The sequence below is a fragment of the Haemorhous mexicanus genome, chromosome 29 (assembly GCF_027477595.1).
Source record: "Haemorhous mexicanus isolate bHaeMex1 chromosome 29, bHaeMex1.pri, whole genome shotgun sequence".
Classification (NCBI taxonomy): domain Eukaryota; kingdom Metazoa; phylum Chordata; class Aves; order Passeriformes; family Fringillidae; genus Haemorhous; species Haemorhous mexicanus.
Window position 1 is genome coordinate 4,336,386 of NC_082369.1, and position 66,459 is coordinate 4,402,844.

A 66,459-nucleotide genomic window follows, 5' to 3' on the forward strand; every position below is an offset into this window, starting at 1 on the left:
TCCAGCTCCTTTCTGGTGGCTTCTCTTGAGTGCAGAGAGAGCCAAGAGCTCCCAGGGGGAGGTGATGGAGACAGAGGTTAAATAAAGTTGTTTTATCTAAAATTAACCACCAATCTTTATTCAATATATTAGTAAAATTAGAAAATGCAATTCAACAACACACTGAATCATATTTTATAATACGTATCACAATCATATCACAATCATATTTTATACATATCACAATCATATTTTAATACATATCACAATCATATTTTATAATACATATCACAATCACACTTCTCTTCCAAAATTTTTCACCAAAACAAAAAATACTGTAACTAATACTCTTATTACCAACATTACCTTAAGAATTCCTCACCACAAACAACAACCTCATCAATTTTACCATCAAAATATTCAAATTTTGCAACAACAATTTAACCTTAATAACAATAATACTCATTCAATTATTACTACATACCCTAAAAAAAAAAAAAAAGTTCCACAATTAGAGTTCCACTAATTAACTCTGGTGAATGAGTGAGTGCAGAAGTCCCTGGCAGGGGTGAGGATGTCTGTGATGTCAGGAGGAGACTTTGTGAGTGGGTTTGTGGTGGGAAAAACCAGTGGGGAATTTTAAATACACAAAAACTGCCTGCACTCCAGGGGAAGGGGTGCCTGCCCTGCTCTCCTGGCCTTCCCACTGCTCACCCCCATCAGGAGGAGGTTTCCCCAGCCTAGCCTGGATTTGTGCTCACAAATCCTCCAAATTCTTGCCTGGGATGAAGGGAAACTGAGTCAAAAGGGTCCATGTTTGGGCTGCTGCTCAGAGCTGCTATCGGCTCAGAAATCTGCAAGTGAACAGGCTGCAGCTGCTTATCTGTGCTTCGTGGAGCTCTGTCACGTCAGGGTTTTCCTTGAAGCTCCAGCTGCTGCAGGCTTTGCACGAGAATGGCACCTTGTAGCCCCAAGCTGGGGTTTGCCCACTGGGCACAGGAGGCAGAGAGGAAAGCAGATTTACTGGCAGTGAGGGCAGCAAGGAAACATCAGCCCTGTTTCGTCACAGGTGAGCTGTGGATGCTCCAGGTTTGCTCCTGCTGTAAAACCCCAGAATGGTTTGGGCTGGAAGGGCCCTTAGGGATCATCTCATTCCACCCCTGGACACCTCCCACTGTGCCAGGCTGCTCCCAGCCCTGTCCAGCCTGGCCTTGGGCACTGCCAGGGGTCCAGGGGCAGCCCCAGCTGCTCTGGGAATTCTGAATCCCATCCCAGGGAAGGATTTCCCCCCAGAGTCATCAGTGCCATGTTACAAACACAGTTGTGGCAATGTTGCTCCATTAGCCAAGAGTGCAGCTCCTGAGGGAGAGCAGGAGGGTCCTCACCTGCCACTGCACAGCCTCTAGTGATGCCTCAGGTTTGGATTTTGTATTTTTCAGACTCTGTGCTGCTTTAGTGTTTGGGTCTGGGCTTCACATCAGGGGATGGTGAGCTCTGTGCACAGAGCAGGGAGACAAAACAATTCCTGCTCCAGCTGGGCACCAAGGACAAATGATCCAAATCTCAGCCCAAGAGCACAAACCCCGTGGGGTGGAGAGAGAAAAACAAGCAGGGTGGGACTGGATGGGCTGGGGCTGGAATTGGACAATGAACTGCAAGGTGCAAATGGAGCAGAACTGATCAAAGTGAGAGACCCTGTGCCCTGGTGTCCATTTTGGGCCCATTTTGGTTCATCTTGGGGGCAGCCCTGGCTGGGCTCTTGTGCTGCCCAGGGTGGGTCCATTGAGGCCTCCTAATAAATCCCTGCTTCATTAATTAACTGTCTAACCTCTGCTCTAGCTCAGCCTGCACAAGGCATCAGTGGAACTGATGGAACTGATGCATCAGGTGAAAGAAATCTTCTTCATGTGGGGCTCCTGATAAAAATCAAGAGGGTTTGCAAGAAGAGAAGCTGCAAGGGAAGAACTCACTGGAAGTCAAAGAGGTGAGGGTGGGTGCATTGCCCACGGCTTCCAGAACAAACAAGAAGTTCTAAAATTGGCTCTGGCTTTAGGAGGATGTCAGATCCCTCAGAGCAGCCCCGTGATGGAGGTGGGCTGATGCCCAAAGCCAAGAATGACTGAATTCCCCTTTCACACTGCTGAGACATGCAACTTGTGGAGAGATTCTTCAGATGAGTCTGACTTCTGTGGTTTCCTGGAGTCTGGTGTCAGGCTATAAAACCCTGCTGGGAGCAGGATGAGACCCCAGAAGCTGCTCCACCTCGAAGGGATCCACAGAAGGCTGTGATGGAGCACCTGCTGCCCCTCCTGCTGCCCCTCGTGCTGGTGATGTGCCCCCCAGTCAGCAGCTGTAAGTAGAGTGGGCTGGGGGACAGGAGAGGGTTGGGGAAGGATAAATCTCAGCCCTGTGCCCTCCAAAAACCTCATCCCCAGCGCCATCCATTGCAGATTATCCCTGGAAGTGGAGGGAGAGAGGAGAAGTCAGGATGCAGCCTGCTCCCTACGTGGCCTTTCTGCAGGGCAAGGACAACCAGTCCTGTGGAGGCTTCCTGGTGGCTCCTGCCTGGGTGATGACAGCAGCTCAGTGCCTCGAGTAAGTCCTTGCTGTGTCCTGCAGAGAGGTGTCTGCCCCTCCAGGGCCTGGGGAACAGCTCCTCTGGGGAGGGCTCACAGCTGGAGTCACCTCAGCCACCAGCTGGCTCTTTCCTGGCAGGCAGGACAGCCCTGGGGACAGGCTTGGGGACAGCCCTGAGCCCCATCTCCCTCCCCAGCCCTGGGGAGAGCCCTGAGCCCCATCTCCCTCCCAGCCCTGGGGACAGCCTTGGGGACAGCCCCGAGCCCCATCTCCCTCCCAGCCCTGGGGACAGCCTTGGGGACAGCCCTGAGCCCCATCTCCCTCCCAGCCCTGGGGACAGCCCTGAGCCCCATCTCCCTCCCCAGCCCCGAGCCCCATCTCCCTCCCAGCCCTGGGGACAAGCCTTGGGGACAGCCCTGAGCCCCATCTCCCTCCCAGCCCACCCTCAGGTATTTTCCCTGATTTTTCCCCCCTCCATGACCTGTTTTGTTTTTCCCAGGGGTCAGCAATGGGAGCTCAGGGTGGCTCCTTCCCTTGCTGGCAGGCTTTGTCCTTTCTGCCTCCAGCCTGTTTGCTGGCAGAATTATTTCCTATGAAATGTATTCCCATATTCCTGTGAATTTTCCAGCTGTTTGCAGCCCTCCAGCTGGGCTGTGGATGGGCAGGAGAGCTTTTCCAGGTGTGCCCAGCTCTGGGTGTGGCTCAGGGCTGCCAGCCCTGCCCTGTGCCTGTCACTGTGCTGTCCCTCAGGGCCAGTGCCACACCTGGGCAGCAAAAGGGAGGAGCCTGGAGGCTGAGCCTCACCTGGGACCTTGGGAGGGCCTCCTGCACACACCCAAGGTCCTTTCCAGTTCTCCTGAGGCAGCACTTTCTGCAGGGGATGTAGAGGACAGAGAAATATCCTGATTTAGAAACCCCTGGACTTCCATGGGGCTGTGGAGCCCAGAAGGAGCAGTGTTGGGCCAAATGTGCCCAGCTTGAGGTCTGGGCACTGAGATAAAGGAGCCCTTGCAGAGCTCTGGTCTGTCAGGTGGGAGCTTGCTCTGCCTCTTGGCTGGGCAGATTCCCTGGCAGAGCTCCTTGCTCCCACCATTCTTCTTAAGAAGTGCTGCTAATGGATTTTGTGCATGGGGAATTTCTGATTACACCCTGTTGTGTCCTTGGGCTGTCCTGGCCATGCCCTGAGGGACGAGCCTCAGGGTCCCCAGGTGAGACAGGGACCAGCTGGTGACACCCCTGTGCTTGATGTCACCAGGCACAAACCTCTGACTGTCATCCTGGGAGCCCAAACCCTGCAAAGGAGAGAGGAAAGCTGGCAAACCTTCCAGGTGAAGGAGTACCACTGCTACCCAGGCTACACCAGCCCCAAGAAGGGCAAGGACCTCCTTCTGCTGAAGGTAACCTGGTGGTGCAGCCTGAGCTGCAGCCCTGGGGCAGGAGGGGCCAGTGGATCCCAGGGCAAACACTCATCTCTGTGTTTTCTCCTCTCTTTCTCTCCTTTCATCTCTGTGTTTTCTGTGCCCTTGCCCAGCTGAATGGCAATGCCAGCAGCAATGGCCACGTCAGGCCCATTTCCTTGGAGAAATCCAAAATTCGGGGAGGCACCCAGTGCAGCCTGGTTGGCTGGGGTGACAGGACAGCCACTGTCACCATCATCAGCCAGAGGGACTGCCTCAGCCACTACCCAGGCCTTGCTGACAACTTGATTTGTGGCCACAGCAAATCCTCCAAGGTACCTGAAAAGGTCAGTGTGCTCAGGGAGGGGGAGGAGGGGAGGTTTGAGCTGGGGCAAAGCACTGAGAAGAGGATCCTTGTGGATCCTTGTCCTCTCCCACGGCACAGGAGCTGGGAGTCCCAGCAAGGCTTGGCCAGGGGGGGTCACCCTGAGCCTCACTGTTGGTGTGAGTGTGTTCTGGAGCTGCAGTGTTCCCCCAGCTGGGTCCCAAACAAAGCTGCCACCACCAGCCCCTTGTGGAGGCAGAGCTGCCTGGAGAAGAGGGGGCTCAGAGGTGACCTTATTGCTCTCTACAGCTCCCTGCAGGGAGGTTGGGACAGGTGGGGTCGGTCTCTTCCACCAGGCAGCACTGACAGAACCAGAGGACACAGTGGATATTGGGTATTAGGAAGAAATTTTGCACCAAAAGAATAATAAAGTACTGGAATGCTCTTCCCAGGGAGGTGGCAGAATCACCAGCTCTGGATGTGTTTAAAAAAGCCTGGACATGGCACTTGGTGCTATGGTCTAGGTGAGGTGTTAGGGCACAGGTTGGACTGGATGATCTCAGAGGTCTCTTCCAACCTCATCATTCCATGATTCTGGGATTCAGTGATTCTGGGGTTCTGTTCTCCCCACCCACTGCAAGTCCAGGCTCCTGCTGGGGAAATCCTGCCCTGAATTTGCAGCCTCCCTCCCTCCCTGCAGCTCCCATCACCCAGCACTGATCTCTCTCCTCCTCTTCACAGGAGGATGCTGGGGATCCTCTGGTCTGCAACAACAAAGCCTTTGGCATCTTCTCCTACAGGCACAACAACTGGCCTGGCTTCTACACACACATTGCTCCTTACCTCCCCTGGGTGCAGAGTGTCATGAAGTCCCTGTGACCCTGCTCCCCCTGCAGAGCTCACCCTCAGAGCCCCATCCTCACCAGCTTTCCTTTCCTTTCCCCCTGGGAACATCTGCCACTGCTCCTGTGGATGTGGCAAGGACTTCTCCATGGCCAGGCTGAGCTCTGCCCGTGCTGGGCTGGCACAGAGGAGGTGCCTTGGCTGGGTTTGTGCCCTTTGTGGCTCCAGCTCTGGAGAGGAGGCAGCAGGACAGCCCCAGGGAGGTGCCAGCAGCTGAGGGGGTGTCTGGAACCCTCGGGGAAGGCTGCACAAGGAGATCAGAGGGATGCAAAGAGCAGCCTGTCATTTGTGGCATGTCTGGGTGTCCCAAGCCCTGAGCTGCAGGATTGCCCAGGCTCCAAGGACTTCCAGTGCTTCACTACTGCTGTCCCTACCTCTGAAACCTGCTGCCTCCTTTCTCCCCTCCTCTGTAGCTCCAGTGTTGTAAGAACACATAAAACCAATAAATCTCATCAGCATTTGAAAGCCTTTTTCCTGGTGCTGTTTGGATTTCTCTGTGCCACTGGCTCCAGTCCTGACCAGCTCAGGAGAAAGCCACAGCTCCAAGAGCTGAGCCCCAAGCTGGAGGTTTCTACCCCAACCAATGGCCTCCATTTTCTGCCCTCTAAACCTCCAGAACAGATGGCCAGTCTGGATTTCAGGGCAGGGGCTCTCCTCACTCCCTCCAGGGACTTCCAAGCTGGTCCTTGGGGGATTTCCTCTCTCCCATCCTCTCCCTCCTCTCAGCTCTACCCCATCCCACCTCTGGCTGCCATTCCACACCAAAGCAGCATCTTCCTTCCCCCCAGTGCACCTCTGTCACCCCCAGTGCTCATCAAGGCACTCTGAGTCATCTTCTTAGTGAAGCTGGCAGCAAAGAGAGGAACCTCACAGTCCCACCACAGCCTGACAGTCAGGAAATATTTTATTTCTGGTTGTGGTTTTAAGACAGAAATATAAACCCCTGCCTTTTCTACAATAGAGCTTAAAAATATTGCAACCTGAGGAAATTAATCTGGAGAATTTGGCAAGAGACCCAGCAAGAGGAGCTCAAACACTTCCGTCAGATGTTTGGGATTTCATCTCCAAAAACATTTCTGGGGAGTGTTTGCCTTTCCTTGTGCTCACCTCTGCCCAAAGGTGACTTGTCAGAGGCCATCCCAACATCTGTGGCAGCACTGGATACAAAACACAAGGACAAAGATGTGAAGACTCCAAATATTTTCCAAACCTTATAATTCAAAATGTCTAAAAGTCCCCAGGTCACTCACCTGACTGAGAAAAGCTGCAGCTGAGCAGAGTTATCAGTGGTTTTTGCTGTGGGTGATGTTGCTCAAGGAAAGCACCTCTAGCACATTTCTGCTGAGTTTTCCATGCCCAGAGTGCCCTCTTTGGGTTGGCAACAGGGTGTGTTCTTCAAGGTTCTGCCTCTAAACAACTTCCAAAGTGATCCAACAAAATTCACCTCTTGCAGTTTGGAAGAAAATTCATGGCTGAGCTGAGGAAAGGCACCTCTCACCCCCAGGGTTCTTCACATCATTGATCTGCTCTGAATCAAGGGTTGCAAAGCTGACATTGAGAAGAGATTTTCTTTTTATTGAGGCTGCCAAATCCTTCCCAGAAGAATTTCCCAGTGCTCCTCCTGTGTCACCTCTTGGGGAGCTGGAGACCAAAGGCCTGAGTCACTGGGAGGGAGGATGGGAACCAGCAGAGCAGGAGAGACCTGTCTTTGGGGAGCTCCATCATTTATTTCCATGGCCAGGAGCTACAGATCCTCACCTGAGATGAAGGGAGGAGCAGCTCCAGGAGCAGCTTCAGGACAAAGAACAGCCCTGGGCAGAGCTGAGGTCCCTGACAAACCACATCCTCACCCAGCTCAGCAGCTGGGGTTACCCAGAAGCTCCACACAGCCCAAGTGTGGAGTCTTCATCACACAGTCCAGCCACAAAAACTCTTCAAAAGCCCTGAGTTCTCCACCCACAGTGGTGGAGATGGTACAAAAATTGCCTGTGGAGGCTTAACTTCCTGCTCAGGCTGCATGGCAGGAGATAAAGCAGCTCCAGGACAATTATACCAAACTGGTATCACTGGAGAGCACACAGGAAACAGCTTGGGGTGGGACAAGCCCTCACTGAGCCCAGGGCTCAGGAAGATCTTGACAGAAATGTTGTTCCAACAGCAGCTGCCATTCCCCAGGCCAAGCTGCTCCTGAGCTTCCAATCAGCTCCAGAGCCCCGTGTGGGACCAGGATAGCACAGGGGAGAAACCTGGGGTACAGGAGGGAGGCTTTCTACTCCTGCTTTATAAATTCCACATGGCATTCTACTCTTATGGTGGACAGATATTTCCCTCTCTTCCCCAGAGGGAAAAGGGAATGCTCCAAGGAAAGAGGAGGATGATGGTTGTGCAAGGACAAGGCAAATCCCAAACTCTCTCTTTGCCCCTTTGCACGTGGGATTTTTTAAAATAAGAAAAATAGGAAAATTGATTTCCTTCATGTCTGCTTTACCCATGAGCACAACCCCAAGGACCTGCTTTGGTAGGGCAGGGACATCCAGTGGCCAGGTTTGAAGTGATTTGCAGCAGTCCCTGGGCCAGCTCACCTTATCAGGACACTCCCCTGGCCCACAGCCCAGCCCTGGCAGCCCTTTCACTGAGTCCCTCCCTCTGGAGCAGGCTGGAGGCCAAAGGAATTACCCAGGCAGTGCCTCATGACACAGCCTCCCATGTTCCCAGACCTCTCCCGGCAGGTGGGCACAGGAGGAGCTGAGAGCTTCAGGCCCCAGCTGCAGAGCTGGAGGTGAGGAGGAGCTCTCTGTGCTGCTGGGAAAGCTTTTTCCAGCCTGGGCTGATGCCTCAGGTTTTAGTTTTTATATTTTTCAGATTCTATTCTATTCTATTCTATTCTATTCTATTCTGCTTTAGTGTGTGGGTCTGGGTTCATATGAGGGGATGGTGAGCTCTCTGCACAGAGCAGAGACAAAATTCCTTCTCTAGCTGGGGACCAAGGACAAATGATAAAAACCTCAGGTCCAAGAGCATAAACAATGTGGAATGAAGAGAGGAAATAAGAAGGATGGGACTGGATGGGCTGGAGCTGCAATTGGACAATGAACTGCAAGGTGCAAATGGAGCAGAACTGATCCCAGTGAGAGACCCTGTGACCTGGTGTCCATTTTTGTGGCCGTTTTGGGTTGTGCTGCCCAAGGTGGATCCACTGAGGCCTTTTAATAAATCCCTACTTTATTCTTTAGCTCATAGGCTCTGTTCTAGGTCAGCCTTCACAAGGCACCAGGGCTGGAGTGGTCCTTGGGAAAGCAGCAAGTGTGAGCCTGCTGTTCATGGGCTGCTGCCAGCAGCTGCCTCCTTCCCTGGGCTGCTCCAGCCTCCTGCTCCTCCACTGCTGGAACAGCCCCACACACACCTGGAGCCTGCAAAAGGCCTTGAACACCCAGGATTTCTACCCAGCTGGAAATAGTGGGTGTTAAAAGCTTCATTTTTTTCCTTGAAGAGCCTCAACTTGCTGCTTTGCTTTATTTAAACAGAGCAGATTTGGCTCTTTGCAGAGAACAGCAGAACACACGACTGAGGACACGAGCACTGACTCTGCTCCCCAGCTGCTGAGGGGACAGAGCCTCTGAGAAAAGCAACAAAAACTCACCCAAAGCTAGAAAAGTGACAATTTAAGTCCTTGCCAGAGCTCTGGCCACCACACCACTGTTCCCTTCCTGGTGGGAGCCAACAAAATGTCTCAGGCTGCCCAGGAGCTGCAGTTTCACCTGGGCTAAGTGACCTTGGAGGGAGCAGAACATCCTCAGCTGCAGCTTCCTGAAAACACAGGAAACCTTTACAGAGAGGAAATTGGCCATCTCTACCCACTCCCAGCTGATTTAATGCAACATTCCTGGAGAATGAGCCCAGAGAAAAGGAATTAAGCTCTATAAACTCCATCTCAGGAAATCTCTTTGTGGAAGTTTTCGCAGTCATCCAGCCCTGGACTCCTTCAGGGATGATTTTTAGCCATGTTTCATATTTCTGTTTCTAACAGACAAGACTGGAAGCAGTTCTGGTCCCACCAACATTCCTGCTATTGGCAACAGATATCCTGCTTGGAATTGTGCCTGCAAGGGGCTGACACCACAGCAAGAGGCAGCAGCAAACACCAACAACTTCCCTCAGCAATCCTACTCCAAAATCCTGGAAAACTTCAAATCAAGATGCCACCATTGCATCTCTGCACCTTAAACCCCCAGCCAGACACTGCTCACATTTCAGAGTTAATGGTACAGTGCATTATACGTAATTATGGCCTATTATACCTTTTATTTACCAAAACATGCTTTGTTTCTATGCCTCAGAACCCTGATTTTCTGACAGGAGGCAGAGCTGCAGGTCCCACAGGGTACCAGGGAGGAAGAGGAGAGAAGAAACACACACAAAACCACCACGGCTTTTAGGAACAAAATTTATTCCAATTTCAAACAGAGAGTTTATTTCAGGAGAAAGATATGAAAATCAATTTCCATCAGATATTTCTGTAATAAGCGTGTTGCCCAGCAGTCAGAGTGGGATCATTCCAAGAAACAATCACACTCCTGGACTGGAATGAGACAGTTTGGAGTCTGAATAGATCCTGACACTGGGCATCTTATTCAGAAACTCCTTTACCCTACCCTCTTCCCTCCCCGCCCCCCAACACGCACAACAATACATGCATTGCAAATGACAAGGTTTAAAAACAGCATTTTATATAGTATTCTTTTTAAATAGGATAATGTTTAAATTGTCTTAAATCAGGATCCTATAATATACAAGTATAACCAAATAATTTCCACCACATTGGCACTTGTAAAGAGTCTCTGGCACTACTAAAGAAGGGGCATTGGCACAAACCATACTCTTAAAAAACTGGGTGCTGCATAACACACTTTATCTCTGCTGGACTCTAACGACCTGGGCTCTGTACAGGACAATACAATGGTCAGCACACTCCGGAAGTACTTTTTTTTTTTTGTCTTTTTTGTTTGTTTGTTTGTTTTTTTAAGTATTTTTTTGTCTTTTTTTTTAAACCAATAAAACACATGAAGAAAAACCATAGTTGAACGCAAGGCCAACATTGCTAGGAAGCAACAACAAGAGACCAAAGAATCCAACTCGAGGAGAAGGGGGAGGCAGGAAGGGCAGGAGCTGACACGCTGCAGCTGGAAGGGGCTTTTGCTCACCAGGTAGCCAATCCACATGGAATGGTGCAAGGAAAAGGGATGGTCCTCTGCTCACTGACTTCAAGTTTCAAACTAGTTCCAAGTGTGTTGGTTTCTTCAACAGAACAAAGGTTAAAAGTGCACAAGGAGCAGAGGTTAGCAAGGAGACCCAACTCCTCAGACTCTGGATTCCCTACAACAACCCAATTTTACCTTTCTTCTGAAAGTCACTCTCGACCTGCAGAGAATTCTGACAGGCCTCACTTTCAGAAAGGTTGACACAGGCAAATTTGGTTTTAAGGTTTGGCACTTTTGCTGGGGCAGGCATTTGCCAGCCAACAGAGACAGGAGCCAGTTCTGCAGGAACACTTCACTGGCCAAGCTGGAGGCACACAAGCAGCTGCTTACTAAGGAAAGCACGTGCTAACACTGCTATCTTCTCACACATGATACAGTCACAGACAACTCCAGGTGACAAGTACAGGTCTGACCCATTCCTACCCCAGTCCAGGAGGAGGTTTCAGAACTCAACAAGAGCCACTGAGCAAAGCTCAGCCCTTCCCTCCCCTCCCTGCCCTGAGCCTCTTCTCAGGCCAACAGCCACCCCAAGCAGGTGCCCCACAAGGTACAGCACATTCCCCAAATCCTTGTGCCCACAGCTTCCCACAGTTGCCTGCCACGATGCAGAGTCACTCTGCAAGAGACAGATGCCAAGATCCCTCCTCCTGTGCCAGGGCAGCAGCTCTTAAAGAAAGGGAAGGTACAAAACAAGACCGAAAAAGTTTCTGATTCAAGTGGAAGTACCACCATCATTCACCTTGGAAAAGAGAAACTTCTGGGAAGTTATTTTCCAAGAACCTGTGTATCTCAGTGCCAGGCTCATTGCTGGCAACAGCTGTAGTGTGAACCATTTACAAAAGGATCACAGAAGCAGAAGAGGTTGGTGCTGCTGTCTGCTTCAGAGGAACAGCACTTAGAATACATGAAGATGATTATAAATTCCTCTTTATAAGACAATTTCTACAAACTGGATCATTTTGGCATAAAGATGAAAACAAAACAAAAAAAAAAAAAGCAATAAAATTGATGCAAAGCTGTCTGACACATGGGAATCCCTCCTCATTCCTCCCAAGGGTTAAATGCAGTCCAGAGCATGGCTAGTCTAAAGAGATGCTATGCTTCCCTCAGCATCACCACTCAGACTGGCTCTTCAGCTGTTGGTCCCATGGCTACTGTTCCAACTCGAGCTCTGGAATCACCTGGAGCAGAGCTTGCTTCGCTCTGTAGCACTCTGAGCACACAGAGGCTTCTGGAAAATGGGGGAACTATCAACAGAATTACTCAAAATTATGTCCCTCCATAGTTTAGTGTTCTAGATCAAAGCATCTTAAGCATCTCAGACAGTGTTAGATTTACTCTTACAACGTTGTGCAAAACACTGATGTAGTGCTCTGTCTACAAAAGAGACAAAATATCAACAGCCCCCTCCAACAGTGCAGCTCGTTTAGTCTTTTTTCTACTGGCAGCCTTCAAGGGGGCAATCTGGTTGATCCAGAGAATTTGGACCCAATGCTACTTGTTGGAATTGAAACAGAAGCATCAGTGATGACTGACACACGTCCAGACGTGGGTCTCACCTCCTGCTTCCCACTCTCTCTCTCCCTGCCTTGCCAACACACTTCTTCCTCCCAGGCTGGCAGCAGCCCTTCAGCACCTTGACTCGCCTCAGCTCCTGCAAAATAAAGCCATAAAGCTCTCCTGTGTGCAAAGGCTTCATCTCCTGCTCAGTGGACATTCAGGTGGCATTGAGAATCCACAACTTCATCCATTCTGCCTTCCAGCTAGTGCTGCTGCCTCTCCCCTCCTCTCCTGCTGCACCAAGTGCAGCCAGGGCAGGGCTCTCTGGATTCTGCAGCAGCCACTGCCAACAATTAACCACTGCCAACAATTAACCACTGCCAACAATTAACCACTGCTACCACCATGATCACGGGCACCCTGCAGCAAGGATGTGTGCAAGAGGATCCCATACTCCTCCAAAGAGGGACACAGAGGGGAATGCATCAACAGGAGGGACAGAACTGCTGCTCCCTCCAAGAGCCATCCTCAAGCTCCCCAAGGAAGAATCCCAGCAGAGCCTGTCACCCTCCAGCTCTGGTCCTCTCCAACTCTGCCAGCTGGACAAGGCTGAGGAATTCTTACAAAGTCATTCACACACTGGCACAATATGCAATAAAACAAGGCTTGATTGCTATTAGGCAGCAAGAAAAGACCTAGAGGATGGCACAAGATTAAGGTTATCAATCCAGGCAAAGTCTGATGTTGGAATGCCACAATCACTCAGTGTGCTTCTGGTAACTGCTGCATAGAGAAGTTGCTCATTGATGTCAAAAACTCTACCCAACAAAACAGTTCCTCTCTGCAGACTGAGCTTTGTGCACACATGGCCACGTGCTTGTGGTGTGGGTGGGATGTGTTTGTGTGTGTAGGGGGAAAAAGAATTTTAAAAGAAATAAAAATGAAATAAAAATGAAATAAAAAAAGAACAATTACAGTCAGGCACTTCCCCAGGCTCAGCAGCTATTGCTCCAAGAGCTTCCATCATTTGTAGTCCATGAACAAAATACAGCAACACATAGCAAACTATGTATAGAACATCAATAATTTAAAAAAAAATCACAGTCTCCATACCTTTTATAATTGATAACAAAAAATTACTCAGAACATATAAAGAATGGAAAAGTGATGGCTTTTTTTTGTTGTTGTTTGTTTGTTTTGCCTTTTTCTTTTTTTTTTTTTGCACAACAGTTGGAGAGCAATTGCTCCTCCCCAACATTTCATCACAGTGAACCATGGAGCGTGTCCTGGGGAAGGGAAGGGAAAGAAGAAGGAGGGGAAGGAAGCAGGATTAGCAAATTACACCAGAGGCACCCTATAGCACAAGGCAAGGGGACCAGTAGCATTCTGCATTCCCACAGTCCAGTGAATTCACAATCTCAGCTGGAAAGTGTTGGGGATTTTTGTTTTTCTCTACATATACCATGGGAATGAAACGGGGTGGGGGGAAAAGTGGCTTAGCAACAAAGGAAAGATCAAGATGAGGCTGCCTTAGCTGCTTGGCAAAAATTAAGAAGTAAGCAAGGTGCTGAAGAAATGAGGCATATCCCCGTTAACTGTGACATAAAAGCAATTTGTTAAAAATATGAAATCAACTACTCTGTGGACAGAGACATGAGACTCCAGGATAACACCGAGCACTTGCCACTCCACAGATCAGACAATTTGCAATCATTACATCATCAAAAATTAAAACTTTTTTTTTTTTTCCTGTCATATTTAAAATTTCATTTTTTTGTCTTTTCTTCACAAAGAAGCCTCTCAAGGGGCAAGAGCAGAGCAGGTCAAACCAGGTTGTACTCCTTCAGGTTGAGCTGTAGGATGGTGTCCTTGACAGCTGCAAAGACGAAACGGATGTTTTCTGTGTCTGTGGCACATGTGAAATGGGAATAGATGATTTTATCACTGTCGGGATTTAAATCCACAAACATCTTGAGGATGAACTCACGGGCTGCCTGTGCATCCCTCTGTGGGCCTGCAGCAAACAGAGACACCAGTGAATGGTTTCACTCCCATGCATCCCCCAGATCAAGCAGCATTTTTTTCCTATGGGTTACAGATCTTTAAAGAAGAAATTAAGATTATTTATGGGATCAAAGCTCCAAGAGATGAAGTGTCTTATGCTTTTCAGCTGTCTAACCAACTCCCTGGGCACTTTGCAGTTTTGAGCCTGCTGTGGAATTCAGACCCAGGGTGGGAGCATCCACTGGGAAACAGTGGCAGATGCTGGACAGACACCACTAAATGCTCTCCCAGGGAAATGGGGGGTACATTTCTTCCTAATATATCGGTGGATCTTACAGGATGAAAGACACAAGAGTGAATTTTGGAAACAAGGGTTATTGCCAGTCAAAAGTACAGTCAGTCTGATCCAGCTGGTCACCTCACAGGAGCTAAAAATGGGGGTTTGGGCCAGTTTTTAATTCACATTGCTGACAGGTCCCCAGAAAATAGTCACCTACTGCAATTTCTTTCACAGGACTGCTGTTGTTGCATGGCAAATACCATCCCTTGAGAGGAAATCTGAGGGGCAACCTCCCACTTCCAGGCCATGCAGCATCCTTGAAGGAGCTACTTGCAGGAAAAAATGGAAGTACAGGACACCCCTGGAAGCTGGGATCTGTCTCCAGCTGTTAAAGCTCCATTTGAAGTTTGGGACCCAACAAACTCCATTCCCTGTTTGGGAAGCAGCTCTTCAGCCACTCCCAGCCTGCTGGAAAAACTTGGTGTTCCCACCAGAGCTCCAAGCAGGAACTCCAGATGTGGGAGGACACACCAAGAGCGATTTCATTGGTCCTCTAAAAGATGAAAGCTGTTTGCAAGATGGTAATTCTTCCTTTACCTCATATTTTTTAAGCAAATAATTACAGAATTAATACACGAGAGCATGGCAAGAAGATTACTGCCTGATTTATCCTCCACCACTTTGATTTTATTTTCAGCCCTGTACAGATGTGTTACCAGCCAGCTTCAAATGCACTCAGCTGAAGAGCCTGAAATGATATTTTGGCCAAGGAGTTTTGTTTCAGATGGGAAATTCTCTGTTTCACATAGATATTATTTCCCCACAACAGCAGATGGCACACTAATAAGAATTTCAAGCTGCAGGAAGATTTTTTTCAGCACCATCATTTAAAGAACTTGGGTATTTGACCAGTTGGTTTCTCAAAACAAAGACTCAAGTCACCTCTTGACTAGAGGGTTAAAAGGTCTAGAAAACCAGTAAATTGCCATGGGTATGAAACTGGTTTTATGCCCAAGTTAGATTTCCATTGTGCACATTTAATTCTTCATCTAGGAGAGGCTCATTATTTGATCATCCTATCAGATTCCACTCGTCTATGAATAATTAAGATATTTTTGTGATGTTTTCTTATTGTTGTAAGCATTCTTTCTCCAATTAAGGCTTTCTCCACTTCTAGATCTGACTGTTCTTTAAAAACCAAGTAAGCTTTAACCAAATCACCTCCACCCCACCAAGTGTTCCCTCTTAAAATCCACTCACCATCAAACTCTGGGAAATAGTCAACAAGGTGGGAATACAGGATCTTGTCTTCCAACAAATCTTTCTTGTTGAGAAAGAGGATAACAGAAGAGTTTTGGAACCATGGATAAGTTATAATGGTTCGAAAGAGAGCTTTACTCTCTTCCATCCGGTTCTGAAAGCAGAAAAAGAAAGCCCTGTTTTCACAGAGGAGCACTAAAATGCCTTTCTGCTGCCTGCCCATGCACTCAGATCTGTAGGAATTCAGCATCTCAAACATTATACACAAAATACTTTGGCCTCAGGTAGATTCTGGTTCAAGCTGGATCAGTAAATGGAAAGAAAATGCAAAATCTGAGGGACCCAAGCTTCATTTATTTGCCAAGCCTTTCACATCAAAAGATTTAAAAGTCATTTTATGCTTTAACAGTCATGTGAGAGGACTGTCCAATGATACTTTGTGAGAATATTTTGTCTACTAGAAAAAGAGCAACTATTTTTATCTAACAGCATGTTTCTGATCTATTAGCAAGTGCCAAAATTCAGATTTGCACCTTCAAAGAGTGCAGTCACCACCTCACAAGACAGCAAAGCCTGAAGTAACTCAGAGCAGGAAGGGAAGGGGTGATTTGGGAGCACAGTGCATGGCACGAGGGACTCTGCAACTCCAGGTAATTTCATTTTTCACTTGACAAGCCCAGATGATTTGAATGCCCTCTGCCTTTTCCATCCTCAGGGACATCATGACCCGTGGAGGCTCATGTTCCCTTTGCAACAAGAACTGAAGGCCAAAACCAATAAGAGCAGCTAATCCAACTTGGCACCAAGCACCTGGGTACCAGCCTTCAAGGAAATACAAAGACATTCCTCCCTCTTTCCCTTTCTTCCTCCTGCAGAGTTCCCCCTCTTGGGCTCACCTCATTATCAGATTCCACCAGAACTTGGTCATATTCACTAAGTGCTACTAAAAACATGATGGAAGTCACATTTTCAAAGCAATGGATCCACTTCCTTCGTTCTGATCTCTGACCTCCAACATCCACCATTCTAAGGAAGAGAAGTACATAAGAGTGTCACAGAGGTAGCTGCAGTTCTCTGAATGCAAAGGACCAGCAAGCAATGAGAATTAATTTGGTTCTTTACCATTCCAGGTAACCTAGCACAGGGATCTGACAGCACCTGCCTGTTAACAAAACCAGCAAGTTCACAAAATACCCCAAGTCCCAAAATACAGCAAACTGAAAGAATGGCCACAGGTGAGTGATGCCAAATTCCCCCTTTACCATTTTTGTTGCATTCTGCTCTGGTCTGCTCAGCAGCAGCCCTGAGTCTGAAAAGCCAAGTCCTTCAAAACTGTGCTCTGTCACACGAGCAAACTATTTTTATTTTTAATTAAAGCACCTGCTTGCCTCAAAGCTTCTTCCCCACCCAAATCTTTCTTTAGTTGTTACACTTTTGTTGGAATGTGCTGTTTAACAGTCACACACTTCAGCCTCTCAGGTTCAAGTCCCACCTGTACAGTACACTAAAGTTATTCTGGCACTCACCTGAAGTGCCACATGTGGTTCACCTTTGATAAAATCCTACCCCTACTCCCTAGATCAGAAAACAGAACAGGGAGAGGAGAATTCTGCATTTCTGCAACCAAATGGTTTAAGAGAGGTGATGCAGGTTCCTTTATTTCTCTCTGGCAATGCCACACTGTGGTGGGGAAGGGCAGAGAGCAGACAAGCACCAGAGAGAAACACAGGAATGTTGCTGGGTTCAGCCTGGTCATGCCAGGCTCAGTTTCTGGCTTAAGCCTGCTGCAGCAGCACAGGCAGCAAGTTGTGGTGCCACTCTGAAAGCACAAGGTGGGCACAGAAAACCAGCTCCCAAGGCAGGTGCTGGATACAGGGAAGAATTTCTGCACAAAAAGTGTCAGCCCTTGGTGGCTTCAGCTCTCAACACAACCCTCAGCTGCCTCACAAGCCACAATTAAAGCAGTGAAATCCTTCCCAGGAAGGACACCTGGGTTTGAAGTGTCACTGATTCAAAAGCAGGTTGAGTTCTGAATTTTGAGTTTTCTGACAGCCAAAACATCAGACCACCCCAATTAGAGCAGCACCCATCACACATCCACTGAAACCACGTGGACACACTGAAGCAAGCCCCAACTTATCCTTCCTGAAACCATCTCCCTGCTGGCCCAGCTGAGCTGTAACATGAAGACACCTCCAGTACCTGAAGATAATATTCTCTAGGTCAAAGGGGTACTCTATGATCCCGGTTGTAGGGACTCTAACCCGTAGCACATCTTGCTGAGTTGGTAGATATCCTGGGGTAGCAATACGATCCACATCACTGAGATAGCTGCAAGCAGGACAGGGGAAAAAAAATAACAAAGGAAAAAGCAAAAACGACCTTAGTTTGCAGCACATAAAGATACAGATGTACAAAGTGCTACATGAAGTCTTTCTGTAGCGTAAGGAGAAAGGCAGAAGTTGTCTGAATGACTTTAAGCATGGTGTGGAAACTAACAGAAAATATTTTTTTTGGGGAACAGTAATTCACCAGCCAGACCCCTTGGAGGATAAACAGATACACTAAAAACAACTTTATCCACTCTGTATAGCAGTGGGGAAGACAATCTTTACTACAGAGGAAGTTTAACCACAGCAGATGCTATATGTTTCAGGATCAAGTCTCATCTGAGGTTTTCTACTCATAAATGCAGAAACATCCTCTGTACATTGCCAAACTTAATGGATTTGTAATTAATAAAATCTGAGTTACACATGGCAAACTAGATGAGAAGGAGCAGCACTCCTGCTGCCCAAGAGCCAGGATCAATACAGATGGAATAATGTGGAGATTCTGGCCCCAGGTACATCCTGAAGCAGATGTATGAATACCCTTACACCCACCAGAACACCTCAGACTCTCAGGAAAAGCAGCAAATGATAAGGAAACAAACTCTGGACTTGAATAAATAAAGTGTGGACAGGTAAAATTTGTTAAAGCATCACTCCCACCACAAGCATGCCAGTGATTGTATACTTACTATTTTGCTGAGTCAGAAAGTTGATATTCTCTTCTCCTGTCATAACACTCTTGTATTCCAGGGTCATTCCACAATGTTTTAATTGCACTTACATATGGCTGCTCAAATGTCATGACCTTTTCTACATCCACTTCTCTGATCAGCACTGCATTGGCCTGGAGATTGAAAAGAAGAAGAAGAGAGAAAAATTTTTTAAAACCCCAGAACTGGGGGGTATAAAAACACCCACCCTGCAGTGGCTAAGTAAAGGAAGGACTACAGTAACTACCAGAGCCTGAGGTATCTGTGAGGTGATTATCCACATCTAGGGGCTTTTGCCAATACCCCCAACAAATAAAAACCAAAATGAAGTTCTGCACAAGTTACAGTAAGCAAAAGCTGGCAGATTTTATTTATCAGAACCTCTCCACCATGCCTCACACAAAGCACAGGGAAAGCTTTCTCACACTCTGCCTATTCTCACCACACACAGGAAAGGAGCACCATCGAATCCCTACAAACAATTATTCAAAATCAGCTCCAAGACACTGTGTGATAGGTCAGATAAAACACAGCTTCAAAATATTAAGGATACTAAGCATTAAAAAAAGCAAAATATGCTAAAAAAAAAAGTCTATTTTCCTGGCATGCCCTCACTCTCTCTGTCCTCCCCCTCAAAAAGATAAAATAATTTAGATCAGATCTGTCTAAAATTAATTCCTGGTCCCGAAATCAGTATGTTTCTGTGGCTGAGACCAAAATTCTTCAAGAAAGCTACTGACCAAGGGTCCAAACCTATCAGAAAACCAGAAGGATTGCAGAAACAGGAGTAACTACCAGCTTAGGTCTGTGTCTTTTGGGTCCAGCATGTATTTTGCCAGCTTCAAGTTGCAATAAGAACAGCAACACATGCAAAGAAAATGCCCTGAATCCTTGAAATGAGTAAAAATAACACCTCTCCTATCCCTTGCTCTCACCACTCACGAGGCACACCAGTGCACCAACCATGCAAAGTTCTTCTGTCCCATAACACAATCAAGTAAATGGAGTTGGGTATCAAGAAAATGTCATAAAAAGTTTATAGAAAAGAGTTCAAGGAGGTTGAAGTTGCAATGCAGAAAGACACAAAGAAACAAGAACTCAGAATCCTCGCTGACTATAGGTATGTCCAAAAACTGACAAACTTACCTTGTTCTGTTCGTATTTGTACAGAATCTTCAGGGTTTCCATGGCTCTTATCATAGACTGCATGGCAGTGAAGATGTTTTGGTACACCAGCTTGGTGAAGCCTTTTTTGTCCTCTTCAGAGTAGCCTGAGCCATGAATTATACGCATTTGCTTAATGAACGTGCTTTTCCCACTCTCTCCAGTGCCTACAGGATGCAAGAGAGTGAATTAGGATCCACCCCAGATGAAAGCTCCTATCACTACACCCAAGCACACACCACTCCCAACCCTCTTTTTGTCACTTCCCAGATTGGTAAAAAGGCAGCCTGGATTGTTAGGAACCCGGCAGCATGGAAGGAAGACACCTTGTCCTTTACAGCAGCTTTCAAAAGTAGCTCTGGTACTTATTCCAAATCTCACGTTACAGCCACTCCCACACGTCCTGCGTCAAGAGGCCCTTGCCCGTCACACCTGACCTATTCCCAGATACTCCAGCAAGATGCTACAACCAGCCAGGAAGGGCCTGGACACACTCTCAAGGCAGGAAAGTGCTACAGACCCAGCAGTGAATGGCCAGGAGAAGCCCAGCAAGCAGCAAATTTTGTTTTGTTCTAATTTGGCACAAAACGTTCTTTGCCTTATACGCGCCGTGTCTTTTGACAGGGAAGAACCAAACACGACAGGAAAATAATAAATCAACTCTAAAGGAGAAACTGAGCTCAAGAAACTCTATCTGCCATGAACAAACCAGGCAGCACATGTGCCTTGTATCCTAAATTTTTGCTCCTCAGGGCTGACTCCACAGCCCGCCTGTGGCAGGATTGCTGCGATCCTGCTCTGGGTGCGAGGGAGTTAAAAATGGCGTCTGGCAGGGAGAGCAGAGTAGGCCACTGCTCCAGCTGTCGGTGCCGTGCCTGGGTCCCCACGGGCTGCAGCCTGCTCAGCAAGGCCACTGCTTCCTTCTCTTCCTTCTTTTTCAGGTTTTACTGCCGGGCTGGGAGCAGATGGGAGGGCAGGACACGGCACAGGGCAGCGCTTCCTGCACCGTCACTCGGGCAGGTCCTTCCACTCCTACATTTATGGCCCCACAGGAGTGTCACTCAGCATGTGAAGGCCACCAGATGATACCAAAGGACAGTGGGAACTTTCTAACAGAGTGAGCAGGAGAGAAAAACGCCATCAGATGGCATCCAGGCAGTTACAGAGAACTGCTAAATTCACAATTCAACTGGGACATCCCTGGTGACATCGTCCCGTGCTCAGAGTCCTTGTGGAGGGGACACCCAGGCCAGGTCTCACTTGGGATGAGCTCACCCCCACATTTCAGCAGCCTAAATGGACCACTACGTTTCTGTGGACTGCTTTTGTTCAATCTTCTAAAATTTGCTATCATTATGTAGGATATTGATAAAAAACCCACACCTCTCTAACAGAGTGGCTCAGCTCACCTGACTGCAGAGACCAAAAACTCAAAAAGTCAAAATATATCATGTCAGTGACACAAATCCTTTTGACCTGGAGTTTAAATGCTGGCAGAGCCCTGGCTCTCCCCACAGGAACCACCAGATCCTCCTCACACCAGGGGAGAGATGGATTCAGACAGGATCTCATTCATCCCAATACACAATTAATACTCAAATGTAGATATTCACTTACTCATGTTATCTTGGTAGGCTAAAAGGCAAACAAATAAAAATGCTCAGATAAAAAGCAATGAGCACCTAACTAGAAGCAGAATGTTTGAAATGAACAGCAAGAACTGACAGAAATCACGTCAGCACAGCCAGAAATTAACACTGTAGACACTATCAATATGCAGCAAACTATCTCCATCTTGAATACAAAGGTGCGCCCTAAGTGGGGGAAAAACTGGAAACTGAGATCTTTTGTGGTTTCTGTCAGTGAGAAATACTTCCTTGTCTTTTACCACAGTGACCAAAACTGAGAGGGAAAAAAAAAAAAAAAGGTGGTGCTTCAAAGCATTTCAACAATGAAAATATAAAAGAAACCTCAACACCAGACCTTTGCTTGCTTCAGGACTTAAGAGTTCAAACACAGATTCTTCCTGTCACTCTATCACCGCCCTTTTTTGGTTTGGGGGTTGGTTTTGCTTATTGGTGGTGGGTTTTTGATTTGGTTTTGGGTTTTTTTAAAGCTGCCTTTTGCTTTCCCTGAGGCACAGCACTACACCAGCAGGTTACAAGCTCTGGTGGGCAAGATCTTACAACTCTCAGGGCACAAAATCCCTTTTTAATATGACAGGAGAAAATCTGAATTCACCACTTCTGCCAATATGTGAAAGCAGCAGAGTTTACAGTAACTTCCTAATGATCCCCCAGCAAATACATTGCTCAGTCGACAGTATCCCATGCTTAATCACAAATAATTTTTTGTACAAAATATCCTCCCCACCCAGTAAAAACAGAAAATACTGAAATACTGCTTTGTACCAGATGGCAACATCCAACACCTTGAATTTCTTATTAACAGGTTCATTGTTGATGAGCACTGTTATTCTTCACCTTAATTTTCTGTTTTAGGCTTCAACAAAGTAACTGTCACCAGATGTAGTGACAAGAAAAATGGAACAGTTTCTACAAGGTGGAAACTCCCTCCACACACTCAAAATTTTGGAGATGTTTGGGAAAGCCCTCTCACTAAGCCAATCATTAATACTTGTGAATATAAGAGCTGCATAGGACAGGAGCAACCCAGAAGAAATCCCTGCAAGCAGGGAGAGAGAGCACAGGTCATCTGTGCCAGCTGAAGGTGGGCAACGTGCTGTGTCCAGTGAAAAGCATCCTGCAAAAATTGCCTACACCCAGAAGTGTTGCTTATCCATTAATAACCACCTTCTATATGTTTTTTTTTTTAATTTGATGTTGAATCTGTATCTTTTAGAAAAGCAGAAAGGATCCTTGAGCAATTTGAATTCTTTCTAAAGTGAAATATTTAGATCCAGTGGGATCTTCTTAACCCAGATCTATCCTATAGCGACAACCTATTTTGACACAGCTGCTTCTGTGGGACTGCTTTTAGGGAAGGAAGCATGAGAGTGAGAGACAAGAAGCCTTACAGAAACTGCCACAGCATCTGCAAAGAGCAGAAAGGCAAAGCCCTCGATTTTACCTTTCACACAAAGAATAGCAATACATTAATTGTCAAGGGTTCAGGGTGAAAAGGAAAGCCCTGGGGTTTATTTGACAGTTATCACCAGGCACCAGTGTTGGTATTGGAGCCCTTCAAGGGGCTGGGCACACACAGCCTCCCCCACTTCTGCAAAGTGGTTTTATTTTCACAAGGGTCAGCCTCCTTCTTCATCTGGACCTTAATGGCTTGTCAACAGATCCATCAGATCTGCTTCAAATTTCATTTCAAGATAATACAGTACTCAAGACACAAAGCAGGACAGATCTGACACATAAGCAATGCTAAATCACGGCATGCGTGAAAACTGAAACTTCAGTTTAAATTTGGGGGCTACCTAGGCACGAACATCAAACTCACCACTGAGGAAGGAGGTACAGCCTGCAAGTCTCAGTTTGCAGCTGATTACCCATCCCTGTAAACTCATCTGAACACGGCACAGTTACCCATCAGCACGGCAACACTCCTGTTTCCACCCGCAGACCTAGATTCTCACGGCTGCACAGGTGATCTCCACCTCTGAACACCACGGGCATCTCCTCACCCAGCACACAACCCGTGCGCTCCCACTCCATCCCCTCCACAACCACCACACCGCGCTCCCAGCCCTACCCAGCCCTTGCCCCAGGGGAAACTCTGCGCTTTAGGAGCCGCAGGCCCGTTTTTCCACACATCTTCACCGACAATCCTGAACGGCACCAACTCCACCAGCGGATTCCCACACGCCACCCGAGCCCAGCACACTGCCGAGAATCCTCTCCTCGAGACAAATTTCACGCGCCCGTGTGCGTGCCCGCCTTCACAAGCAGGAATTCCAGCCACTTAGTTCCTGCTTGTGTCAAAACCCATTTTGACAGCGAACGCATCACAAAATCAAACAAAGGGCAGCCAATGAGGCGGCCGCCCCGCACGGCTCGGGAGCGGCCCCGAGCGCCGGGCTGAGGCGGGGATGGCTCCCGCCGCTTCCCCGCCACACCCGCTCCCCGCCCGGCCCGGCCAACCGGACCTGCCGAGCCCCGGGCCGGGCCCCGCGGCGGCCGCTGAGGCCGGACCGGCGCCGCGCTCCTCACTCACCCAGCAGCAGCAGCTTCAGCTCGCGGCGCGCGTCGCGCTTGTCCCTCCGCAGCTGCTTCTCGATCTCGGCGTTGATGCGCTTCGACTCCTTCACCTCGTCGCTCAGGCAACAGGCCATCATGGACTCCAGAGTCATGGTCGCGTCGCGGCCGGGACGCCCCCGCCCACCCCCCCACCCCCCCGGCACCGACCACCGTTCTCCGCACGGCCGGGAGCGCCCGGCCCGGCCCGGTCCCGCGTCCCGCGCCCCCTTCCCTCCCCACCCTCCCGCCCTGCGCGGCGCCGGCCCGGCCCGGCCTCGCCCCGGCCCCGAGTGCTGCGGCCGGGCCCAGCGCCAGCGCCGCCGCCGCCGCCCCCGCGCCGCTCTCGCCCGGCTGCGCCGCCGCTCCCTCCGCACGGCTCCGCCGAGACACCGACGAGCCGGCGCAACCCAACCCGCTGCCGCCGAAAACAAGCGCTGACTGACAGCGGCCGAGGCCAATGGGAAAGCGCGGCGCGCAGAGGGGCGGGCCCGGACGGGCGGGACGCGGCGCCGCGACCAATGGAAGCGCAGGGTTTGGTTGGCCGGTGGCGGGGGGGGGCGCACGGACGCGCGTTCCTGGAGCGGGGCGGGGCCGCCGGGCATTGTGGGAAGGTGGCGGACCGGGCGCCCATGGCGGGGCGGGCCGGGATGAGAGCGGATCCTCCCGTGACCGGGCGCGGCCGGGCCCAGCGCGGAGCCGCCGCCTCCCCTCGCCCGCTACGGGCCCGCGGTTGGGCCACGCCGGGCGGGTGGGGCCTTGGCGGCCGCTGGGATGGCGGCACAGGGCGGGCCCGGGCCCCGGACGTTGCGGCACCGCTCGGAGCCGCCAGCGGTGCCCGGAGCGGGCCGGGCCCGAGCTGTGTGGGACGGGCGCGGCTCAGCCCGCAGACCCCGCCAGCCCAGCCCTCAGGCCGAGCAGGGAGAGGCTGAGGCCTCGGCGGGCCGGCCCTGTGCTCCAGGCTCCGGCCGTGTCCCGGCAGAGCCGCCCCGAGCCTGCCCGCCGAGCTCTGGGTGCCACTGCCAGCCCTCCCGAGCTCTCCATCTCCCCACACAGCGTCTCAGGGCTGCCTTCATCCCAGATCTCCTCGTTGCTTCCCACAAGGTGCCTGCTGACCTGTGCTCCTTCAGCCTGATGCATCCCCTCATCCACAGCCTTGTGTTCGTTCTTGTGCTGCCAGAGAACGAACACAAGGGTCCCTGTGCCCTGTGGGACCCTGCCCCAAGCAGAGCAGCTGCCACCTGGACTCTCCACACACACACACACACAAACACACACACCCCTCTTGCACACCTCTTACCCTGCCTTGCCTGGGGTCTGTATCTAAACAGTCTTTTTGAAAGTCCCAAAAAGCACCATAGAGCTGTTCCATACCTGCCTTCCTTGTTACCAGCCTGGCTCATGCAGTGGTCTGCCAGTCCTTACCTCTTGGTAGTTTGGCTGAGACAGAAACACAAGATACTCACAAACACCAGGTTCTATTTTCCACTTAAATTCCCCCTTATACCTGTGTTATTCCCATGAGTTCTTTGCCTCATTTAAAAGAAGTTTCTAACTTTTTTCCCCCCATAGTTCGGCCTTTAACAGCATCAATACTGACCTCCCTTTGTTACATTCTCTTATTTCCCTCGCAGGAAACAGCCAGGAGAACTGTTCCTCCCTCATCACACACCTCTGGCAAAGGCCTCATGCTCATTTTGCTTTGGCAGCTGGAAATTATTCAGCAGACAGAAGTGCTCAGCACACCCAGGATCCAAGCCACAGTGGCTGTTCCCTGTGACCTGTTGCCCTTTGGAACTCCTGGACAGTCCTAAAGGAGACTGAAGTTCCTGCAACCCCTGCAGCACTGCCCTGACTGGACAGGGCACTTGAGCTCTTTGCATGTCCTCAGGCTGTGAGGGTGACACAGGTGACAGTCTGGACCTGCTAAAGAGCCCCAGGTTAGGATTGCTGGGCTGCTCTGAACCACGAGGTGCTGTGTGTTGGAAGCTTGTTTTGGTCGCCTTTTCTTAGGCAGGATGAAAATCTAAAGGCCAGCAGATCCCGAGGAAATTTCCACAGTTTGCTAAAAGAAAAGGAGAAATAAAATTTGCATCCAGGCTCTGGACCACTTGCCTGGCTCCTGCTGATGGGAAGTTTGGGTCCACAGATGTTGAGTTTTGATGAGTCCTGATCAAAGTGTTGATTTAAGAATGGCAGGACTGCCAGTCTGCAAGCAACAACAGCCCATCCACTCCCTCCCTTTCTGCCCTAATGGAAAAGTTTTGGTGCTCAGAGGGTTCCCAGGAGATTTGAGATTTCCCTCAGCTCTGTCACCAGTGTGCTGTGCAATTCCCTGGGCTCCGTGTCCCTGTTCCTGCAGAAAGCTGATCCTGAACGTGCCAGGCCAGAGCAGCTGTTCCCATGGCCCACATTTGCAGCAGTTAAAGCTGAGCCCAGAGATCTCCCCCGTTTGTTTACAGAGAGGAAGATCCCGTGGAGATGGGATCCCCAGGCCATGGAGATGCAGACACATCCCAGTTCCACCCCTTTTCTCCATTCTGGCCTCATTTCTCAGCTCTTTGTGGGTTCCAGAGGGGAGCAGGCATTGCCACCAGGTCAGGGAGGTGACCCTGCCATACAATAGCAATGTCCTCTGGCCAGGTGATAATTGGCATAGATTCACAGAAGGCTGATCAATAATAATCCTTATAAAAAAACCTATTGTTCTTTGAAAGACAGTCATGATACAGGTGTACTTGATTGGTCCTTTCATTAAAACACCATCACCATTAGTTAATTAGGAAACCACCCGTTAGTAAACAAATCTCCAAAACACATTCCACATGTTCACAATACCAGGTACAACAAGTTAAGAATTGTTTCTCATTTTTTTCTCTGATCTTCTCACAGCCTTTCCCAGAATAATATCTGGCAAACTCTCTCTCTGTGGCCAAAGAACTGCTGCCACACCTGCCAGGCTGAGGGAGCTGAGTGTGCTCAGCCTGGAAAAGACCAGGAGGGGATTTTACCAATTTTACCAATACCCATAAATATCTGAAGGGAGCTGCCAGGGGATGGAGCAGTTTCTGCTCAGCTGCTGAGCAATAGGACAATGAGCAGAAGCTGATTCACAGCAAGTTCCACCTTGAACATGAGGAAGAGCTTTCCTGTGCTGCTGACACAGCACAGGTTGCCCAGAGTGCTTGCAGAGCCTCCTTCTCCTGTGATATTCAAAGGAGGAATGTGTCTGGACTCTCTCTGGGTGCTGATGGGGACCAGGGACCAGCTGCAGAGCACGTGTCAAATGTTTCATCCTCCCCCAAAATTAATTTTACAAGTTCTTCAATTGCCTGTCACAGGAAGATGCCACAAGATTGGAGCTCTCTGAACAGAGGAGGAAAGGCACTGAGATCAAACAACACTGACAAATGCAGCCCGTGACAGCAATTGCTGCATTAGTTTTTTTAAACCTTATGTTTCACATCTGGTTTGTCATGGTGTTGTAGGTGGGCTCGGTGCACAGTAAACTAGGATAACAAACCTACATTTTCTGTGATCCTTTCATCCCCTACCATCCCAAAACACATCATTTAATTGCACTCAACCTGCACACAGATTTCATAAATAAAGGAATGATGAATTAGCATAGCTGCTGCAGCATTCACACAAGTTACTAAGACACAATCTCCTTGTGCAATCAATCCAGCCTCATGCTTCAGTGTTTGTCATAAATTGAGGTCAGGAAGAAATGTTCTCCCTACCTGGAGGAATACTGCTGAACTAGCCGAGTACAGAAAGACTCTTGAGGGTGTAGCAATCTGTCTTCCCTGTGCAAACCTCAGAAAATGCAAATATGCATTTGGTGCAGCTCCAGTGCAGTAGATAAACACTGATCCTGCACAGGGGCAGGAGGAAAGCGTGACTGATCCTTTTGACCCTAAAATTGGTATCTGGCTCCTCCCTTCGACCAGCAAGGGAGCCAGAGGAGAGAGGGGAGAGTCCTGAAGCTGGCCATGCCCACAGCACAGGTGGGCCGGCTCAGAAGCTGCTCCTGTGCCCATTCCAGCCCGGGGGTCACTCCCTTCAGGCTCAGTCTGGGTTTCATATGCACAGGGATTCACACTGCTGCTTCTGCAAACTGGGAAGCTTCTCACCACCAAAGGGTCAGTGGATTCCCCTGCACCTCCTGACTGTCTCACAGTTCCAAATTTCCTGCTTATCTCCCACCAAATGCCTCAGGGACACCACCCAGGGAGCAAGCAGGTTCAGGCATCCTTGCCATGTGCTTCCTAATCACGGCTCAGCTGCAAAATCCCTTTCCTGCTTCCTGCAAGGAGTGTGAACTGTTCCTTGCACTTTGGCTGGTAAAAAGGATGATAATTACCCCTAATCAGTCTGCAGCAAAAACACAGGCCACAGCAGAAGGGAGGGGTGGGGGGCAGCCACCATGAGGAATGGAGCCCAATTATTCCAAGTCACTGATAAAACGGGATCAAAGAGGGTAGGAATGTTTTACCAGCTGTAAAAAGCCTCCCTGGACCAAGGCTGCTCTTGGAGAAAGGCCCTTCTGCCTACAAGCCATTCCTGGCTAGGACCTTATGCACATCCAGGGACAGCTTCTCATTTTTCTTCTTGGTGTAGGCGAGGAATTTGGGCTGCTGTTCATTTCTGCCTCTCAGAGCAAGCAGCAAGACAGTTTCAGCAGGAAATGAGCATGGAACCGTGGGCATACCGTGCAGAACAAATGCCCTGCCTGCTGCCCATGTGGGCACTGAGACTCTGCTCTGTGCCATCAGGGGCACCTGGGCGTCCCAAGGGATGGAGCAGCTGGGGCTGGGTGGTGATGGGGGTGAGGGACAGCGCTGCTGGTGGCATTTGTGCCCTGCCAGTACCATGTTTGTGCCTCTTCTGGCTCCCTGGGAGCTTGTGCAGCCCCACTGCTCATTCTCTGCAGCTCCACTGCTCATTCCAGCCTTTTGCTGCAGCAGGAAGACCTGCACAGCTCCTAACAGCAGCAGGAGAACTGGGAAGTGGTGAGGGAGAGAAGAAAAACAGCCCTTTAAGTGAAAGAGGGGTTTGAGAGGCAGGTTGTGTGTAAATCACTGCCAGGCCTGCCCAGCCCTTGCCTCGTGTCTGGCTGGTTGTGCTATGCTATCTAGAGAAAGTTTAATATCAAAAGCCAATAATCCCTGTGATTGGAGGGATGATAAGGGACAGTCTGGCCTGGATGTGGCAGGGGGCCAAGGTCCAGTGCCCGACCTCCCCCACCAGTCCTGGCCAGCCCATCCCATCCCAGGTGGCACAGACCTGGCAGGGCTGGGCAAAACAAAATAAAAAAAAAAAATTAAAAATTCAGGAACCCGCCCTGCTGCTGGCAAAGAGGGGCTGGGGAGGCAGGGAGGGCAGAACTCTGTGAGCCCCAGCAGGGTGGCATTGGCTGGCTGTGGCTAATAGCCTCCAAACTGCCAGCACTGGCCCTTATAAAATGCCTCACAGATGTCTCCATACAGGATTGCAGTGGGGGATTGCAGCACAAGGAGGGATTGGGGTTTCTGGGCAGGTGGGGTATCCAGGGCAGCTGAAGTTTAATGAGTTTGGTGGGTCTCAGCCCTGTTTCTACTGGAAGGAGGCCACAGCATTCAAAGCACAAGTGAGAAGCAAAGGAGTTGCTGGCTGTGCCACCCCACACCCAGCAGGGTTCTCTCAGTGCCACTCTGGGCTGAGCAGTGCCCCACATTGCTCAGACTCCTGCAGAGCCCCTGTGTGTGGTCAGCTGGAGGTGATGGCACTCAACAGAGACCCTGAGGATGTGGAGAAAGGGAAAAAAACCTTCCTTGTCTCAGTGCCTGAATTGCTGCTGTGCCTTTTTTATTTCTTCCTCTTTAATTCCAGGTGAAAGAGAGAGTATTCTCAGGGTAAAAGCAGGATCTCAGAGCCTACATTTTCATAATAATGACAGCATGGCTTTCACCTTGTGTCCAGAGCTTCAGAGCAGAAAATGTCTGTACAACCTCTCTCCTTGAACCAGTGCTGGAGTGGGATATAATATCTGAATAATTTACAAAGGCTCTTCATTACACAGATTTATTTTTGGCAGCTTTGTTAGACTGCTCCTTTTAGGAACTAATAGGAAGTTTCTCTGGTTTCATTAGGACATCCCTGTATGAATTGTTCCAGTGGGGCCAAGGACTGGGACAGCTTCTTGCTCCATTAGAAATGCAAAATGTTTCTGCCCTTTCTGTCCCCTGTGGCTTTCTGGAAACCCACCTGCACGCCCAACCCCGAGCCAGCCCTGGTTGTAGCAAGAGTCCAGCTTGTCTTTATCCCTGGCCAAGATGTTGAGGGAGTGGGGGGTTTCCCCACATTGCCTTCAAACAGCTTTGCAGCAGACAAATGTTGGTTCACTTGGAGAGCTCCTACACAGCACTCCCTTTCCTGTGCTGGGAAAACCTTCATTTCTCAAGCCAGGTCTGAGGTGGGCTGTGGGAAACCCCCACTGTTCACCAGGCTGTGTTTGGGGCCACCTCCTCTGTGCCCAGACCATCTCCAGCCCCTGACTCAGCCTGGGCCAGGCTAAAATCCCCTCTTCTTCAGATGCAGGTGCTTTGCCCAGCTGGAAACAAGCCCATTAAAAAGTCATTTACCAGGCACAAGCGAGTTTGTGTTCCCCTGGATTGGGATTTGCCAAGATTATACCATAAATTAAAGGGTTTCCTGGAAGAATGTAAGGAGAGAGGAGGGAAAAAAAAAAAAAAAAGATAAAATGGAACATTTTGTAGCCAACAGCAATGCCAATAAAGGAGCATTTCATTTCCCACTTGGAAAGGAGTGACTGCAAGCTGTTGCAAGGGTAGGGCAGGGTTCCTGTGCTGCTCCAGGACCAGGGGAAGGGGACAACAGGGACCTGGTCTGGCTGCATGCACACCCTGACTATAAACTGCACTTCTCTGCCCTTGAGCAGAGCCTAAGCTGGGGTGACTCAGTTTCTCTCCATGTAAAAAGGGGGACCAGGATGCCAACCCCACTGGGGGAAGACTGTCTGCCCTGTTTTCCAACCCTTATTCTGCAGGGACACAAAGCCTGCCTGCACTATTAATAATCCTTGGCATGAAGCTGTCACAGTTTCCACTAATATGGAGATGTTGAAGTGAAAAAGCTACTGCACAATATGCAGGAGGTGTCACAATAACTCAGCTGCTATATTGTTCTTTTTAAAAATAAATACCACAACAGGCCAGCCCACATTGCTGGAGTCATGACGTGTAGGGTTTTATTTTTAATCGGAAAATGTACTGATTTTTAAAGATAGACATGGAACAACATCCAAAATTTATGAGAGCTCCCTGTGTGCTCACACGTACCAACCGTGTTCCTGCCCGAATGGCTTCCAAGGACCTGATCCTGCCCCAGCACGGGCACATTTGTGCGTGTGGCTTTGCGAGAGGCCCCATGGCAACAAAATCCTCCCAGAAATCAAGTCTGTGGCTGAATTCCCCACCCCACTGCTCTCTGGGGGGATGCAATCGATCCCATAGCACATGAACTGCAGGTCTCCTCCTCAGGCAGCAGGTTTAGGACCAAATTTTGCATCCAGAGCAGAATATTGCATTGTTTGGAGATCAGAGGTTTCTCTGGAGGCCACTTGTAGGTGAATTACCTTTTTCCTTTGCTTTCCCTCACGCTCAGCCAAGGGCAACGCTGAAATAAAGCAAAACGAAACTCTGGGTTAAAAAAATGCCTGCTCTGCTTGGGGAAGGGTGAGAAAATGAGCTACGAAGGGCGAGGAGCCTCAGTGCCCGGCAAGGGCCGGTCCGGAGCTGCGGACCCGCCTCAGGCCGGCCGGACCCGGGGCTCGGAGGGGCCGGGGGCACGGGCAGCGACAGCCGGCGGGCCGCGGCACCGGGAGGAGAGCCCGGCGGGGCAAGGCCCATGCCGACCGCGGGGCCGCATCCCCCGTGCCCCGCCGCAGGGAGGGCCCGGAGCGGGGCCCGGAGCGGGGCACGGAGCGGGGCACGGAGCGGGGCCCGGCCCGGTGCCCGCGGCCGGCGGCGCCGCGCGGCGGGGGCGGGGACCGGCGGGGGCGGGCGCGGCCGTGGGCCCGCCCGGGCCGGGGAGGCGGCGGCGGCGGCAGGTGGTGCCGAGCAGCCGCAGGACGGAGCCGGAGCCGCAGCCGCCATTAGACAATAGGCGCCGGCGGCGGGAGCGGCGCGGGGCGAGCGGCGCGGCCGGGGCGGGGCGGCCGCGGGGCCGGGGCGGCCGGACCCGGCGCGGACAAAGGCGGCGGCGGCGCGGGGAGCCGCGGCGGGGGCGGCAGGCGGCACCGGGCCGCTCCGTGCGGGGACCGAGCCGCAACCTGACATGATGTTTCCACAAAGCCGGCACTCGGTACGGCGCGGCCCGGGGCCGGAGCGGCCGCGGGGCGGGGCCGGTTGCCGGCGGGGCCGCGGGACGGCGCGGGGGCTGCCCGGGGGCTGCCCGGCCTCCCTCGGCCCCGCGGGCTCCGGCGGATCGAGCGCCTCCCGCCGCCGGTGCCGAGGGGCGGCGGCAGCCGGGGAAGGGGCCCCGCGGGTGACCTTGGGCGCGTCCCGGGCACGGGCGCTGCCCCCCGGCGGGGGCTCGGCCCCCGGTGCGGCGAGAGCGGGGCGGGCTCGGGGCGGGGGGGCCCGGCGGCCGCCGGCTCCGGCCCCAGCGCTGTCTCCTGTTGTTCAAGGGCTCCTCTCACCTGCCTCAGCAGCTGAAGTTCACGACCTCCGACTCGTGCGACCGCATCAAGGACGAGTTCCAGCTGCTGCAGGCCCAGTACCACAGGTACGTGCTGCCCCCGGGCCCGTCCCGGCGCACGGGAATCGCTCCGGTTCTTCCGCTCGTTGCTTCGCTCCAGGGACCGGATGAGAATTTGGGGAAGGGGATCCGGTGGCGTAGCTTGGGACACCTTTGGCTGGAGGAGCAGCTCGGGCACGGCGTTGGTGGTGTCCACATGGGAGCCCAGCGAGGAGAACGCCCATTCCCTTCTCCAGCCAAGGTCTTTCCTCCAAGTGCTGCTCAGCCAGGACTGCACAGACACTTGCCAGGCCTCCTGCCTCTTGCTGGGAGTTTTCCTCAGTTTTTCTCGCTGGCTGCCATTCCTGGACTGCAAATGCTGCAGGGAGCACTTAAATCCAAAAGCATCCACTTTTCTGTGAATGGGTGTGGAAATAGTGCTGCTGACCCAAAAGCTGGCTTGAGACAATCTGTTGCTTTGCCTGTGTGTGTGTCTGACATAAACATGAAGCCCTTTGGTTTAAATTGTCTGGGTGATGCCCCCTGCCATGGCTGGTTTTGGTGTGTGCATTGGTGCCGTGGGGCTGCAATGTCCCCCAGCCCGGGCTCTGCCTCCAAGTTTGTGGTGGTGGTGTCATTTTGGCAGGAGCAGGCAGAAGAACTGCTGGGAAGTGGCCATTTCCTGGTGTCTCTGTGCCTTGGCAGTGCCAGCAGGGGAGTAGGGGTTCCTGCTGAAAGGAAAGCTTTCCCCCCATGCTGCTCCACCCCCTTGGACTTAATCTGCTCAAGAAGGAGCAGGTTTTGTGTAGGTGAAGCTGTTTCTTGTTTGAAACATAAAACCACAGCACATGCTGGCTGCAGTTGCTCGGCTGGTGAGTTGGAGTCTCATAAAACACTGGGAGCAGCGGCACTTTCTCTGAAGGGTGTGAAGAATCTAGGAGAGAGGAAAAAATCCTTGCTTCTGGAGGGATGTGCTGCACTTGGGCCTCCCCCCCCCCCGCCCCCATCCAGAAGTGGGTCTGGCTTTGGTTTTGATGTTGTATTGGAACATGTCTTGAGTGCTGCAGACAGGTTCTGTGCCAGAATCTGTCCCCAGCTGCCAGCGATCTGTTGAGGAAAGGCAAACCCCTCCCTGGGCAGCCAACTCTGCTTCTCCCCAGCATTCTGCTTCCTGTGGAGTGGATTTGCCTGGAGGGAGGTCAGTGCTCTGCTGGTGGATAGCCTCGTGTCCTTTTCCTGAATGTGTGCTGGGGAGGGCTCTGTGTGGTCACCACTGTGCCAGCACAGCCTGTCTGGGCTCTGCTCTGGCCACCCCTTGAAATCCAGATAGTGATGTCCAAGAATCCAGCCTGGCCGGGATGAGGCCGTGCAGGAAGCAGCTGCTCTGTGGCGATCAACTCTCTCACCTCCTGTTTGTGGTTTTTTCTTACTGTTTTCTGGCTTTTCAGCTTGAAGTTGGAATGTGACAAACTAGCCAGCGAGAAATCGGAGATGCAGCGTCACTACGTCATGGTAAGGAGCAGCCCAGCAGCCCAGAGCAGAGTGTGTGGGTGGCAACACCAGCAGGTGCCTGTGCCTGGGCTCTGCCAGAGCTCCAGGGCTCTCAGCAGGGCTGGAATTGGCTCTTCTCTGAAAATGGGGCTGTTTTGTGTTGGCTGCATGCAGGGGATTGTTGAAATGCATGGTGGGAGGGATTTTTTTTGATGGAGAAAACGGGGCCTGGTTGGGGATTGCTTGAGGGGTGCTTGGCCCGAAGGAAGTGGCAGCTCTTACACACCTGAGGAGGTGGTGCAAGGTGCTGGTTTGTGCAGGTGTCTGGGGACTCTGAGAAGGTCATGGCCAGTGAGAGACAAAGCAGTGCTCTGGGGAGTCATGAAACTGGGAAACCCCACAAGCCAGGTGTGAGGTAGAAGCAGAAATCAGCTTCTGTGCCAGGGCTAAATCCTGTGCACCTCGTGGTGACCCCACAGCCTTGCTGAGCTGTGCTGCTGAGTGCTGGCACGTGTGTCCCACACAGGGTGTGCAAGCCCCAGGGCAGTGCTTGGTAAAGGCATGAGAAATGGTGCCACGTGTGGGCAGCAGGCTTGGCTGTGGCTTTCCAAGAAGACAGCCATGTTCTGGTGAGCAGGGTGAGGGTTTGCCTGCCAGGCAATGCCTCTGGAGCCCTTGTAGCACAGCCAGGCAGGGCTGTGGTCTCTTCCTTTCCTATCATGGAGTTAATGGGAGGCTGCAATACTGCCCACGAAGATGAGCTGGTTCCTGCTTGCCAGCTGCTGCACCTGCCCTGGAAAGAAGAGATAAGATGTAGAAATTAATAGAGCAGCTCTTCAGAGCAGAGTTAAGACTTAAAAAATCAGAAATAAGGGAGCTAGCTGGCCCCTTCATCTTTCCCTACTGCCCTTGTGGCCAGACTCTGAGGCTGTGGGGAGCAAGGTGTGCTTGGGGCTGGGGACAAGGAGAAGAGGTCACAGCTTTGCTGGTGTGTTCATGGGGAAGCCTGCCCCGTTCTCAGCGGTAAACAATTGCTTCCTGTGCAGTCTGCACGGAAACCCTCATCTCCAGCAGTGGCCAAGATGCATTTTTTTTATTTTTTTTTTTCCCTAATGCTGGCAGTCACCAGAATTGATTCAGGTTGCTGTCAGCAGCAGAGGGAAGGGCTGCTCCTCGTGGCGCAGCGCTGGAGGCTCTGCAGGCACAGCAGCTCCTGCCTCGCTGCCGCCGCTCCCCAGCGCGGGGAGCCAACAGGAGGGCTCCTGTCAATGTGCAAAGCTGCTACAGCTGCTCTGATTTTTGAATAACTCACAATTGGCAGCTTGGGGGACGGGCTCTTGCTTCCTGCTCAGTCTTCAGAATGCAAAGAAGCCTCGAGAGCCCGCAGCAGGCTGAGATCATCCTGATACCGAGCCGGGCGCTTCGTCGCCTTGTGGCGTCCGTACCAGGGTGCCAGTGATCTTCAGTTAAATGAGCACAGATGTGGATTGTTCTTTTCCCTTTGGAAGAATCAGGATTGCAGCCTGCAGGAGGAGGTTTCTAAACTCTCAAAACATCAGCTTTATAACAGCTTCTTCCAGGGGTCAGGAATTAGCTGCTTCTGCCAATAGATTGTCTGTGGCTGCCTGTTGCTGCTGTGCAGGGGTTTTCTGGGTGGATTGTTTTTGTGTGTGGAGGGGGGAGGTTTCCACATAACTCCTTCCTAAACAGCTGGAGCTGTGTGCAGCTGGATGTGTTACTTGCTAGATGAAGTCCAGTTGTGATCTCTCCCATTTGCTGCTGAAGGAGTCTTGTGGGCTTTAGGATACTGGCCAGGCAGAGCTCACAGAGCCAGGCTGCCTCTCTCCTGGCTGTGCTGAGGGAAGTCTGGAGCCCTGAGCCTTTTTCCAGGTTTGACACAGCATCACTCACTCTCACCTCGGTGCAGACTGTGGAAAAGTGTCTGTGAGGAGAGTCCTGTGGGGCAAGACTCCAGTCTGGAGCAGGGTGGGCAGGGAGCACCTGGAGGGGGTCTCTGTGTTTGCCTCCTGCTGCCTTTGTTTCCTGGGGCTTGCTTCTGCTCCCCTGCCTTGCCCAGCCTTTGTAGAAAACCCTGCCAGGAATGCAGTGGTGGTTCTCAGCACTCACCTGGCAGAGACTTGACTTAAAATTTGTTTTGTTCTCTTCTCTCCTGCTCCACAGTACTATGAGATGTCCTACGGGCTGAATATTGAAATGCACAAACAGGTAGGGGGAAAAGCATCTCCAAGTGCTGTAATTCCTGGGGAAGGTGGGCTGTCTGCTCTGAGTTTCCCTCTGTCACTTCAGTAGCCAGAAATGCCAGCAGCCTGTAAAATGTCAGAGCTGCCTTTGGAATGCAGCCCCCCCCCCCCACTCAGGATCACAGTGCTGGCCCGTGGGCTCCCATCCTGGGCTCTGAGCACCCTGTGGTTCTCCCCAGGGCCTGAACAGGTATCTGAGCACCAGGAAGGGTCTGGAGCTACAGCTTGGAGACTCTGTGGCAGCCTGGATAAGTTTGCTCATTACCCTCACTGGTGGTTAAGTTGTTAATTATCCCCAGTGGCTAATTACCTGTGGTGTTAACAACATGAGCCTCCTCTGAGCCTGTCTCTATCTGGCTTCAGCTCCAGTCACAAAGTCGTGGCTCAGTTTAAGCCTCTTAGCACAGTTCTGTTCCTCACAAAAGCACTTGGTGCTTCTGATCCCATTGCCCTTGTTGCTAAGCCCATGAGGCTGGCTTCCCTGGGAAAACCTGGATCTTGTCAAAGAATCTGAGCCACAAATCCTCTGGTGGATGCCTCCCAGCCTGGCCTGCTTCTCTGTGGTGCTATTGGGGTTCCTCAGCAGGTTTTGGTGTGTACCTGTACCCTTTGGTTCTGTGTTTTGCGTCCTTCAGAAAGTGATTTGCAAAGAACTGGAAGCTTCACTATTTGCCAGGAGAAAAGCATTTAACACCCCAGAAGGTGCCACTGCTGCTGTGAGGGTAGTGAGGAGGCTGCCCAGCCCCTCTGGTCTCCCCCAGTAGCCCCAGTTCAGCAGCACAGCTGGGGAGGGGGAGCCTGAGAGGGCTGAACAGCCATGAGTCTGTCTGTGTCCACATGGCAGATGTAATTCAGCACATCCCCACCTGGGTCTGCAGGAACTTTGCTCTCTGGTTGTTCCCAGTTTATTAAATAAATGTTGGGGACCTGGAGAGGAAGAGGAATAATGAAACTTTGCTCTTTGCAGTCAGCAGCATCCCTTCATTTAACCCTGCAGGGAGGAGCCTCGGGGGGGGCAAGGGGATCCCCATGGCACCAGGAGGCTGCCAGGAGGGTGGGTTTTGTCACAGCCATTTGGGCACTCAGGCCTGCCCAGGAGGAGGAGGGAAGGTGGGGCAGCTGATGCTGTGGCTGCTCAGTCCTGAGCTGCCTGACTTATCCTCTCTATTTCTCCCACCTTTTAGGCTGAAATTGTCAAGAGGCTAAATGGGATTTGTGCACAGGTTCTGCCCTACCTTTCACAAGAGGTGAGTCCCCCAGCTTGGGGGGGTGTGTTGGCATGGAGGCTGCTGTCCCTCTGCAGCCAGCGAGGTGTCACAGCCCTGCTGCCCAGCCCTGGGCTGGCAAACCCTTGCTTGCCCTCAGCCCAGTCCTTAGGGCAGTGTGGGCTCCTGGAGCACTGTGTGGTGGGTGGAGTAATGTGCCCCTCTTGGTCCACCCTAAAACTTCTGTCTTGCTCTATATATATTACTATATTCTAAAATTCTAAACTCTTAAGTTTTCTACCCTTTGATATTGCACACTTCTAATCAAACTACACTCTCGTAATCCCAGTGTTATCAGTCAGTTTTGGGAGGTTTCTCAACAGCCTCAGGTTAAATGCAGTGCTCCCTTGGGAGTCAGAGTCTGTCAGCACAGAAAGTCTAAAATTCTCAGTATCCAGAGCTCCAGTACCCTTCCAACCCTTTTGTGGCAGCTGGGGACAAAGCTGCTCCTGCTCTCTCCTGAGCCATCAGCCACATCAGCAGTGGCAGCTTTGGGTGGTAATTGGGGGAGAAGGACACTTAAAAAAATACCTCCATATGGAGGATACCTCCTCTCATCCTCTTTGAGATCTGGTTCCTCTGCCTCATTAATTAATGCAGCTGATGGGCTCCTCCCACTCCCCTGAGAAATTAATTGGGGGAGGGGGTGCTTGGGAGCTGCTGTCTGAGGCGAGGGGAGGATTAAGCACTTCTAGAGCTGTATTTTCTGTCTCCCCATGGAGGCTGAGCCCTGAGCAGCTCTCCTGGCCCTTTGGGGGTTGGAGGCTTCTTGCTTGGGGTCAGTGCTGGGCTTGGGGCATAGGTTCTGTTTTTCCCACCCACCTGTTCTTAGGACAGACAAAGTCGCTTGCTGATCAGATCAGGGTTGCCTAATAACTAAGCTTCAGCTAAATCTTTAGCATCTTAATGCAATCCTTAGCCCTGTCCTGCTGCCAAAATGAAAAGAAAAATCCCCTTGCTGAAGTGCAGTGGACAGTCCTGGTGTTTCAAAGACTTCATGCTGTGCAAGGAGCAAGTACAGTTCTCCTTCATTTTTTAATAAGTATATGATCCATCCATTTTTTCTTCCTGTGTTTGGAACGCTCAGCTGCTGCTGCAATTGGCATCCAGGATGTGTCCCAAGGAGCTTCCCAAGATTTTTAGGGCTTGTTTGTTAGAGGGTCTGTGTAGGTGAAGGGTGGCAGGATGAGACACTGCCCACCTTGGAGCCTTCTGGCCAAGGGTCTCTGGGTGTGTGGAGAGCAGGACAAGGGTGGGGGTAAGAAGGGACCTGTTTGACCCTGTGATGAGGAAGGGGATGAGACAAAAGTGCTTCCTTCCCTGCTCCTTGCTGCCCTAGGCCTGGGTGGGAGCATTGTCTGGGATGAAGTGTGTGCAGGTGTAACCAGCCTGATTGGGCTGGGTCCCTTTTCTGCTTCCCTGTGGCACTCCAAGTGACCCCAGATCCCTTTGTTTTCTCCATGGCAGCATCAGCAGCAAGTCTTGGGAGCCATCGAACGAGCTAAGCAGGTCACGGCGCCAGAACTGAACTCCATCATCCGTGTACGTGATGTTTGGGTTGGGCTGGGAGGGGAGGGAATCCTGGCCTCTGGGACGTGGGTGCTTGACCTGGGGACATCAGGGGACCCCTGCTCTGGTGCTGTGGCTGCAAGGCTGGGCTGGTTGCACCCAGGCTTGCTGTGGTGTTTGCAGGGATCCCTGCTCTGCCCCAGCAGGGTACCAGGAGAGGAGCTTTGGTTTTGAGCAGGAACCAGAGCAGGCACTCAGCATGAAAACACCATCTGCTCTTGGTCAAAGTTGTGAGTGAGGGCTTTAACTGCAGCCTTGGGACATGCCAGAGCCTGAGGCCAGATGTCCTGTGGGGTAGGGCTGTGTGTCCTGCTGGGGACACAATGTTGAGTCTTCTCTTGAGGTTGTCACAGCAGCAAGACTCGAGAACCTCGGGGTTGGGTGGGAAAAGAGGTTCAAGCTTGTTTAAACCCCTGCTTTAACCTCGGTTGATGGCACACTCTGACCAAGTGCACTCAAAATGACAATACCCCCGTTGTGTCTGTGTGTCTGTCCATCATTCCCTACAGCAGCAGCTTCAAGCTCACCAGCTGTCCCAGCTCCAAGCCCTCGCTCTGCCCCTGACTCCGCTCCCCGTGGGGCTGCAGCCCCCCTCTCTCCCCGCCGTCAGCGCCGGCACCGGGCTCCTGTCGCTCTCGGCCCTGGGCTCGCAGGCTCACCTCTCCAAGGAGGACAAGAACGGCCACGATGGGGATGCCCACCAAGATGATGACGGCGAGAAATCGGATTAGAGCGACTGGGGGGGCCGGGGGAAGGGGGCTGGCTGGGGGGGGAAGGGAGGAGGGAGGGAGGGAGGGGGCGGGTTAGTGCAAAATGCAGTATCTCTCTCTAATTGCTGTGCAGCAGGGCCGTGGTGACCTGTGCTGGGTGGCAGTTTGCCAGGCCTGTCCCCACGGGCGGGTGGCAGGGCCTGGGGGTGTCCCCAGCGCCGTCCCCGGCTGCTGCACCGCAATGCAAGCGCCATAGCATTACCCGTGTGGCCAATCGTGCTCTCCCTGTGCCCAGCCTGCCTTCCCTGTCCCTCCTCCCACTCACAGAGCAGACTCTGCCTGCTCTGGGGCCACTTTGCCCCCTGGCTGTCCCAGCTCCTCGGTGCCATGTGGCCCCTCCCTCCACCTGCTGCTCCCCCCTCGGTATTTAAAGATTGCCCCTTGATCCTAACGGTTCTGCACAACTCCCTGCTAGGATCCCTGGCCCAGAACAATCTCCTCCCTTCCCCAGGTGCTCTTGGTCTCGTCGCATCGCCCTGGCCCCGTGTCCCCCACGCCCCTCCTGCACTAATACCAGGCCTAATAACAGCCTTGCTGTTTTGCATGTACCTGTTCTCAACCAGCTCTGGCTGCCAGGGGCTTCACCCTGGGCTGGAGGGGGCCCAGGTGGCTGGGCAGAGGGGGCAGGCAGACCAAGAGCCTTCCCCAGCCTCCCCCTCCCTGTGCCCCTGCCCTGTGTAGAGGATACAGCAGCTTTCTCTGTTCTTATCTCCGTGCGCTAGCGTGTCTTCTTAAAAAACAAAAATGGAAAAAAAATAATAAATAATAATCTGGTGTTTGTATATAGTTCTTTAGAAAGATCTTGTTTTGCTTTTTGTGTTTAATCACTTGACCTATAATAAGAGGAACTGAAAATGCTGTATCAAGGACGTACAAGCTGTGCCTTTCAAATAAAGAAATAAGAAGGTTGGTTAAAACCGTGACTTGCTGCTGCTTTCTTGTTGCCTTTGGTATGACTAAAAAACTTCCCTGTGTCTCCTGTCCTTCAAATGGGGGACTGAGCTGGGGAGAACTGAGTTTTCTTGGTGTGGGAAGTGTCTGGAGGTGCAGCTCTCCTTCCTCCAGGTGCTAGCCTATCCTAGATTATTCCTTTCCTGTTGGATTCCTTTCCTGCTCTCCCTCCCTGGAGGTTTCTCTGGGAGCCAGGACGAGGTTAACACTCACACCTCTGCCTCTGGCTTCTCTTGTAGGGGCTGGTGGCATGGAGCTGTCCCTGTGGCCTTTGTGGCTCTGGGACACCCCTGCAGAGGTCAGGGCTGTGCCACAGCTGCAATCTGCTGGAACCAGGGCCAGGAGGATGCCCTGGCAAAGCCAGAACAAACGAGCTCAAGGTGAAAAGTGGTGGGTGGTGAAAAGGGAGAGGGGATTCTCCAGAAGAAAAGCAAGGAGCGAAGTGCCCCCGAGGTCTATCAGCTCTGTGCTGCTTTGGTAACACATGTGGAGGTCCCTGGGGGCTGCCACAGGTCTGCTCTGGTGTGCATAATTCATTTTTCCTCTGGGCACAGAGGATAAGCTTCTTCTGTGACTCTCAGGCCCCTCTGGAAAATCTGGCCCGAGGTGCCCTGGGGCTGAGATTGCTGTAATGGAATTGGCTCTCGATAATTAGAGCTGTCCTCTGGCTTCAGAGCCTGCTCCACCCTGATAACATCTTCCCCTCGCTATCTTTTAGGCCAGTTGGAGTGGGAAAATTTCCTTCCTCTGGGGAGGAAGCCGTGCTGGGGGAGTCCTGGTGCTCCCAGCACTGAGGTGTGGAGGGGCTGGTGGGTTACAGAGCCTGTGGGCAGCACCAGGGCTTGGCAGTGCTGCTGTTCCCTGCCTGCTCAGCCCCATCTGGGCAGGGTGCCCAGAGCAGGCTGGCAGGAGCCAGGGACTGAACAAGAGCATGGCTGTGGTGGTGGCCACTGAGCTCTGGCTGGTTGCTCAGGCCCTCCAGGGGGGTCTCTGCCCTGTCCCCCTCCCAAAATGAGCACCTGCTGCTCCCTGGGGCAGATCCTGAGTGGGGAGAGCACAGGGGGCTGCCCTGAGCACAGTGCCCTGGGGGCTGCAGCACTGGGCAGACCCATCCAAGCCCTGGCACTGCCTGGGGGCTCCCAGTCCAGAGCTGCTGGAACCCTGCCCATCCCACCCCGGGGTCCTACAGCTGCTCTGGGGTCTCTGCTGACACCCAGCAGTATGGGAAATAGATCTGTAGAATATTTGTAAAACCTGACAGAAGTCAACAAACAGAAAGCCAAAACATGCTTACAGTGTATTGTAATTAGGAAATAGCTTCTGCTTGTGATGGTGTGAATTGTAACACCTGTATTGTCTCACCCTTCAAACGAGACTGAAAATAAAACAAAAGTTTTTAAGGCACCTCTCAGTCACCCCATCTGAGTCAGAAAAGAACACAATCCAGCACAGCAGGTCCCTGGTGTGAAAGGGCAGCACTGCTCCAGCCTGGGCTGCTGCAAGGGGCAGCCCTAAATCCATCCCTGCCCTGGCCGTGCCCCAGAACCCACAGGGAGCTTCCCCAGGGCTTCCAATCCAGATCACCAGCTCAGACTGAGCCCAGGCTGAGGGGATGTTACTCCTGGTGGATATGCAAGGGAGGAGGATTTAGGAGAAATTGCTCAGGGCTGCTTTCAGGAGCAGAGGTTGCTCTTGTTGGAGCTGATCAGCAGCCTGGGCTCACTGGGCAAGGGGGTTGGACAAACCACGGGGCACTGGGGCTGGGAGCTGCTCTGCACTGGGGATCCCCAGGCTGTGGGGATCTCCCTGCTCCCTCTGGGGGACTGACCCTCTGCTCAGGTACAAAGAGAAAACTTCTGGGCTCTCCAAATCCCCTGCACCTCCCAGCAGGTGCTGAGCTGAGCCTTGTGCTCCACTCCTGCTTCCCATGATGTTCCATTCCCAAAGCATTCCCTGCAGTTTGGGGGGCACCCTGATATCCCATCCTACTGAGGGGCAGGGGTGTTCCCCGTGCTTCCAGCCTGCCACTCTCCAAAAGGAGCCATTCCATAGGGAGCGTTCCCAGATTTGGGCTCAAATCTTAACTGCACAACAAACTGCAAAACTAACCCACACCAACAGCAAAGGGTTAAAAATACCTCACTCATGACTCTCCCAGTAGCTGCAGACTTGAGGAAACAGCTTCTCTCCTTCCAAACAGGCCTTGTAACCTCTCAGAAGGCAGGAGCCCCTCTCAGGGCCTGCAGAACAGCTCAGCACTTGCAAGGACACAGCTGGCAAGGGGCCCCCAAAGCTGCTCAGGGGTGATTTGAGACTGGCTCCTGGCAGAGGAGCCCTTTCTCCTCGTGTTCCAGAGCTCCTGGTGCCAGAGTGGGACAGGGATGGGGCAGGATTGATGGTCTGAGAACCAGCTGTGCTGCCCCAGGATCCTTGGGAAAACTCAGCAGAGCCCTGACTCCTAAAGGGTGGGCAGAGAGAGATGCAGGAGAGCCCCTGCTGCTCACAGAGGCTGTGTGAGCACAGAGGGCAGGGGCAGGACCCCACCTGGCAGTGCCCCTGTCCTGAGCACCAAGCAGGGGCAGGACCCCACCTGGCAGTGCCCCTGTCCTGAGCACCAAGCAGGGGCAGGACCCCACCTGGCAGTGCCCCCTGTCCTGAGCACCAAGCAGGGGCAGGACCCCACCTGGCAGTGCCCCCTGTCCTGAGCACCAAGCAGGGGCAGGACCCCACCTGGCAGTGCCCCTGTCCTGAGCACCAAGCAGCTCAGCACTAACCCAGGCTTGGCATGGATTCCTGCTCACAGCTGCCAGGGGTTTGACAAAACTCTGCAGGCACCCATCTCCTCCTGTGGGGGTGTTTGCAGGGGTCCCAGCATGAGGGAAGAGATGAGAATCTTGACTCCATGTTTCAGAAGGCTGACTTATTATTTTCTGATATATATTATATTAAAAGAAAATTATATACTAAAACTATACTAAAGAATAGAAGAAAGGATTTCATTAGAAGACTTAAAAAGAAAAGAATGATAATAAAATCTTGTGACTGCTCACAGCCTTGACACAGGTGGCTGTCATTGGTCATCAAGTAAAAACAATTCACATGCTGGGTAAACAATTCTCTAAATCACATTCCAAAGCTGAAACTTCCCAGCTTCTCAAGAGAAAAGATCCTAGCAAAAGGATTTTTCATAAAATATGTCAGGGACATCCTCCCTTCCACCTGCCTGGCACTGGAGGGTCAAACCCAGCCTCCTTCCTCCTGCATGCAGAGCAGCTGGCAGTTTTTCACTGCCTGTCACCTCTTAGGGTCCTTCCTGCAGGACAAAACCCCCAGTGGGAGGTTCTGGCACATTCCCCTGTGGCTCCCACCCTCCTCATTTTCAGCTCTGCCTGAAACAATGGCAGGGGAATGCTGGAGGAGCAGGGCTTCCTTCCCAGCTCCTGCTAATGCAGGAATGCCGAGCTCTTCCTGGCTGCAGCAGCACCAGATAAAAGCTAAAGGAGGCATCAATAATTAAAAACCACTCAGAGCTGGTAAGTGCAAACAGGAGCCAGCACAGGGATCGAAGGCAGAGAGCAGAGCTGGGCTGCTCTGAGGGCTCTCACTCCTCCTCTGCAGCCCCTGGAACCAGGGACACCTGGAGGGGACACCTGTCCCCAAGGGGTCAGGGACATGTGGCTTTGGAGAGTGGACTCTGGGGGTTTGGGGACGAGGAGCTGCAGTTTGGTCCTGGAAGAGGAGCTCAGGGAACTGGGGAACCTTGGTTTCCAGTGCAGCTTTGGCTTAGATCTCGCTGGTTTGCTGCCAGACCCTTTCCTCAGTTCCCCTTCCCATCTCATGCTCATTCCAGGACTGGCTCCAGCCAGGATGAGGTCCCTGCCTGTGCCAGCTGCCCTGGGAGATTCACATTGTCTGAGGGTGCCAGGAGCCACTCTCTGCTGAGTTCATGCCTCCTCATTCAAGCAGGCAAGCTGAAAATAGGATGGTTTGGTGAGCCACAGCCACCCTTGGTGTCTCTGCAAAACGAGCTGGGCTCTGCCCTTGAGCATCCACAGCTGCCCTGTGCCCCCCTGTGCCAGGCTGGCATTCAGGGGGGAGCTGAAAGGCAAAATCCCTGGGGACATTCCAGCAGCAGCAGCCTGGGATCCAGCTTCAGATGGAGTTCCTGGGTGTCCCCAAGCCTGTGCCAGTTTGATTTCTCTGCTGCTGTTCAGAGCATTTCCTTCTTGATCCCAGCATGGATTTCAAACATCTTCATCCCTTGGGGGTCTTGCAGGCCCTGCCACCACCAGGCACGAGCTGTGGCTGCTGCAGGGGGTGGCTGAGCATCCTGCAGTGGTGACAGCCAGCTCTGGGCTGTGGCCACTGCCCAGCACGGTCCCCATGCCTGGGAGAGCAGCAGGACCATCTCCTCTTGCTGCTGGGCATGCCAAGGGTTAACTGCCGCTGTTTTCTCCCATCCAAACACAAATTAATCTCTGGGTTACAGGCTGTGCTGCTTCAGGGCTCATGTCAATCACTGCTGGAGGCTGATCAAGACACGTGTGACACCCATCACTCCACCAGGTTTACCTGTGTCACTCTCCTGAGGCAGGAGCACAGAGATTGCCGAAGGAAAACTGGCAATTTTCAGAAAGGAGTTTTGAAAAATGCTGCAAAACATCTCTCTCCAGTCTATCCTTCCCTTGAAACACGATCTGAAATGTTTCCAGCCTTTGAAAATACACTTTCTTTAAAAAAACCTCAACACTCCCAATAAGGCAACAGAGAGAGAGAGAGAGAGAGAAAAACCCTTTAAAACTTTACATTTGGATTAAAATATGCAGATATATGATGTAAACACAGAAAACTTCTATGTGCCTGCACAGAAGGGACACCAGGGGATGGATGGATGGATGGATGGATGGATGGATGGATGGATGGATGGATGGATGGATGGATGGATGGATGGAGGGATGGAGGGATGGAGGGATGGAGGGATGGAGGGATGGATGGAGGGATGGATGGATGGAGGGATGGATGGATGGATGCCATGGGGGCAAGAAGAGGGAGAGCCTCCAGTGCCCAGCACCTCGTCCCTGCCCCGGCCGCTGCCAGCATGCAGCACGTAAATAACACAATGAATAAAATATCAGGATGAAATGTGAGGCATTAAATATTTAACCTTGTGCCTGCCTGCGCAGCGCCCAGGTACAGCTGGGTCCTGCAATATTTAAAGGTTGCTCCTCACTCGCTTTTACCGACCCCGAGCGCGGTGACTTCACGGCAGCCGCGGCTGGAGGGGTCTCGGGGGACGGAGAAGGGCCCCTCGGTGTGTTCCAGCCCCACGGAGCCCGAGCCCGGCGGCTCCGTGTCCGCCCGCCTCAGCCGCCTCAGCCGCCCCACGTTACTTTGAGTGGCAGCTGGCGGCAGCCGCAAGGCCTCGTGGGCCGCGCAGTCTGCCTGCCCGTGCCGCCCGCGGCGGGAGCCCCGCCTGCTCTCGGTGCTGGGCCGGGCCCCTCGGCAGAGCCAGGCCGGGCCGCTCCCCGGGCCCGCGGCGGCGGCAGGGACTGCACGGACCGGCCCGGGGCGCCGCCGCCGTGAGGGCGTAGCCAAGGGCTGACTACAACTCCCAGCATGCCCCGCGGCGCCTCCTTGGGGGCTCTGGCCGCCCGCTCACTTCTCATTAGTCGTCCCCGTCTCTGGCGTCACGAGCCCATGTGGGAACAGCGCAGGGCGATTGGCTGGCGCTCCCGCCGCAACAGCCAATGGCCGGTGCGAGCGCCGCCGCTGCGGGCTGCGGGGCCGGTTAAGGTGGAGCGGGCGGAGGGGACGGGATGGGGCAGTCCTGCCGTGCCCGCCCCTCCCGGTGGGGCTGCCCCGGGCGCACTGAGGGCTGGTCCCGAGGGACCCCAGCCCCACTGTGCACCGGAGCCCGCTGTCCCTGGGGTCCCCGGCCCGGCGGGCACTGACCGGCTGCCCTCGTTTGTGATGTCCGCCCCCGGGCGCTGCCTCGTCGGCCGCCGGTGCCGTGTCCGCCCGCAGCGTTGGGGGTGGTGGCAGCGCCCGGCGTCGCTCCCTGGGGACCGGGCTGCCCCGGGGACGGGGGAAGCTCCGGACCGCGCTCAGGGCCGCGCGCGTGGCGGGGCCGGGGGAAGCGCCCGGTGAGCCCCGGTCCGGGGCGGCCGTACAGGCGGGCGCCTCCCGAGCGGCTCTGTTCAGGACAGCAGCGGCAGCTCTGGGGCCGGCGCCTTCCCCGGGTTCCCCTCGGTCTCCGGCACCGCCGCGCTCCCCGGGACCGCGGCGGGCGCGGGAGCTCCGGTGTCCCGAGCCCCGGGGGAACGCGCCTCCTTAAGCGGGCGCGGGCGGCCGGGGCGCGCGGGGCCGGGCGGCCGCTCCCCCCCCCCGGGGCCGCCCCAGCCCCGCCCCAGCCCCGCCGGGGCCGAGCCGAGACCCCGGGAGCGCCGCCCGCGCCCCGGCCGAGCCGCTCGGCGAGATCCCGGCTCCCCGCCGAGCCCAGGGCCCTGGCGGGGGCGGCCCCCGCGGGAGGAGCGGGCAGCAGCGCCCGGGGAGCGGTGAGGCCGGGCCGGGAGCTCGGGCGCTCAGGATGTTCCCTCAGGGACGACACCCGGTAAGTGCCGCGGGGGCGGCGGGGCCGGGCCGGGCCGGGCTGGGCCGGGCCGCGGGGCCGAGCCGCAGCCTCCAGCCGGGCTGTCTCTCCGCTGCAGCCCGGGCAGCCCTTCAAGTTCTCGGTGCTGGAAATCTGCGACCGCATCAAGGAGGAGTTTCAGTTCCTGCAGGCGCAGTACCACAGGTGGGACCGGGGCCGGTGGGACCGGGGCCGGGCTGGGCTGAGTGCGCTGGGATAACGGGGGCTGGAGCGTTCGAGCAGTGGGGAAAGTGGGGAAGGAGGAGGTAGAGAGCTCCTTCAGGAGCACAATCGTCTGGTCTTCAAGGAGGGAGTGAAGCCATCAGAGTTGGCCAGGAACAGCTTTGGGGCCAGGCACTCAGCCGAGCTGCTGCTCTGCTGGTGGGACCCAACCTTGAATCCTGGGAGGATCAGATTTGGGAGCACGCTCTGGAGGGGTGGATGGTGATGGCAGAGCCCTCGTCCGTGCGGAAGGAGCCGGGGGAAGGAGGAAGAGGAGGGGGGCTTGGGCTGGGGGACAGCATGAAAGTGACAGCTGGGGAGCCAGGTCTTGAGTGGGGGTCCCAAGGGGAGGATCAGCCGCGATTCCTCTGGCTGAGCCGGGTGTAGGGGCGGGGAGGGCACAGAGACCTGGGTGGGTGCCACAGGTGTGTGCACAGCACAGCCGTGGGGTGCAGGTGCCCCGGGCAGGGTGGGTGACAACCCCCGCAGACTCCCCGAGGAGGGTGGGTGACAACCCCCGCAGGTGCCCCGGGGAGGGTGGGTGACACCCCTGCAGGTGCCCCAAGGAGGGTGGGTGACACCCCCGCAGGCGCCCCGGGGAGGGTGGGTGACACCCCCGCAGGTGCCCCGGGGAGGGTGGGTGACAACCCCGCAGGTGCCCCGGGGAGGGTGGGTGACAACCCCCGCAGGTGCCCCGAGGAGGGTGGGTGACACCCCCGCAGGTGCCCCGAGGAGGGTGGGTGACACCCCCGCAGGTGCCCCGAGGAGGGTGGGTGACACCCCCGCAGGTGCCCCGAGGAGGGTGGGTGACACCCCCGCGGCTGCCCCGAGGAGGGTGGGTGACAACCCCCGCAGGTGCCCCAAAGAGGGTGGGTGACACCCCCGCAGGTGCCCCGAGGAGGGTGGGTGGCACCCCTGCAGCCCCGGGAGCCCGCAGGAGACGTGCTGAGCTTGCCCCAGGGCTGGGGCAGGAGCTGCGGGTCCGTGAATGGAAGCCCTGGCTCCCCTTTGCAGCCTGAAGCTGGAATGTGAGAAGCTGGTGAGCGAGAAGACAGAGATGCAGAGGCATTATGTCATGGTGAGCTGTCCCCCTGTGCCCCCCGAAGGGCTGTCCCCCTGGGCTGCTGCCCTCACACATCTGGGGGCTGGGGCTCCTCTCAGCCACTGCCCTGCCCAGTGCTGACCTTGGGGTGGGGAGATGTGAGGGAGGAAGGAGTTAATCACCATTTCCAGCAACGCTGGCTCTTGGTGCTCAGTGCTGCTTGAGCCTGGGAATCCTGCCATAGGTTTTGTCTCCTTTTTTTTTTTTTAACCCTTTTCTATCTGGTCTTGTAAGAGACCTCCCAACTCCTCCCATCTCTCTCTCTCCCAAGGGGTGGATATTTAAGAACTGATGCTCCAAGGCTCGTGGTTTGGGTGGAAGGGGAAGGAGCAGGGCAGGAGCCCTCCACAGTTGCCAGTGAAGGGTTAACAAGCCCCAGGACAGACTGACCTGGGCACCAGGCAGAGCCTGCCAGGAGCAGGGGAGCTGCTGGGAGGAAGAGGATGGGGTCAGCAGAGCAGCTCCTTCTCCTGCAGCACCTGACCTTACTGGCCCCTCTGGGGAAAGGGGGAACCCAAGTGACACCATCCAAGAGGCAAAAAGATGTGAATTTGGGCAAAGCCCATCCCGGGGGTGAAAGCAGCCCTGTCTGTGAGGCTGGGTGTTGATATTGCAGGGCATGTTCCTCTCACCCGTCAGCTGGGGTCCCTCCCCACATCCTGGAGGCTCACAGGGATTTCCAGAAGTGCTTTCCTGCCTTTGGAACAGGCTTTGCTGGAGGACAGCAGATCCTCTGGAGCCCTTTTCTGCCCAGGTGTGGGGAATTGGGGTCAGCACCCCTGGCAGAGTCACTGGTGGCTGCTGAAGGGTGAAACCTGGAATGGGTTCCAAGAGCCAGGACAGGATCTGAGGGGAAGCAGGACTGATTTTCCTCTGGCTTAAACAAATTGCAGGTGTAAACAGCCTGTGCCTGCTCCCTGCCTTGTCTCAGGCTCCTGGCACAGTGTCCCAGCCATTCCTCGTGGGCTGGAGCCAGCCAAACCCCAGGCTGGTCCTGAGCCAGTTGCTCTGGACAGCTCCTAACCAGACTCTGCTGTGCTTTTCCTCTCAGTACTACGAGATGTCCTACGGCCTGAACATTGAAATGCACAAGCAGGTAAGTGCAGGGGGGGCTGGGACAGCAGCAGGAGAGGGTGGGGAAGAGGAAGAGGTTGGAGACTTTGTTGGAAAATGATCTCCCTTGAGCGCTGTAGCTCTAATGGCTCTAAGTGACACAGCTCTCTGCTAGGGACTGGCTTGCAAAGGGATGCAGCAGTTGTCAGGATGTGTTATTGAGTTCCCCATCCCAAAGAGAAGCACTCAGAGCCCTGCTGTGAGCCCTGGTGCCTCCCTGCAGTGCTTCCCTGGGGCCCCACTTGAAGGAGGGATGTGGAGGAAACAGCAGGAGCTAGAGCCCAGAGGCAAATGGATTGTCTTTCTTTTCTTTTTTTCTTAATCCCCTTTTCCTTTCCCAAAGCCAGAGGAGTGTTTTCACCCTTCCCTGGTTCCCCTTTTGTTCCAGCCTTAATTTGCTTTCCCTCTTCAGATTTATCAATCTAGTCATCATGGGCTCTCTGCCAGGGAAATTAGTTTGGACCAATGCCTGACAAAGTGGCAAGTCAACTGCCATATCCCTCCAGCTGGCTCAGCCCCTCCGAGTTTGCTCCTTTTGTTAGCAGGGAGCGTGGTGGGGACCACGAGCACATTCCTGCCACCCTTACATGCCCCAAAATCCAGTGGGAATTGCAAGCCAGGGGTGGCCCAAGCCAGGTGAGGCTGGAGACTGCCCACGGGGTTTAGGAGTGGGAGCCTGGGCAGGAGGGGGTCTCTGGTTCTGTGGCACGCTGGCAGTGGCTGGGAGAGCAGCTGGGAGCTGCAGGTGAGCACAGGGTGCTGCTGGCTGTGGGGCAGGGCAGGTAAATGTTCCCTTTGTTCTCCCTTGGCTCCCAGCCTGCTTTGACCTCTGCAGCACCGGCGGGGATTGTCAGAAACCTGAGCTGATAAAACCCTTCAGAGCAGCCAGCCCCGGGCTGGATTTACAGCAGGGGGATGTGCAGTTTTCCCCAGGAGGTGTGGGTTTTCTCTTGAAGAGGCTGGGCTGGAAGTCGCAGCCCCTTTCCTGGGAAGTGCTGCTCCCCTGCTGGGAACGCTGTGGGTTTGTCTGCAACCGCAGAGCCTCTCCTCAGAGGATGCACCGGGTTTTCTGCATTCCCCCGTGGGCAGAGGCAGCTCTGGGGGTGTCTTGTGCCTCTGAAGGAGCAGGGGGAGCTGTCCCAGGGCTTGACGGGGCTGGGAGTGCAGTTGTGCTCCGGGTCAGGGCAGGTACAACCAGCAGAGCCTTGAGGGATTTACTGGTGCCATGCCAACAGGGCTGAATCTGTGCAGCTCTGCATCCTGCCTGCTCTGCCTGGCGTTGAGCTGGGTGTTTGGGAAGGGAAGGCACAGGGAGGGCCCTCTGCCAGGCCTGTGGCTCGGCTCCCCTCTGTCCCTGCCCACAAAGCCGGGATGGGTTTGGGCTGAGCAAAGCCAGCTGGACTGAAAGGACTGACAGCCTGGAGCTTGCCTTGGCCTGGGGCCGCGCAGGGATTTAGGGGTGGGGTCCCTCCCATGTGCCTGGCAGCCCTGGGCAGAGCCCTCCCTTGGCAGCAGCTCGGGAAATCCCAGCAGGGATGCAGAGGCAGCAGGAGAATTTCCGTGGTGGGGAGAGTTTCACTCCTCCACCGAGGCTGAGAGTTTGCAGGAGAGGGGACAGGATGGGGCTCAGAGCCCTCCATCCATGGTGACACCTGCTGATTCCTGCTTCCTCCTTCAGGCAGAGATTGTCAAGAGGCTGAGTGCCATTTGTGCCCAGATTATTCCCTTCCTGACTCAGGAGGTAAGGAGGAGGCAGGGGGGTTGCAGCAGATTGCTCTGGCTTCTTAGGAAGAGGCAAATCAAAGTCCAGCCTGGACCACGGGAGGTTTTGGGGAAGAAAACCTCCGTGCCTGGGCTGGAGGGGAGGGAGAAGGGGCTGTGTAGGGAAGGGTGGGGCAATGTGGAGCCAAGTGCTCCCTCGGGGCAGGAGCAGGGTGTGACCACCCCCGTGCTCTTCCTCCCCAGCACCAGCAGCAGGTCCTGCAGGCAGTGGAACGGGCCAAGCAGGTGACCATGGGTGAGCTCAACAGCATCGTCGGGGTGAGTTGCACTGCCTGGCTGTGGGCAAAGACTTCCCTGCCTCGGGGTTTGGGACCTGCAGTGATGGGGGAGATCTTTCTCTTTTAGTACACCCATTTTTTTACTGTTTTGACACACCCATTTTTTTACCATTTGAGGGGTTTTACTATTTTGACACACCCATTTTTTACTATTTAAGGGATTTTACTATTTTAATACAGACATGTGGGTGGAGGGTTTTGCTACGGTGTCCTGAAGGTGTTGGGTGCCCTGTGGGACACCCCGTGAGCAGAGCAGGGCACAGCCATGGTTTGGGGTCGTGTCTGCAGCAGGGAGGGACTCGGGTAATAGGGGCAGAGGAGGAAAACAAAGTCCTGAGAGAGAATAAAAGAGGCTGTGCTGAGCCTGCCGAGCCCAGACAGCCCCGGGGGAAGGGGCAGGGCTGTGACCCAGCCTGTGCAGCCCCCAGAGCTCCGCTGCCCCCTCCCCGTCCCCGTCCCTGTCTCATCCCATGAGCTTCGCATCGCAGCCCGCGGGGAGGGGAGGGGAGGGGAGGGGAAGGGAGGGGAGGGGAGAGCCGGGCCATGGCTGCCTCCTCCACATCCAGGACCATTTGCTCTTTCTCTTTCAGCAGCAGCAGCTTCAGCAGCTCTCCCAGCACGCATCCCCCCTCCCGCTGGCACCCCACCCCTCCAGCATGCAGCCCCCCAGCCTGAGCGGGGCCAGCTCGGGGCTCCTGGCCCTCTCGGGGGCACTGATGGCTCAGGTTCAGCTGGCCACCAAGGAGCACAGAGTGGCCCAGGATGGGGAGAACAGAGGTAAGGGGAAGAAGCACAGCTGGGTTAACCCTTTAGAGGCTGGGCAGCGTGTGCAGAGATGCTGCTCTGCCTCTTTGCTGAGGCTCCTGAGATGCTGCATCCCCCGGGATGGCAAATCCAGCTCGTGGGATGGAATGCCTGCAGCCCCAGGAGGCTGGCTGTGTTTGTGACTGCTCTGCAGTGATGCTGTGTGTGTGGCCCTGGCCCTGGGCAAGTGTTTGTGCACACACACAGCTCTCCCTGCTCCCCTGGGTGTTTCCAGTGCATGAGGCAGTTGGGAGATCCCCGCCACAAAGAAATGCTCTCTTTTTACACCAAGATCTGATACTTAAAGATGAGACTTTTAAGGAAAATACTGTTGCAAGCCCCTGGTAGAAACTGTGACAGCCACAAGCCTGGGGCAAGGAATTCAGAAAGCAGAGCCTCATTGCGTGTGTTGTGCCGTGTAAATTACACTAATTCCTAGTCCAGATGGGTGCCTCCTCCTGTCAGGATCAGCGAGTGCCTTCCAAACATCATCAATATTTAATCATTGTTAAATCAGTGCTCTGAATGCTACTGGCAGGCCTGGACCAAATGAGTAGCTGTGCCCAGCTCTGCTCGTGGCCTGTTGCACAAAGGAGGAGCTGCTCTGAGCTCAAGTCACCTTTTCAGAGCACAGGCGTGGAGTGGTTGTGCTGAGAGGAGGCTGGGACCAGGAGAGAGGCTCTGGGCAGCTCTGTGGGCTAGAAACAGGCAGCCAGATTTAGCAGGAGTGATGTTGCCTTGCAGACTCCCCTGGGGAAGGTGCTGACTGAAATGCACTTGGGTCAGGAGCAAAGCCAGGCTCTGGGTGGGGTTTGCTGCAGGTTCTCAGGGTCTGGCTTGGCCTGTAGGATTTCAAGGTGGTGAAAAGAGCAGCAGGAAGCTGTCGGTGGCAGCTCTGCCCCCCTGCACACAGCTGTCTGCAGCTCAAATCCTGCCCGTGTTTCTTTAAGGATGGCTTCCACAAAGGAGGAAAACAAAGTCCAGAGAGAGAGAGAGAATAAAAGCAGGCTGTGCTGTGCTGAGCCTGCTTAACCCTCAGAGCCCAGGCAGCCAGAACTTCTCTCAGCCTGGGTGTCTGGCCGTGGTGAGGGCCATTCCTTATTAAAAAAAAAAAAAAAAAAAAAAAAAGGGGTTGAAGTGCTCCATCTGTCTGGGGTTAATCCTCAGTGCTCTGCCATAGTTAGCCAGAGCTGGTGTGAGTCAAGCTGAGCCAAGGGTGCACAGGGCTGATGGCAGGCATCTGGTCCCACTCCAGACCAAGGCCTTGGAGCAGTGCCTACAAGAATCCCTCAGCTTCCCATCCCTGCCTGCCTCTTTTTGCCAGCAGGGACCTGGACTCGTTCTCTCTAAATGCTGGTGGATCTTTAGGAGCAAAAATCAGCCAGGGAAGGTTGCTGAAGCCCAGCCCACAACCCTGTGCTTGGATTTGCAGTAAATGCCTGGCACTCCTTCCCTGGGCTCAGGGCAGTGGACCTGCTTTGCTGTGCATGTCCAAAAGCCTCAGAGAGATTCCAAGCAGGGCTTTTAGGCATGGCTTCCTAAGGAAATGGGGTGGGTGTGATTCAGGGGACCTCAGCAGGCCAGCTCTCCCCTCCTGGGGCCTTTGGACCTGTTGGCATGTCTAGGGAAGGGATTCCAGAGCTGGGATTAGCTCTTGGAAGGAGGTGGGTGGGTAGAGGTCCCCCTGCTTCCCTGAGGAGCACCAAAGTGCTGACCTCCCTTTAGACAGCACAGAATCCACACTTCAGGTGGGCAAAGTGGGAAATCAGCTGTGACTTTTTGTTTGTTTGTTTGTTTTCTAAACCCGTGTTCTGCTGTTTCCTGGTTTGCCCTGCTGTGCCCCTCTCTCCTTCCTGTCTGGGTATGGGGGGCACAGGCTTGGCATTAACAACCTCTCCCTGTCCTCCCCTCTGCTCTGACATGGACCTGGAATGTTCTCCCTGCTGCTGCCTGCATCCAGAGCACACCCCAAGCCGGGTAAGTGGTGACAGGCCAGTGGCCTCAGCTGGCCCTGATGGCATCTCCAGTGTGCTCCAAGCTGGCCACTGGCTCCTGGGAAGGGATGGGGCTGCTGGGTGAGCTTTGCTGGCCTGGGTGGGCTGTGTTTGCATCAGGGTTTTGTAACTGAAGGTTCTGGGCCACCTCAATTCAGTCTTTGCTGATGCAAGGAGCTAAAGATCAAGGGCTGCTCCCAAAATAACCAGCTCTGTCCTTTTCAAGGAGTTTCCAGTTTAGGAATCATTCTGAACAGGTCTCAGAGCTCTCAGCCCCTCTGCAGTCCTTGGCTGCCCCTCCCTTTTAGGATCCCCCCAGTCCCAGAGCTGTGACTCCCTTCCTAGGCTCCACAGTAGCTGTGCAGAATCCAGGCTACAGGCAGGGGAAGGAAGGGTTAATGATCTCCGTTGGGGAATTGCAGGCATTGATCTGTAGGAGAGGAGGAAGGAGAGGAGGTGTCTGTGACTGCCCAGGCACCCAGGAGCAATCAGCTGCAGGGAGCCCTGGCATGGGGCATCTCTGTCACCTGGCTGCATTGTCACCAGTGTGGGGATGCCAGGGCATGTGTGACACCCCTGCAGCTGCCAGCAGCACCTGGGGCAGGGCTGTTCTTCCTGCTCAGTCTCATTCTGCTTCCAAAACCTCGTGGAAGGGTTGAGGTGAAGTAAACACAGCTCCCGTGGGGATTTTCTGCTCCACCCATTGTCTCTGCAGGGCTGGATCTCCCTCACTTGGCTCTGGGTTTTGGGGTTCTGGGGTCCTTCCCAGCAGCCAGGGAGATGCTTTGGCAGGATGGAGGTGGTCATGGAGCAGGCCCTGGCCCCACTGAGAGCTGAGGGGTGGCTGCCTGCCCTCACAGTGACTCTCACACCTTCCTCTCCCTCTTCCTCAGAGCGTTTCTTCTTCCCCTGCCGAGAGCCTGCCGGACGAGGAGCGCACGGGGCTGAAGAGGAAGCGGGAGGAGAAGGAGCTGCCTGGGCATTCTGTGAGTGCCCCAAGGGCTGGGGCTGGCAGGGCAGGGCTGGGGAGGTGGCTGGGCAGCCCTGTGCCCACCCTGCTGCACAGGGCTGGTGTGCTGGGAGCAAGAACCAAGCAAATGAGGAGCCCCAGGGAGGCCCCTCAACCTGAGGATGGGTCACTGCCAGCAGGACGTGGCTGGTCTTGGTCCAGGGAGGGATGTACAGGAGAAAATGGGTCACTCTGGGGTCCTGGGGCAGAACACAGAGCCTGGTCCAGCATCTTCCTATCCTGACTGAGCCCTTCTGGATTTCTCCCTCCTCGCAGGACAGCGATGGGGACAAGAGTGACTGCAACCTGGTGGTGGATGAGGTAAGCCCCTGGCAAGGGATCCTCCTCAAGCTGCAGTGGTTGAGTTTAGGACTCTGGTTCCCCAGCTTTGGGGTTCTTTAGGCTGCAGCTTGTTGCTGCTGGGCAGCAGTGGCCAGCCAGGACACGTGCCAGCCCTGCTCCAGTGCGTTGTGCCAGCCAAGACTGATTCTACTCCCAGTGCTCTGGGAAGGCTGTGCCAGCCAGGGCTCAGCATTGCCAGCCACAGGCTTGGCTCTGCTTCACAATCCCCTTTCAGCCCCTCTGCTGCAGCATCCCATATGAGGAGGCTGATAAGCTGGGATGAGAGCTTCATGGAACTGGGCTTGCTGCTGGCAGCTCCTGTGGGTGGAGGTGGCAGGAGCCTCATGGCACACCCTGGCCCTGCCAGCCCCAGGCCTCGAGCCCCTTCCTGCCCTGCCTGGCCCTCAACCAGCCTCAATTTTAACTCACCTCACTGAATTCCAGTCTTGTGCAATGGAACTGCCATATGCCTCTGGTACAGCCTTTCCTGACTGAGGCACACCTGACAGAACTTGATCCCAGCCACCACTGTTCTTGGTAGAGAAGATGTTTTTGGGGATGTGCTTATTCCCTTCTTAGAAGACAGAGGGGAAAGAAAGATATGAAGTCTTTTTGTGCCACTTCCTAAGAAAATACAAGCCCTGAAAGGAAGATCAGGAGGAATTTCTGCAGCAAATGAGGCTTATGAAAGCTGCTCATTGTGCTGATAAAATGTCACGGACCTGGTTGAATAGGAGTGCAAGAGCTGAGGGGTGGCCTTGCTTCTGAAATGGCAGCCCTGTCTCAGCTCCTGTGTGCTGATCCCCATCCCTCCTTGTGAAGGCATCCGTGGCCACCAGTGTCCTCTGAACCTGCTGTCACCTCTCATTTTGTCCAAAGAGAAAAACCGAGGCCGTTTCTCATCCAGGGGAGCAGAACACAGCGGGGATGCTCCTCATCCAGGCCGAGGGCACTGGTGGTGCTGGCTCCCCAGGGAACCTGTCCTCCTACACAGGGGGGTTCCTGCTTCCCACAGAGCTGTTCTCCCCCCAGGACCCGCCCTCGGAGCCCGGCAGCCCCGGCCGCCCGCCCAGCCGCCCGTCCCGCCGGGAGCTGCCCGGGAGCCCCGCGTCCGTCGGCTCCAGCGGGAGCGCCGCGCCCGGCCAGCCCCAGGAGCAGAGCCCGGTGAGGAGCCCCGGGGCTGAGGTGGGCTGTGGGGCCAGCAGCGTGGCCGGGAATTTCTCATTATGGCCAGTCTGAAATGCCATATACAGCCGGATAGAAATGCCGGGGTTTGTGCCCACTGGCACCCCCACCGCGGGGACAGATCCGTGCCCTCGGGGCAGGGTGAGTGCTGCTGGGCAGAGCGCAGCTCTGCGGTGTTCTCCACCCACCTGCCTGCAGGATTCCCCAGAGCTGCTCAGAGCAATTGATTTTTCCTCCTTTTTTTTTTTTTCCTGCTTCTGTGGTTTTTTTTTTTTTCCCTTCTTCCTTGCCAAGCACCAGTCCAGCACTCAGATTGAAACATCAGCATGTGGGAAGGGGGAGGGATGTTTCTGCCACTCTTTGGCCTCCCAGCCACCGCAGGGACCAAGTGATATGTCCCCCCATCTGGGGTCAGGAGCCAGCTGGGGGCTGTGGGCAGCAGCGAGCAGCAGCTCCCCAGCACAATCGGATTAGAGCAGACAAAGCGCCCTGAGCAATCTGCCAGCACAGCACGTAGCTTTTCTCTGTTATTAATTTTTTTTTTTCCCTCCTTTGCTGGTGTCGACAAAATCCCCAGACAGAAAAAAAAAGCAGAAGAAATAGGAGAGGCCTGGGGAAAAAAAGCAAGGAATGAGATAGCTGTGGGGATTGGAGAGGCCAGTTCATGCCAGGCATCCTCTTGGTCCCAGGCTGGGAATGGGGGTGCCCCCTCCATGCAGGAGGAGTTTTGCTTGAAGGAGCAGCACATGTGTCTTGTGCAGGGTTGGGGCAGTTTGGGGTGACCCAAAGCTTGCATGGGGCATTTGCAGCTGTGGGGAGAGAGGGGACATGTGAGGGGCAAAGGAGAGGAGAGAGGACCTTGATGGTCAATCCTTGTCCAGCTCCATCCAAGGAGCTCCTTCCACCCTGCAAGGTGTGGGGGCTGCTGGCCCAGGCTCTGCTCCCACAGCTGAAGCTGCTCTTCTTTCCTCTGCTGCACAGACCCACTCAGTGGCCAGCGCTCCCACCTCCAAGCCCTCCTCTTCCTCACCACCCCGTGACTCCCTCACGCCAGGCCCTGGGCCCAGCTCGGCCATCGCTCTCCGGCCACCCCCGGCCAAGGTCCCCAGCACCGACAGCGTCAGTGAGTGACAGGGACAGCACGGGGGGGTCAGTGAGTGTCTGGGACAGCATGGGGGGGTCACTGAGTGTCCAGGACAGCACAGGGGCTGCTCTGCTCTGCTGGGGTGGGATGGAGGGATTCAGGACCCTGTCTGCCCCCAGCAGAGCTGGCAGGGCCACTGGGCTCCACAAGATCAGAGCTATGAACCATGGCCAAGAGGAGCCCCTCTGCCATTGCCACACACCTGGTGGACTCAGACCTGCCGAGGGTGGTGGTTGGGGTAGAGCAGGGGTTTAATCTCTTTTTCTCTGATGAATTGTCATTTTGGTGGGGCTGCACGAAGCTGGGTGCTTCAGGGCTTGGCGGTGGGGGCCAGAGGGGGTGGCTGTGCAGTCACCAGGTGCCCCCCCTCTCCCCCGGGTGACGCCAGGGCCAAGACGCGGCTCTCTCCTCGTGCAGCTCTCCGCAGCCCCCTGAGCTCCTCCAGCCCCTTCACGTCCTCCCTGGCCATGGTGCCCCATGGCACCCCCAGCCTGTACATGGGCATCCACCTGTCAGTGCCCCAGGCCAGCAGCACGCTGCTCTACGGCCGCTCCCCCGTGGTGAGTCGCCGAGGGAGGGGGAGGCCGGGTGTGCTGGCTCTGCTGCCTGTGCCCTGGGCAGCATCTGGGGCTTCAGCCATAGGAAGGGCTCCCTTGCACAGCTGGTGGGATGTGGGGCTGGTGGAATTTTCAGAGAAGCCTCTACTTCTTCCACTGGTGTCTGTGGGAACCCATTTTGGCCCTTGTCACTGCATGTGAGGACAGAGCAAGCAGGGAGCTTGCACAGAGCCAGGCTGGGCTGGTTCCAAGGGAAAGGCCTGAGCCCAGCTTTGGTGTCCTCTGCTCTACTCCTCATGTGCCCTTTGCTTTGTGCAGGTGGCGTTTGAGTCTCACCCTCACCTGAGGGCTTCCACCCTCTCCTCTTCACTCCCCACCATCCCTGGAGGGAAACCGTAAGTGGCTGCAGGGAGGGTGGGGGCAAGGGGTTCAGGTGGGTGCTGGGAGCATCTCCCTCCCAAGGGCTCACCCAGGGCAGGGCTGGGCTGAGGGGGAGCTGCTCTCCAATCCTGAGTCCAGTGCTGCCATTTCATTCCTGGCAGCTGGACCTGGGTAAAGAAACCCCTCATTAGCCAGGGCAAAATGGGCACCTTCCACCTTTTGGCTTGGGCACCTGACACCTTGGCTTGCGCGTGGTTAACAGAGATCACCTCCTGCCCTTGGCCATAACACAGGGCTTGTTCAGGCCTCTCTTCTGCTCCCTTCTAGTGCCTTCTCCTTCCATGGTTCTGCCTCCAAACTGGGCTGGATGGGGGCTTTGCTGGGGGAGGAGGGGATGTGGTGGATTCTGGAGGTGAATTTGGGCTGTGGGGACAAGCTGGGGACAGCAGGGAGCACAGCCTGGGGGGAAGCTGGGCTGTGCTTGTTGTGTGCCCAGCTGGCATTGCTGGGTGTGTTCTGCTCATGGCTCTGCCTCCAGATGTGCTGCCTGTGTTGGACCTGTGTGGCACCTGCCCCTGTCCGGGCAGGATCCTGCTCTCCTTCTCACTGCTCTGCTCCCTTGCAGTGCCTACTCCTTCCACGTCAGCGCCGACGGGCAGATGCAGCCGGTGCCTTTCCCCCCCGACGCCCTCCTGGGCTCCGGCATCCCCCGGCACGCGCGGCAGCTGCACACCCTGAGCCACGGCGAGGTGGTCTGTGCTGTCACCATCAGCAACTCCACGCGACACGTCTACACCGGGGGCAAGGGCTGCGTCAAGGTCTGGGACGTGGGGCAGCCGGGCACCAAGACGGCCGTGGCTCAGCTGGACTGCCTGGTGAGGAGGAGGACGAGGAGGAGGAGGAGGAGGAGCAGAAATGCCTTTGGGCTGGGGTTGGGAAAGGGGAATGTGCCCCTGCTGCAGCGGAGGGGACAGAGGGGCCTTTCACAGCTGCAGTGGGAGAAGGAGAAGTGTCTCCTGCAAGGCCCTGTGTGCTCATCATGTCCTCCTTGCCTTGCCCTCTTGCCTGTCACCCCCATCCAGAACCGTGACAACTACATCCGCTCCTGCAAGCTGCTCCCCGACGGCCGCAGCCTGATCGTGGGGGGGGAGGCCAGCACCCTGTCCATCTGGGACCTGGCAGCGCCCACGCCCCGCATCAAGGCTGAGCTCACCTCCTCTGCCCCCGCCTGCTACGCCCTGGCCATCAGCCCTGACGCCAAAGTCTGCTTCTCCTGCTGCAGCGACGGCAACATCGTGGTGTGGGACCTGCAGAACCAGACGATGGTGAGGTGAGTTTGGGGCAGGGGCTGCAGGGCAGGATCCCCTCAGTCCCTGCAGCGTGTCCCTGCCCCTCCCTGTGTGTAACCCTGGCCACGGGACAGTGCCTGTCCTTGCAGCTCCTCACTGCTGGCTGCTGCCCTGCCCACACCCTATGCTGCAGGTGTTGGCTGCCCTGCCAGCTGTGCCCTCTCCTTCTCCATCCCCCTCTTTCCCAGGCAGTTTCAAGGCCACACAGATGGTGCCAGCTGCATTGACATCTCTAACTATGGCACCAAGCTGTGGACAGGGGGGCTGGACAACACCGTGCGCTGCTGGGACCTGCGGGAGGGCCGGCAGCTGCAGCAGCACGACTTCAGCTCCCAGGTAGGGCTGGAGGCCTCTGGCAGCACCCTGGAGCCAGCTGGCACTGCTGCTGGGCCGCCGTGTGAGCCTGTGTGTCCCCTCAGATCTTCTCCCTGGGCTACTGCCCCGTGGGAGAGTGGCTGGCCGTGGGCATGGAGAGCAGCAACGTGGAGATCCTGCACGTCACCAAACCCGACAAGTACCAGCTGCACCTCCACGAGAGCTGTGTCCTCTCTCTCAAATTCGCCTCCTGTGGTAGGCAAGGGCCCTTTTTTCTGCCTGGGCTGTGGAGAGCCTCATTTATCCCTGTGGTTTCCTCCCGTGGTTGACAGCTGTTGACACCTACTTTGTCTCCTGTCCCAGGGAAGTGGTTTGTGAGCACGGGGAAGGACAACCTGCTCAACGCCTGGCGGGCGCCCTACGGAGCCAGCATCTTCCAGGTGGGCTGAGGCATCTGTGCAGGGGGATGATGGTGGCTCCAGGCATCAGCCCTGCCCTCACCTCCTGCCCTCTCACTCACAGTCTAAGGAGTCCTCGTCAGTCCTGAGCTGTGACATCTCTGTCAACGATAAATTCATCGTTACGGGCTCTGGTGACAAGAAGGCCACAGTGTATGAGGTGGTTTACTGACTCCTGTCACCATCAGGAATGGGGACACACCTCGCCCAAAGCCACCATGGCTCACAGAGGCCTCCAGTGCTGGACCTGCCCTTCTGCAGCTCTACTTTCCCTCCTCCTGCACTGCTTTCACACTCCAAACCAAGGCTCCAGCCCCATCCTCCTGCCCTGGTTCCTGCAGGAGGCTGGAGGGGATGGCTGGGTGTAGCCTGCCCTCTCCTGAGGCCGGGCAAGGGCTGGGCTGGACATCCTGGGTTCTGTCTGTCCCTCAGGCCGGCTGGACAGGGAGCGTGTGTCTCCAGAATTACTGCTACTGACTTAACAGCACCCATTTTCTGCTGCAGAAGCAGCTGTAAATTATCAGTAAAGAAATGTATTTAACTATGTTTTCATTCCCTTACTAATAAAAAGGAACAAAAGAAGAGCTGGGCTGGTTCTGAGCAGGGGCCTTTGCCAGCCAGTGCTGCCAGCTGTGCCAAGGGCTGGGCTCTGAAGGGTGTCCTGGGGGGCTGCTTTTGGCCAGCAGCACAGGGGAGGATGCTCCCAGCGTGGCAGAGGTGTGGCTCCTGGCCTGCCACGGCAGCCCCAGCTCCAGCAGCGCTCTGTGGTGCCTGTGGTGAGCTGTGGCTGGGGGCAGGAGCCCAGAGCAGCTGCCACACCGCAGCCCTTGCCAGCCCTGGGCTCCTGGGAGCAGCCCTGCTTGCCCACGGCAGTGCTGGCAGGCAGCCAGACCGATAAGGCAGGCGCTGAGTGCTCACATCTCATTTCCTTCACAAACCACTTCCTCCAGGGCTGGCCTCTCCTCTCCCCCACAGCCACTGAGCCCGAGGCTGCTCCACTGGGGCACGGCAGAGCCAGCACCACGCTGTGCCCACACTGCTGCTCCTGGCTCCTGCTTCCCACCAGGGCCAGGGACGGGCTCTGCCCACTGAGGAGCCCCCTCAGACCCTCCTCAGCACAGGAAAGGAGCAGCAATTTATGACCAAAAGGGACAAGGTTCCTGCTGTGGTGTCACCCCTTCCCACCTGGCTCCATCCCAGCCCCACAGAGCATCGTGGATACTGCTCAGGACAAGGCACAGATGCCTTTTTTTGGTCTGTTTTTATTATTAAATACACCCTGGGAGGCACAGAGGGAAGTGAGGCCAGAGCCCATCCACCCCGGCAGGCCCAGAGCCTAAAACAAATAAAAACCCCACAACAAAAAGTTAAAAAACAAAAATAAAAAAAAGCACCCAAACAAAACCCCTAACAATGCCAGACCTCCCTCCCCATCTCCAACTCCCACAGTCTAGATTTAGAAAGAAACCCACAAAGAACAAAACAAGGAGAAAGTCCCCAGGAAATCCACCCCGAGCAGCAGCCTGCACCATGCCTGGCCACGGTCCCAGGGCCACCTCCACCCCCTCTGCTCTCCTCCAGCTGGGATGCCACAGCCACTGGCTGCACGTTCTTTGGGAAGTCAGCAGCAGGGCAGGTAGAGTCCTCCTGTCCATCCCCGTGGACAGCTGCCTGTCCTGCAGTTGGCACCTCTGGGGCTCAGTAAATGATCTCATAAACTGTGGCTTTCTTGTCCCCTGAGCCCGTCACGATGAACTGGTCGTCCGTGGAGATGTCACAGCTGAGGACTGAGGAGGTTTCCTTCGACTGCAGAGAACAGGGGGAAGCACAAGGAGCAGCCTCAGAGCAAGGTCCCACCCCCCATCCTTGGGGAGGCTGCAGGGGTGGGTTTATGGGGCTGGCACGTAATTAGAGCTGGGTTGTGCTGGGCAGCTCCTGGCAGCCTCAGCCCAGGAACCCCAGCCCTGCTGGCTGCTCACCTGGAAGATGCTGGCACCGTAGGGTGTCCTCCAGGCGTTGAGCAGGTTGTCCTTCCCCGTGCTCACAAACCACTTCCCTGTGAAAACAGCCTGGTGTCAGCACACCAGAGCCAGCAGCAGATCCTGCCCAGGCTGTGAAACACACAGAGAGAGGCAGCCACAGCTCTGCCAGCCATGAGCCAAGGGAACACAAAGAGGAGTTTGGCTCCAGCAGCCAGCACTGCTCCAAGAGGGATAGATACCCCTTCTCTGACTGTCACACCAGGACAGGGCTGGCTACCAGAACAAATGCTTGCCCCCAGTGCAACGAGCCCTGTGACACATGGACAGAAGTAGAGGTGGCATCCATGAGGCTCCAGAGCAAGGGGGACCAGGAGAGGTGTGCCTACCACAGGAGGCGAATTTGAGAGAGAGGACACAGCTCTCGTGGAGGTGCAGCTGGTACTTGTCGGGTTTGGTGACGTGCAGGATCTCCACGTTGCTGCTCTCCATGCCCACGGCCAGCCACTCTCCCATGGGGCAGTAGCCCAGGGAGAAGATCTGAGGGGACACACAGGCTCACACGGTGGCCCAGCAGCAGTGCCAGCTGGCTCCAGGGTGCTGCCAGAGGCCTCCAGCCCTACCTGGGAGCTGAAGTCGTGCTGCTGCAGCTGCCGGCCCTCCCGCAGGTCCCAGCAGCGCACGGTGTTGTCCAGCCCCCCTGTCCACAGCTTGGTGCCATCGTTGGAGATGTCAATGCAGCTGGCACCGTCTGTGTGGCCTTGAAACTGCCTGGGAAAGAGGGGGATGGAGAAGGAGAGGGCACAGCTGGCAGGGCAGCCAACACCTGCAGCATGGGGTGTGGGCAGGGCAGCAGCCAGCAGTGAGGAGCTGCAAGGACAGGCACTGTCCCGTGGCCAGGGTTACACACAGGGAGGGGCAGGAACACGCTGCAGGGACTGAGGGGATCCTGGCCTGAGGAGTCCCCAGCAGTCCCGTCCATGCTCCCCCCTGCCCCAGGCTCACCTGACCAGTGTCTGGTTCTGCAGGTCCCACACCACGATGTTGCCATCGCTGCAGCAGGAGAAGCAGACCTTGGCGTCAGGGCTGATGGCCAGGGCGTAGCAGGCGGGGGCAGAGGAGGTGAGCTCAGCCTTGATGCGGGGCGTGGGCGCTGCCAGGTCCCAGATGGACAGGGTGCTGGCCTCCCCCCCCACGATCAGGCTGCGGCCGTCGGGGAGCAGCTTGCAGGAGCGGATGTAGTTGTCACGGTTCTGGACGGGGGTGACAGGCAAGAGGGCAAGGCAAGGAGGACATGATGAGCACACAGGGCCTTGCAGGAGACACTTCTCCTTCTCCCACTGCAGCTGTGAAAGGCCCCTCTGTCCCCTCCGCTGCAGCAGGGGCACATTCCCCTTTCCCAACCCCAGCTCAAAGGCATTTCTGCTCCTCCTCCTCCTCCTCCTCCTCCTCCTCCTCCTTGTCCTCCTCCTCACCAGGCAGTCCAGCTGAGCCACGGCCGTCTTGGTGCCCGGCTGCCCCACGTCCCAGACCTTGACGCAGCCCTTGCCCCCGGTGTAGACGTGTCGCGTGGAGTTGCTGATGGTGACAGCACAGACCACCTCGCCGTGGCTCAGGGTGTGCAGCTGCCGCGCGTGCCGGGGGATGCCGGAGCCCAGGAGGGCGTCGGGGGGGAAAGGCACCGGCTGCATCTGCCCGTCGGCGCTGACGTGGAAGGAGTAGGCACTGCAAGGGAGCAGAGCAGTGAGAAGGAGAGCAGGATCCTGCCCGGACAGGGGCAGATGCCACACAGGCCCAACACAGGCAGCACATCTGGAGGCAGAGCCATGAGCAGAACACACCCAGCAATGCCAGCTGGGCACACAACAAGCACAGCCCAGCTTCCCCCCAGGCTGTGCTCCCTGCTGTCCCCAGCTTGTCCCCACAGCCCAAATTCACCTCCAGAAACCACCACATCCCCTCCTCCCCCAGCAAAGCCCCCATCCAGCCCAGCCCCACTTACGGCTTGCCCGAGCTCCCCACTTGCATGCCGGCCACCAGCCCCGGGACGCGCATGTGCGGGTGCGGGTCGTAGCCCACCTGCAGGGGACAGCGGGTGAGAGTGGCTCCCACTCTGTGACCCCACAGCCCCACGGGGACGAGGTCACTCACCAGGGGCGAGCGCCCGTAGCCCCCGGCTCCCACGGCGGCCGCGGCCCCATTGAGCTGCGGGGACATGAGGTGCAGGCTGGCGTAGGCTCCGCTCCCGGCCACGTCCCCGTTGACAGCAGGGTGGGCCAAGCCAAAGGCGGCCGAGTAGGGGCTCTGCACTCCCAGCGGATTCCTCAGGCCCAGGGCTGCTGGGGGAGAGGCAGAGTGAAGGGATGGGGCCCTGAGGACAGAGCTTGGAGACCCACCAGGGCCCCAGCGGGGCCAAGCTCACCCAGGGGGTCCACGGGGACCTTGGCAGCGGCGGGGCGAAACTGCTGGGCACTGCTGGAGCCTGGCAGGCTGTCACCCTGGGAGGTGGGGGTGCTGGACTTCAGGCTGGGTGTTCCTGCCTTCTCCACCTGCCAGGAATAGAATGGGGAGGTGGCAAATGCACCATGCCCCTGGAAGGGGGTCCCTGTTGGCTCCCCCTCAATGACAGCCCAGCCCAGCCAGTGCTGAAGGGTCTGTGGGACCTCCCTGCACCTCCAGCACTTTGCCCCATGGGTTTGGAGGCAGGGGAACCCATGGCCACTCTGTGAGCTGAGCCCAGCAAGGACACAAGCACAGCCCCAGGTGAGTCACACGTACCGTGGGTGCATCCTTGCTCCGAGACGGGGACGTGCTGCTGGAGGAGGCCATGGAGGTCGGGCTGAGGGGCATGGCCTCCTTCCTGCCCAGCGGGACCT

The 66,459-nt window shown here is 54.8% G+C and overlaps 5 protein-coding genes across 13 annotated transcripts in view; 3 read left to right on the forward strand and 2 right to left on the reverse strand.

The window, feature by feature from the left end:
• The first annotated feature begins 1,962 nt into the window (after nt 1-1,962).
• LOC132339585 (granzyme E-like) lies at nt 1,963-5,649 on the forward strand. Its single transcript, XM_059869922.1, has 5 exons — nt 1,963-2,331; nt 2,430-2,574; nt 3,812-3,953; nt 4,088-4,300; nt 5,020-5,649. The coding sequence occupies exons 1-5, from the start codon at nt 2,268-2,270 to the stop codon at nt 5,155-5,157; spliced, it is 702 nt and encodes a 233-aa protein (XP_059725905.1). The 5' UTR covers nt 1,963-2,267; the 3' UTR covers nt 5,158-5,649.
• A 3,962-nt stretch (nt 5,650-9,611) lies between these two features.
• GNA11 (G protein subunit alpha 11) lies at nt 9,612-24,041 on the reverse strand. The gene is made up of 7 exons (XM_059870231.1): nt 23,873-24,041; nt 19,673-19,857; nt 18,506-18,660; nt 17,686-17,814; nt 16,380-16,509; nt 15,484-15,637; nt 9,612-13,953 (listed from the first exon to the last, which is right to left on the reverse strand). Exons 1-7 carry the CDS (start codon nt 24,006-24,008, stop codon nt 13,763-13,765), a joined length of 1,080 nt encoding a protein of 359 aa, XP_059726214.1. The 5' UTR covers nt 24,009-24,041; the 3' UTR covers nt 9,612-13,762.
• Nucleotides 24,042-32,102: 8,061 nt separating this feature from the next.
• Nucleotides 32,103-39,984, forward strand: TLE5 (TLE family member 5, transcriptional modulator). 2 transcript variants are annotated; one of them, XM_059870142.1, is made up of 7 exons: nt 32,103-32,259; nt 32,585-32,682; nt 34,083-34,146; nt 36,307-36,351; nt 37,571-37,633; nt 39,119-39,193; nt 39,733-39,984. In XM_059870142.1, exons 1-7 carry the CDS (start codon nt 32,233-32,235, stop codon nt 39,949-39,951), a joined length of 591 nt encoding a protein of 196 aa, XP_059726125.1. In that variant the 5' UTR covers nt 32,103-32,232; the 3' UTR covers nt 39,952-39,984. The 2 variants fall into 2 exon arrangements, with proteins under 2 accessions (XP_059726125.1, XP_059726124.1); XM_059870141.1 differs by having other exon boundaries at nt 39,730-39,983.
• A 7,381-nt stretch (nt 39,985-47,365) lies between these two features.
• Nucleotides 47,366-62,186, forward strand: TLE2 (TLE family member 2, transcriptional corepressor). Of its 5 annotated transcripts, none has more exons than XM_059870138.1 (20): nt 47,366-47,551; nt 47,649-47,734; nt 48,806-48,869; nt 49,945-49,989; nt 51,685-51,747; nt 51,972-52,046; nt 52,657-52,843; nt 54,831-54,847; nt 55,758-55,850; nt 56,150-56,194; nt 57,248-57,379; nt 58,382-58,523; nt 58,962-59,104; nt 59,420-59,496; nt 60,108-60,357; nt 60,565-60,812; nt 61,024-61,167; nt 61,251-61,405; nt 61,510-61,586; nt 61,669-62,186. In XM_059870138.1, exons 1-20 carry the CDS (start codon nt 47,528-47,530, stop codon nt 61,774-61,776), a joined length of 2,175 nt encoding a protein of 724 aa, XP_059726121.1. In that variant the 5' UTR covers nt 47,366-47,527; the 3' UTR covers nt 61,777-62,186. The 5 variants fall into 5 exon arrangements, 4 of the variants coding, with proteins under 4 accessions (XP_059726121.1, XP_059726123.1, XP_059726120.1 ...); XR_009489715.1 differs by having other exon boundaries at nt 47,367-47,551; nt 61,251-61,401; XM_059870140.1 differs by having other exon boundaries at nt 47,367-47,551; nt 61,020-61,167.
• Nucleotides 62,187-62,846: 660 nt separating this feature from the next.
• Nucleotides 62,847-66,459, reverse strand: part of LOC132339715 (transducin-like enhancer protein 1) — a 12,532-nt gene continuing 8,919 nt past the window's right edge. For 2 of the 4 annotated variants that reach the window (XM_059870136.1, XM_059870134.1), the window contains exons 12-21: nt 66,362-66,459; nt 66,006-66,132; nt 65,735-65,922; nt 65,586-65,662; nt 65,059-65,308; nt 64,589-64,836; nt 64,207-64,354; nt 63,973-64,123; nt 63,584-63,660; nt 62,847-63,410 (exon numbers count right to left, since the gene is read on the reverse strand). The exon at nt 66,362-66,459 is cut by the window's right edge and continues 58 nt beyond it. In XM_059870136.1, coding sequence (XP_059726119.1) covers nt 63,303-63,410; nt 63,584-63,660; nt 63,973-64,123; nt 64,207-64,354; nt 64,589-64,836; nt 65,059-65,308; nt 65,586-65,662; nt 65,735-65,922; nt 66,006-66,132; nt 66,362-66,459 — 1,472 coding nt within the window. In that variant the 3' untranslated portion in view covers nt 62,847-63,302. The remainder of the gene's footprint in view (nt 63,411-63,583; nt 63,661-63,972; nt 64,124-64,206; nt 64,355-64,588; nt 64,837-65,058; nt 65,309-65,585; nt 65,663-65,734; nt 65,923-66,005; nt 66,133-66,361) is intronic. The other 2 variants (XR_009489714.1, XM_059870135.1) reach the window with 2 other exon arrangements.

What these genes read in the sequence shown, in the direction of transcription:
- LOC132339585 (XM_059869922.1), top strand. Translation starts at nt 2,268, where the DNA reads ATGGAGCACCTGCTGCCCCTCCTGCTGCCCCTCGTGCTGGTGATGTGC. An exon ending in ACAGCAGCTCAGTGCCTCGA is followed by an intron (nt 2,575 to 3,811) that starts GTAAGTCCTTGC and finishes TGATGTCACCAG; the next exon opens with GCACAAACCTCTGACTGTCA. An exon ending in AGGACCTCCTTCTGCTGAAG is followed by an intron (nt 3,954 to 4,087) that starts GTAACCTGGTGG and finishes GCCCTTGCCCAG; the next exon opens with CTGAATGGCAATGCCAGCAG.
- GNA11 (XM_059870231.1), bottom strand. Translation starts at nt 24,008, where the DNA reads ATGACTCTGGAGTCCATGATGGCCTGTTGCCTGAGCGACGAGGTGAAG. An exon ending in ACAAATACGAACAGAACAAG is followed by an intron (nt 18,661 to 19,672) that starts GTAAGTTTGTCA and finishes TTCAATCTCCAG; the next exon opens with GCCAATGCAGTGCTGATCAG. An exon ending in TGGTGGAATCTGATAATGAG is followed by an intron (nt 15,638 to 16,379) that starts GTGAGCCCAAGA and finishes TTCTGCTTTCAG; the next exon opens with AACCGGATGGAAGAGAGTAA.
- TLE5 (XM_059870141.1), top strand. Translation starts at nt 32,233, where the DNA reads ATGATGTTTCCACAAAGCCGGCACTCG. An exon ending in CTGCAGGCCCAGTACCACAG is followed by an intron (nt 32,683 to 34,082) that starts GTACGTGCTGCC and finishes CTGGCTTTTCAG; the next exon opens with CTTGAAGTTGGAATGTGACA. An exon ending in AACTGAACTCCATCATCCGT is followed by an intron (nt 39,194 to 39,729) that starts GTACGTGATGTT and finishes CATTCCCTACAG; the next exon opens with CAGCAGCTTCAAGCTCACCA.
- TLE2 (XM_059870138.1), top strand. Translation starts at nt 47,528, where the DNA reads ATGTTCCCTCAGGGACGACACCCG. An exon ending in TGGCTCAGCTGGACTGCCTG is followed by an intron (nt 60,358 to 60,564) that starts GTGAGGAGGAGG and finishes ACCCCCATCCAG; the next exon opens with AACCGTGACAACTACATCCG. An exon ending in AGCACGACTTCAGCTCCCAG is followed by an intron (nt 61,168 to 61,250) that starts GTAGGGCTGGAG and finishes GTGTCCCCTCAG; the next exon opens with ATCTTCTCCCTGGGCTACTG.